Here is a 72089-nt window from a genome sequence, read left to right on the forward strand (position 1 = left end):
TTAATCGTTGATTTTCGTCAATCAATAATTATTATTTTCACAAATCAAACTCATTAATTAATTATTAATTCGCAATAAATGATAACCGTTGATTGAAAAAAATCAACGATTAAAATATAATAGTGCCATTAATAATAATATTATTTAATAGTAATAATATCATATCCCTTTTAGGTATGTATATCACTTTACATTTATACAGTCCTATTTTATTTTTTATCCCTTAATAGACTCGAGGGAACATGTTATGTGTAAAAAATAATATTCCTAAATGAAGCGCCTATAGTTTTTCGTATATGTTCCTAAAAGCTACGGCAAATAGCACATATGAATGTATGTTCGTTCTCAGTAAGTAGGGTCCTGCGCCTAGGCAAATAAAAGGTTGTATATGCAATGTCACATCGTACATTGGTAGAATCAATAACTGTTTCATCGAAAAGACAAAAAGAACGGGCCATATGTAGCGCCTTCTCATCCAAGAATATGTTTAGGTAGTGTTTGGTTGAAGGTTTATTTTAGGATTGATGGGAAAGTGTAGGTGGATATTGAAAAATATCACGTTTGGTTCAGGTTTTTTCAAGAAATACCAGACAAATAGGATAGATGGGAAAATGACTTTTGTGTTGATTTTTGGATGAAATTCACTGTTACAGAATACCACTTGAGATGTGGTATTGTGAGATGACTGGGGAAGTGAAAAAACAGGTGCAAGGTTTCTCCCGAACATAGATTTTGCATATTTAAATAAATTTCCCTGGTAATATTTGGGTCAACCAAACAACTTTTTTACATTTTCCTATCAAACTCACTTTCCAACCATTTTCCTATCAATTACATTTCCCTAATAAATTTTTTTTTCTCCCGAACCAAACACTACCTTAAGCCTTTTTTTTTTTAGTAAATATTTTTAAGCCATTTTTAGGTAAAGTATTACCCAAACTCAGCCTTTTTGAAGGAAATGAAAGCAGAGCCACAAATTTAAAGGAGTGGTTTGGACCATCAATTTGTTACTAAACAAACTTTCTTGTCTAATCAAAGAAAAGTCTCGTTTAATTATAATATTTTAAAGTGTTGGGAAAGGATTAATGCACTTTGCCACTTTGGACTTTTATGGTGATGAACTTTTTTAGTGGCGAGGGCTGAGGGGCGGAATGTTGAATAATTGAAAGGTGAAAGAGAGAGGGGTTCACGGGCAAGGCTAAGTGAATTATTTTTAATTATTTTCTGGATAATAATTTCTTTCTTCTTAATCTGCCTAGTACTAAGTCTATATATTAATAGAGATAGGATATTATTATTATCAATGTCATTATCATTATATTTCACCTGTTAGATGAATTAAGTTGATCCAATAATTTTGATTTAACTTTCTAAAAATATTCTTTCTTCTTCCTAAATTTAATATTTTATATTATTTTCACAATTATGATTTTTCATATTAATGCTTTCATATTAAATATAGAGAATAATAATTATATAAAGATGAAAATAAATATAATCATTGAATCAACATAATCAATCTAATAATGAAATAAATTAATAGCGATATTAATAATAACACTAATCGATAATGACAATATTCTATCTCATACTCATAATAGTATGATACTATATATGATAATGAGTTGTTTATAAGGTGGTGGGGTTAGTCGAGAAGTTCACGGGTTTTCCTCTATGACACTGAATCACATATCGTCACATTTCGTTTAACCTTCTATGGATTTCTATTTTAATAGTCATCATTTTCTAGTTAAGTCCTTTTTCAGTCAATACCAGCCGATGATGTTGCTCCAAAAATCTTAACTGATAATGATATTTTCCTGAGAAAGACTTTCCCTCAATTCCTAGGTGAAATCACAATGATTATTTATCTTACAAAGAAGATTTCATTACATTTAAGCAACTCTTACAGTTTTCAAGAGCTTAAGAACGTTTGGTAGAGGAGACTTTTTTTTTTTTGTCTGAGAATCTCAATTTTTAAAAATATAATTTTTATATTCAGTTTACAATAATATTTGAAAATTTAAAATTTAGAAAAATTCAGTTCCCCGAAAATCTGGCTAAAATCCTTGTACCAAACGTCTCCTAAGATTAATGACTTGGTCAAATTGCAAAGAGATGGAAGGTTTCGTTGGTTATGAAGCATTTTGAGTTGGAAATGATTTTTCTAGATTTGTTGATAAGAGGGATAAGGTAATCATAACATATGAGAATTTTTAGTAAGGGTATAATTGTATTCAACTAATCCTTGGATTTAAAGATACAGAATAAAATTGATGCCCTTTTCAGATTACAGTTTCGAATGATTTGGTTGGTTGAGCATCATGAAATTTCAGCCACAAATTTGAGGACCCAAAGGGACCATTACTTTGTTAATTCCCAATCCCTTGTGTCCTTTTATGTAACTACAAAACCCTACGGGTGTGTACTTACAATTACATCATTACCCTCTAGGCTTAATAAAAAGTAAAAGAATCCGTAGTTAATGTTCATAAAATACACAAATTGAATATTCCGTACTAGTACAAAGCAACTTGGCATATACATTTCCTATTTGCAATACATAGCATTCTCTAATTTCTAGTTTTGCAATGTTAAGTAACTAATCCAATCATGCAGAGTCTGCATTGAACATGTCTATAATGTTTGGCCGTGCATCTAAACAATGAGAAACCAACAATATCAATTTTATTTTATTTTTGGAAATACCACAAGTATCTTCCACGGAAGGTAATTCTATTTGAGACGGTTCAGGATTAAGACTTTAACCCCTTTCAAAAATGTTATTGGGGAGGATCGAATACATACTCTTACCCAACACCTACTCAGCTCTGATATGTCAATTGAGCTACCATCATTTGATAACAATATCAACTTAAAGTATTATATGTTATGTCAGTTTGGTAGAGAAATAGCAAGAACAAGTGCACGTGAATTATGTATAGACGACAAGTTCGAGGACCTCAATGTCTTTGTAGTGAAATCCCTTGGTGGTACTCACTGTTTCATAGGCAGTAGCTGAGGCCAAAACCGAGGATTAAAAAATTAATATGGGAATAGAAAGCAAGGGAACCAAATGGGTTTGGAAATAATAAGCGAGTAGAAGAAAGAAAACATAGAGACAGATTGAAACAAATAGCAAAAAAAAAAACAGAAAAAAAAAGGGAAAGAACCTTTTCAATGAAGAAACAAGGGTGTGAGATTGAGGCAATAGGCATCAACTACAAGATCCACACACAGACAACAAAGCAACCTTTTAAAATCTTCAGCAAATCTCCACAACTGAATAGCCTAGATGGTCTTCAGGAACCAGCAGATGAAGCAAAAGCTAAACAAAGACCATGCAATGGAGTTAGGCATGTCCTCAAGGATGTGAACTGCTTAGCCAAGCCATGGGAAATTCTGGCAATTGTTGGGCCAAGTGGAGCTGGAAAATCATCCCTGCTTGAGATTCTTGCTGGTAAAGTTAATCCACAAAGTGGGTCCATCTTGGTGAACCAGAATCCTGTAGATAAAGCTCAGTTCAGGAAGGTTTCAGGGTATGTTACACAAAAGGATACCCTTTTTCCCTTACTTACAGTTGAAGAAACCATGATGTTTAGTGCAAAGCTAAGGTTAAATCTTCCTCAAGAACAACTATGCTCCAAGGTTAAGTCACTGATTCAGGAGCTTGGCCTTAGCCATGTTGCTAGGTCTCGAGTTGGAGATGAAAGGGTACGAGGAATATCTGGTGGCGAAAGGCGCAGAGTTTCCATTGGTGTTGAAGTCATACATGATCCAAATGTGCTGATTCTGGATGAACCAACTTCAGGACTTGACAGTACCTCAGCTCTTCAAATAATTGATATGCTTAAAGTCATGGCTGAATCTAGAGGAAGAACTATAATCCTAAGTGTACATCAACCCGGGTTCAGAATAGTGAAGTTGTTCAACTCAATACTGTTGTTAGCCAATGGCTATGGGTTACACCATGGCACTGTGGATTTGCTGGGTGTGAATCTAAGGTTAATGGGTTTAGAACTTCCTCTTCATGTTAATGTAGTTGAGTTTGCCATTGAATCCATTGAGACCATTCAGCAACAACCGAAATGTCAGCAAGTGCATATAGAAGTGCCACGACAATTACCATGGCCAATGCAACAAAAGAAAGGTGATGGTCATCAAGGTGAGAGTAGAAGTGGTAAGTTTACTCTGCAACAGCTTTTTCAACAATCCAAGGTAATTGACATAGAAATCATCAATGCGGGAATGGATTTCACTTGTGATTTTGCTAATTCTAGATTAAGAGAAACTATGATTCTCACTCATAGGTTCTCCAAAAACATCCTTCGTACAAAGGAGCTCTTTGCATGTAGGACAATTCAGATGCTGATTTCTGGGCTGGTTTTAGGCTCAGTCTTTTGTAATCTCAAGGATGGTCTAGAGGGAGCAGAAGAAAGGGTGGGTCTATTTGCTTTTATATTAACGTTTTTGATATCAAGCACCGTTGAAGCTCTACCAATTTTTCTGCAAGAGAGAGAGATTCTAATGAAGGAGACCTCTAGTGGAAGCTACAGAGTTTCATCCTATGCTATTGCCAATGGCCTAGTTTACTTGCCATTTCTACTCATACTAGCCATTTTATTCACAATGCCTTTATACTGGCTTATTGGTCTCAACAGGAATCTCACGGCATTTTTGCACTTCTTGTTGCTAATTTGGTTAATTCTTTATACAGCAAATTCGGTTGTGGTATGTTTCAGTGCTCTGGTGCCTAATTTCATTGTTGGGAATTCAGTGATAGCTGGTGTCATCGGTTCATCTTTCTTGTTCTCTGGCTACTTCATATCAAATCATGAAATTCCGAATTACTGGATTTTCATGCATTATATATCTATATTTAAGTATCCCTTTGAAGGGTTCATGATAAATGAGTTCTCCAACTCAAAGAAGTGCTTGGAGTACATGTTTGGGGCATGTGTGATGAGGGGAGAGGATGTGCTTAAACAACAAGGGTATGGAGGGGAGAGTAGCAGATGGAAGAATGTTGGGGTGATGGTATGCTTCATCTTCGTTTACAGGTTCATTTCTTATGTAATTCTTAGGTACAGATGCTCGAAAAATGTCATCCTCTGAAAACTATGGTTACTCTCTCTCTCTCTCTCTCTCTCTCTCAAGGGGATTCACATGTCTTGGATTTTTCTGCAGATAGCATAAAAGAAGATATATAATCATATCAACAAAAAAATATATATATAAATTTTTTGTCTGTGCCAACAAATTGTACTAAAATGATATTATGTTGGTTTGTGTTTTCTATGATTACTTAATTGACACCATTATCTCTCTCTTCATCATCAAGATTCCTCTTCCCTCGTAATTTTCTTTTTCAATACAAGCTTGCTGCCCAATACCCGAATTCACTAGTTTTGTTCCCAAAAGTAGTGGAAGGGAGATGCTATAACACACTTGAGCTTTTCAACGTTCGATTGTTTCAACCGTGTGATGATTTTTTTTTTTTTTTTTTAGGATCAGCAAAATCTTTTTATTATGGAAAAAGAATTTAAGGATCGTAAATGATACAAAGTCATATCATTTAAAATGAAAATAATAATAGTTGATTAGTGGAAATCAACAATTAAGATATAGTAGTAATACTGGTGGTAGTAACATTATTTGGTAGTAACAATATCCTATCCCAATATTTAATTAGATATGTGCTATCTCTCGCTAGCTGTGTATTTCATACCCGGAAGGTATGGTTGTACTTGAAATTAGGCTTACTGTACAAGCCTGGGGAAAGGCTCTTACTTTAGTTACTGTATAACCCTATTTTCACTCTGGGAGAGATGTTATCAAACACTCAGGGGTTTGGTTGAGGAGAAACTTTTTGAATATTGGGAAAATGTAATTGATAGGGAAATGGTCGGAATGTGAGTTTGGTAGGAAAATGTAAAAAAAGTTGTTTGGTTCACCGAAATATTACCGGGAAAATTTATGTAAATTTGCAAAATCTATGTTTGGTTAAAGATAAAATAGTGATGGAAAAATTGATTGAATTGACCAAAATGACCCTGTTGTAAAAAAAATTAAAATAACCACCGTATACAAGTGAGTGTTGTACCATATCTCACCCCAACGCCCATTGGTCAGTGATCAGTGATCACTGTATCAAGGTGGAAAGGAAATTAGGAGTTGGTGAGAGAGCGTGGAAAAAAAGACGAAAGGAAGCAGAGACGTGAATGGATTTGCAACCATAAGGACAACAAATGGGTAGCAGGTGATGTTGGGGTCATAACAGAAACTGAGCAAGATGCCCAGAATTCTCCTACTCCAACTTGAGCACTCTGAAGCGAACGATATTGCCATTTACTGGGGTCAAGACTTCTTTGAGGGAAGCCTTACTGAAGCATGTGCAACTTGATCAGAGGGCTCTGCAATATAAAGAGGAAAGCAGTTGTGACAAGTATGTGGGAAGCAGTAAGCACAAGGGTAGTTTTGGCACCATCCATTTTCATAGTTTTTGCTTAGCTGGGTATCCATGGAATACCACCGTAGAAATAGGATTTCATTGCCTTAGTTTTGGTCCAATTTTGCACAGAAAACTTAAATGCTAGGCAAATCAGTTAGGTAGGGAAATTTTGGGAAACCTTGTCCCAAACGTGGAGAACCAATTTATCCACCTTTAGATGCCTAGCAAAGTTTTGAGATACCTTCTACCAAACACACCCTCAAGCTTTCGTGAATACCAAACTTACAAACCTTAAAATATATATAATAAAGGGATTGGATATTGTTACTACCAAATAATGTTACTACTATATCTTAACCGTTGATTTTCCCCAATCAACGATTATTATTTTCACAAATTAAACTCATTAATTAATTATTAATTCGCAATAAATGATAATCGTTGATTGACGAAAATCAACAGTTAAGATATGATAGTAACATTATTTGGTAGTAACAATATCTTATTCCTATAATAGGGATATGATATTGTTACTACCGAATAATGTTACTACCAATATTACTACTATATCTTAACCGTTGATTTCCGCCAATCAACGATTATTATTTTCACAAATTAAACTCATTAATTAATTATTAATTCGTAATAAATGATAATCATTGATTGACAGAAATCAACAGTTAAGATATGGTAGTAACATTATTTGGTAGTAACAATATCCTATCCCTTAAATATTAACATCAGAATGAAAAAATAGAGAAACCTTTTGAGAATAGTCTCTACTCACATATACCTGCTATTCCTTTTTATTGTAGTTTTGAAATCCCTGAATGGTAATGGCCAAATGCCCATGTCATATACAGGATGCGGTATTCTGTAAAAGTGGTGCTTAACCTTTTCGAGCTCATCTTTCTGGCAATCAAACTTTGCATATTATCAAAATCAATGAATAATGAGTTTAACTGCAACAAAGTTAACAGATTGAAAGTATCTACCTTAGTTGCATTGAAGCAAGTCGTACCAAAAACTGAGGTGTGCATTCAAGGCTATATAGCTGTGTATTAGCTTATACATTTAACTTAAACCCCCTAGAAATTTTGGAGGAAACTTCGTTTCAAATTTATAGTCTTCGATCAAATTCCTAAGAAGGGGGGCAACCTGCTCTGTAGTTGAATTCTTACCCTGCATTTGCAAAAGGTTGAATACATATGAATAGAACCTATGTAAAGAATCGATTCAACCCAGAAGCTTAAGCTAATGTGTGAAGCTACACTAATAGTTTTATATGTCTCTAACAACCTATGACCTCCACGTGAAAACAATAATAACCGTTGTGCCAAGGCTCAAATTCTAAGAAAAGAACGTTTAATATCAAATCTCCCTACTTCCTAGTTAAGGATGCCCAAAGCTATATGTATTTGAAAAATTATAAGGGTAAGATTGCTATAATTGATCTTCACCTCTACCCTTTGCAAGTGAGGGAGCCTTGTGCCTGGGATTTATCCTTTTTTTTATCCAACTACAGAATCTGCTGCCATTTCCATTTCACAATGTAAGATAAGTTCAGAGTCACTTTCCTCCTCACAAAACTCATCATCATCAACTTCTGGCACATAGCCAGCTCGCTTCATCTGATCTGTGAGAATTTTCAAAACTAAATAGATGTCCTTCTTAAAAGGGTGCCTTTTATCTTTCACCATGAAAACATGCACACGACTCTGAATTTCAATCCAACTGCAACCAGGTTGCTTAATTACTCCTCGTTGCCTCATCTGTTTCCGGACTCTTACCACATCTTTCCATCTACCAAGCTCAGCATACATATTTGAAAGAAGAACATAAGGTCCAGAGTTCAAGGGATCAATTTCTAAGAGCTTTTCTGCCACATACTTCCCTAATTTAATGTTCCCATGAACCTTACAAGCAGCAAGTAAAGATCCCCAGACAACAGCATCAGGCTGCATTGGCATTTCCTGTATCAAATTGTTTGCTTCATCAAGGCAACCAGCCCGACCGAGTAAATCAACCATGCATGTATAATGGTCCTTCACTGGTGATAAACCATGCTCAGTCCTCATTGACTTGAAGTAATGACGTCCTTCTTCAACAAGTCCTGCATGGCTACATCCAGTTAGAACTCCTATCATAGTAACATGATCTGGTTTTTCTTTAGAATCCAGCATTTTCCTGAATGTTTCAAGGGCCTCTGTACCATAACCATTTTGTGCATATCCCACTATCATGGCATTCCATGAGACATTATCCCTTTCTACCATGTGGTCAAAAACCAGGCATCCATCTTCAACCAATCCACATTTCATGTACATGTCAATGAGAGAATTCCCCACAAAAATATCAGATTCTTCTCCAGACTGGAACCAAAACCCATGCTTCAAAATGTGAGTATGAGCCTGTCTACCAAGCTTCAGATCAGCCAGATTTGCACATGCATTAAGTAGATTCCCAAAGGTGTAATGGGTTGGCCAGACGGATTCCCTCTTTAGGAGGAGGAAAAGTCTTACTGCTTCTTCATTCTCTCCATTTTGTGTATAACCTGCAATAAGGGCATTCCAAGACACCACATTCCTCTCCATCATGTTTGAAAACATCAATCTCGCGGCTTTCACACTTGCTGCCTTTGCGTAGCCACTAACCATGGAGGTTTCAGACACCACATCCCTAAGTGGCATCCTATCAAAAACCAGTCTAGCTTCATTAACTCTGCTGCATTTTGCGTACATATCAACCAAAGCATTGCCTAACACAAGGTCTTTCCGGAATTTGTCCCATTTCACAACACGAGCATGAATTTGCAAACCTTCCCTAATTGCTGACAAGCTTGCACAAGCACTAACCACACTGGCTAGAGTAATCTCATCAGGTTCAATCCCACTATTCATCATCCTTACAAAAACCTCTAGAGCTTTTCCCGCTGGACCATTTTGCTCATAGCATGTAATCAAACTGTTCCAAGAAACTATATTTCTCACAACCATGCAATCAAAAGCCCTTTGAGCACAGTCCACAACCCCACACTTAGAGTACATATCAACAAGAGCAGAACCCATGTAAACATCTGATGAGTAATGAGACTTTGATATCAAAGCATGGATTTGAACGCCCATATTCAAGTCTGTCAACCCTGCACAAGCACTAAGAGCACTCCCAAACGAATACTCATTTAGCATAAAATTCTCATGGTGCATATCAACAAAGAATTTCAAAGCTTCCTCAAAGCGATCATGTTGGGCAAAACCTGAGACCATGGCATTCCACGAGCATTGATCAGGCTCCGGCATCCACTTAAAGAAGTTCAAAGCCTCATCAAGACCCCCTGACTTTGTCAACGCGCTTAATATTGCGTTATAACTGAAAGTGTTCCTCTGGGGCATATGATCAAACACCTTGCGTGCGTCCTCCAAACAACCGCATTTCGCATAAACATCAACGAGCCTGTTCTGAATAAAGATTTCAGAGGAAAACTGCGTCTTAATGATTCGAGCGTGAATGCGACGTGCGTCAAGTCCAGACTTGTATCGAACGCAAGAGTCCAATAGCTTCGCGAAGGGTGACGAGTCGAGGAAAGAAAGGTCACCGACCACCTTTTGGACAAACCCATGTCTACCCATTCCATAACCTTCGAGAAAGATCCTTAATTTCTAAGGGTGGGTCCCATTACCTGAAGCGAAAGATCCTTAATTTCGAAGGGTGGGTCCCGTTAACTGAACCTCAAACTCGTGTTGTCCTTGTTGATTAACGATTTAACTCAGAGAAAGCCAGGTGGCCATGCTTCCCAGTGTTATTGGTTCGTCCATTGAAAATTGCTCATCCCTGATTTCCAAGTGTATCACTGCGAAAAGCCTGAAGCTTGGCAATGCCGTGCACTCTCACCTAATCAAAACCGCGCTTTTCTTCGACCCTTTCATTGCCAATGGTCTCATAGACGCGTATTCCAAGTGCGGCTGCGTAGAAAGTACCGACAAGGCATTTGGTGATTTTCCCAACAAGACCACGCGTTCGTGGAACACGCTGCTCTCGTTTTACTCGAAATTAGGTCTTTTCGATAAGGCTTATAACCTGTTCGATAAAATGCCTCAACGGAACCTCGTCAGCTATAACTCGCTCATCTCCGGTTCCACGCGCCACGGGTTTCACAAAGAATCGGTTAAGCTGTTTCGGGTAATGCAAAAAAGTTCTGATCGCTTGATGTTAGACGAGTTCACGCTTGTTAGCGTAGTTGGAAGCTGTGCTTGTTTGGGTAACGTTAAATGGTTGCGTCAGGTTCATGGGGTGGCTTTTATAGTTGGCATGGAGTGGAATGTGATTCTTAACAACGCTTTAATTGATGCTTATGGAAAATGTGGGGAACCAAATTTGTCGTGTTCAGTGTTTTGTTGGATGCCAGAGAGAAATGTTGTGTCTTGGACATCAATGGTTGTGGCTTGGACTAAGGCATCAAGATTGGATGAGGCTTGCAGGATATTTAACGATATGCCAGTTAAGAACACAGTTTCTTGGACTGCTTTGATCACGGGTTTTGCAAGAAATGGGCAATGTAATGAAGCTTTGGATCTTTTTAGGCAAATGCTGGAAGAGGGGGTAAGGCCTAGTGCTCCAACTTTTGTCATTGTTCTAGATGCTTGTGCAGATGAGGCTCTTATAGGAAGAGGTAAACAGGTGCACGGTCATATTATCAGAGGTAGCAATAGTGACAACTTGTTTAATGTGTACATATGTAATGCTTTAATTGACATGTATGGAAAGTGTGGAGATATGAAATCAGCTGAAAATTTGTTTGAGATGACAACTATGAGGGATGTAGTAACTTGGAATACATTAATAACTGGGTTTGCACAAAATGGTCATGGGAAGGATTCACTAGCAGTCTTTAGAAGGATGATAGAAGCCAATGTAGAGCCTAATCATGTGACATTTCTTGGGATGCTATCTGCTTGTAGCCATGCAGGTTTAGATAATGAAGGGTTAGAATTGCTGGAATTGATGGAAAGGCAATATGGACTCAAGCCTAAACCTGATCATTATGCTTTATTAGTTGATTTGCTTGGGAGGAAAAACAGACTCAAGGAAGCCATGGTTTTAATTGAGAAAGTGCCTAATGGAATTAGGAATCACATTGCTATGTGGGGTGCTGTCTTGGGTGCTTGTCGAGTTCACGGGAACTCGGACCTTGCTAGCAGGGCTGCAGAAGCTTTGTTCGAGTTAGAACCAGAAAATACGGCTAGATATGTTATGCTATCGAACATTTATGCTGCATCTGGCAAATGGGTTGATGCCAATAGAATTAGAACAGTTATGAAGGAGAGAGGTTTGAAGAAAGAACCAGCTTGTAGTTGGATTGAGTTAAGGAATGCAAGACATGAGTTTGTAGCCAAAGACAAGCTCCATCCACAGATTGGAGAGATACATGAAGTAAATAGTAAACTAGTTGATCATCTGAAGGATGCTATATATCATATTGATCTTCCTGATGAGGATGGTGGTTAGGTCAGCCTTCACAGCTACATAGATCAGAAGTCTCAGTCAGAATGTAACATGTCACATTGGCATTAACTAGCATCTCCTTTTCAATTGTGTTTAAATTTCATCCGAGGGATATAAATATGAAATCATTTGATCAACTTTGGCCATTAATTTGCATACATCAGAATTATGAATGATCACTGCAAGCATTCAATCCATATGAATCAGTAGTTTATGTTATCTTAAACCCTCAAACCTACCAGAAGCTTAATGAATTATTTGTTTCATGTCAATTTTATCCCCCTACTTAGTAGGCCCTCATGATCAATCGCCGGCTATTGTATAGAATTGTGTCATCAAAATAAAATTATCCAGGTTTTCGGTCCTTAGTTGACTCTTGGACACAACAGAGTAGACCTTTTAATTTTAAGTTTAAACTAACCACGGTGTGAAGGTTCTTCAATTTGATAACAAGCTTATGGTCAATGGGGACCACAATACTTTGAAACTCATAGTCAAGGTTGTCCCCATCGTTTTTAGTCTTTGATAAAAGAATAACTGATTTTCTTAGAAACTTCCTGTAAGAACGTGATTCTAGAAGCCTGAGTCACCCTAATGTAAGCTTTGATGTTACTAAATTTGTTCCCACTCAAAGCCAGTTCAGGCATCAGCTACAATTATAATTGAAGGCTTACTAGATAAATGTTTATAAATATTTTGTGAGGAACTGTTCTTAAATTACCAACATCCCGGTTTTCCGCGCGAAATCTCTGGTGCTAACCTATACCACTACGATCTCTAACATGTAGAGACATACACGCAGAGATTAATGCTGAAAATGTTCAGAACAAAAGACCAGAACAAACCACGAAACACGTGGAGACATAGGTTGTTTAAGCTTAATTAGTGTCTCGAGTTTGAGTTTTCGGTACCAACTATGTTAAAAATTTTAGTAAATTGTAGGGGTGTAAATGGATCAAACTAGGGGTATTCGCGGTCTGGATTGGATCGGTTTTGGAAGCAAAAATTATCCGATCCAATCCTTTCGGTTTGATCATATAATCATCCATTCGGTTTTGATTTTTTTTCAAATCCGATCCAATCCAATTTTTTTCGGTTTGGATTGGATCGGTTTTCGGTTTTTTGAAAAATCCTAAAATTTATTTCATGATTATTGTGTAAATAACATCTTTTGTATATATTGGCTTTGTAAAAAAAAAATTTGAAATACAAAAGCATTAGTAAACTATAATATAATTTTTTTAATTTTGGCAATGAGATATGAAGCTCTACAAAGATAAAATTTTGTTGAGGAGATATAACTAGATTTTTTCTTAGGTTTAGTTTATGGGTTAATGAGTCTTGAGTTTAGAAATTTTTAGACTATGATTACAGAAATACCCAAGTAGGTAGAGGAAAATTAATATATTGGATCGGTTTGGATTGGATCGGTTTTCATCAACCCATCCAAAAACCGATCCAATCCAATTAAAATTTGCGGTTTTTAATCGGTTTTCGGTTTTTCGGTTATTGGTTTATTCGGTTATCGGTTTTTCGGTTCGGTCACCGCGGTTTGAATCGGTTTGGATCGGTTGATGAACACCCCTAGATCAAACGACTGATCATGGGCTTATGGTCCGGCTTATATAAAATCAGATTTAACTTATTATATCTAGTAAAATAAAATGAGGTCAAGTTTTTTAAAAAACTTATTTAGAAAGCAAATCATATGCTTTTTTACAAGACTCAACCAATAAACTTATGGGCTAGCCTATATCGTATTATTTATTTTAAATAAAATTATTGTTTAAATAATTTTGAATAATAAAATAATGAGGTAGGATCCTTTGACACCGGTGTCAAATTTGAAAATTGACACCTCATCTGAGAGCCGTTATATAAAAAAAAATCAATGGTGTCGCATGCTTACAAATCAGAGCCATTGATCTTTTTTGATCTAACGGCTCTCAGATGAGGTGTCAAATTTTAAATTTGACACCGATGTCAAAAGATTCTACCTCTAAAATAATATTATTTTAATTATTTTTTAAATTCTTAAATGCTTAATAGGCTTAAACAAGCCTGAACCAAATATTTTATTTTTAAAATAAAGACCACTCGAGACATATAATTTAGCCTACTCTAAGTTAACAGATGAAATTTAAAATATTTTATATATGACTTATTTAAGGCAAAATTTGAGCCCATTTACACTCTTATATCCGGCTCAACTGATTTAATAAATTAATTCATGGAGAAATCGTTTAAATAAAAGAAGACTAGAACATGGACCTAATAATAACGTGAAAAATAAGCACCCTAGTTTTTCTCAAAAGACTATTTGAAGGAGATGGATGTGGAAAATGAGTATTCTGACCATTTACTTTTACTCCCATCCAAGACGGCAACGACTTGTGACTCACAAATTCCATCAAGAAAAAGACATTGACTTGATTTTCATATGATAATGTAAACCTTCCTTCCCGTTCTCTCCTACTCAAAACCACGATCACCTTTCTCTTTTCACTCATCTCTCAAACCATGAGCTCAACCTTCCAAGCACATACTCATCACGAGAGTGAAGGAGACAGGGAATTCACTTTCTGGGGTTCATCAAATACCTTAACCTCTGAAAATGATTGTGATCAACTTGGAAACAATGAAGCAAGGCTCAACAGCCAAGCAGAGTTTGGAGAAACATACATAAGAAAAAATCTTAAATTTGAGCATCATTGTTCAAGAGTTTCAGACCCTTCACGGAGCAAAGCTATTGCAGAAGGAAGGAAGGAGCTTATGGAGATGATGCAAGACATGCCTGAGTCTAGCTACGAACTCTCTTTCCAAGACATGGTGGTGGATGAGAAACAAGTGCAGCAACCAGAACCAGATCAAAATGAAACTTCGATCAACAATAAACTCATGCTAAGTAGTAGTAGCAATAAATCTCAACCCAAGACGCTAAACAAGAAGAAGAAAAACAAAGATAGACCTGGTAAGATATTGCGGGTTGAAAGCATGGATAGTGAAACCTTCTTCCTGAAGATGTTCTTTCCAACTTCTCTTGATTGGATGAAGAAGGGTAGAGTGCAGAATGGCTCCAAGGTTTCTCCAAGACAATCATTGCAAGAACCCGTAAAACGAGAAGGTAAAGAATGGAGAATTAAAAGATTCTTCCTAGCAGGAAACAACAAAGGCGATGCTGAAGATGGCTGTGACAAAAGCAGGTAGATAAGGAATTTTCCTCAGAAAAATCTATATTAGATGATGATGATGTTGTAGTTCAATGACCAATGAAAATGTTGTCAGAGGAATATAAAAACTACTAAAAAGGCCATCACAATGAATTAAACTTTTGAGTTGAATTGATTTTTTATATAGTTTTAGAGGCTTCGTGACCACAGATACCAGCGTGATGCATTATTCACCTTTCAAACCTTAACGGCTTATGAGAAAGCCATAAAATAAAGTAGAAATCAACGCAGTCTAAATGGAACAAATTTGCAGTAGTAAATATCATCTATTAACAGATATTTTATATTTTTTTGCATTTTGTTACTAGGTATGTTGATCGCAGCTTCTCAATCTCACATGGTTGCTGGCCATTTTTTCATCATATTAAAAGCAAAACAAAGAAATTGGGAGGATGAATTACTTTAAATATGGTTACTTTTGTTCCTTTGGAAGCGTTGGGTGCCATAGGAATTCACAACAGCAGAAAATGCGAAATAGAGGATTCAAGGCTTGAAGAATTGCAGAGGCAGACACTACAAGTTATTCTTGAATTCCTATTGGTTTGGATAGTTGTTATGGCATTCATTTGCATGTTTGAATAAAATAATTTATCTTATCATGTTATGGGAAAGATGTTGGGGCACTGTCCATGGCGTGTAGTTTAAGCCACAAGAACCTATATGCTTCTTTCACTGTATCAGCTAAATATTTGTTAGTTAAAAAACCATAACCTCGTTAGAATGAGTCAAGGAAGCATACAGATTAGGACATTTACCTAATCTTGATTCAAATGAAATGTTTCTTTAGATAATGCATTGTATATGTGGATTTTCTTTTAAAAAAATTAAATTTAAATCAACTTTGCAAGTATTCTACTTTAATATGACTTGAAAAAGGGTTATGAAATATTATTGATTTTTATTTGAATCTGTACATAGGGGTCTCTATTTATATAGACTTCTTGACCTAATTTTGACATAATGGGCTTGGCCCAATATACAAGTAACGGACTAAATAAATACAAATAAATGACTACATAATTACTAATAAATGACTACATAATTACTATTTACAACACTCCCCCTCAAGCTGAGGAATAGATATTTATCATTCTCAGCTTGCTAGCAAGTTCTTGAAATCTATCTGAAGGAAGCCCCTTTGTCAATAGATCAGCTAATTGACGCCCAGTGGGAATGTATGGAGTGGTAATCAACCCGCTATCAAGTTTCTCTTTGATGAAATGGCGGTCGACCTCAATATGTTTAATCCGATCATGTTGAACTGGATTATGAGCTATACAAATAGCGGACTTATTATCACATAGCAGCTTCATAGGTCCCTCACATTTTATTTTAGATCATCAAGTACAATTTTCAGCCACAGTAACTCACAAATGCCTTGAGCCATAGCTCGAAATTCAGCTTCTGCACTTGATCTGGCGACCACATCTTGTTTCTTACTTCTCCATGTCACCAAGTTACCACAAAGAAACATGCAATAACCAGTGGTAGAACGACGGTCAATCACGGATCCAGCATAATCAGCATCTGTGTAGACTTCTAAAGATAGATTGCTATCACGTCGGAATAACAACCCTTTACCAGGAGTACCTTTCAGATACTGAAGAATTCTCTCTACTGCCTGCATATGTTTCTCCTTTGGATCGTGCATAAACTGACTGACAACACTAACAGCATAAGCTAAGTCTGGTCTAGTATGGGCCAAATATATCAATTTCCCAACTAGCCGTTGATATTGTCCTTTATCAACTGGAGGACTCTCCTCTTCATAGCACATCTTGTGATTCTGCTCAATAGGAGTATTAGAGGGTTTACACCCGAGCTTTCCTGCTTCTTTGAGAAGATCAAGAACATATTTCCTCTGGCTGATAAAGATTCCTTTGCTCGAATGAGCTACTTCTATCCCTAGGAAATATCTCAGTTTCCCAAGGTCTTTGACTTCAAACTCAGAGGCAAGCCGTGTTTGCAGAATCTGTCTCTCCACAAAATCATCACATGTGATAATAATATCATCAACATATACAAGGAGCACAGTAAGCTTCCCATTTTAGGAGTGCTTGAAAAAAAGAGTGTGATCTCCTTGACTTTGTTTATATCCTAAGGTCATCATAACCTTAGTAAACTTTCCAAACCAGGCACGAGGTGACTGCTTCAATCCATACAAGGCTTTTTTTAATTTACAAACTTTATTTTCTCCCTTCACAGAATCAAAACCAGGCGAAATTTCCATGTAGACTTCTTCTAACTCACCATTGAGGAAAGCATTCTTCACATCAAATTGGTTTATATCCCGATTGTAATGGGCAGCAAGGGATAACAAAACTCTCACTGTATTCATCTTTGCAACTGGAGCAAATGTTTCTTCATAATCAATGCCATAGGTTTGAGAGTAACCTTTGGCAACTAATCGAGCTTTGTATCTCTCAAGAGTTCCATCAAAATTATATTTTAGGGCATAAACCCATCTGCACCCTACTGCTTTCTTTCCAGTAGGTCTATCAATAACCTCCCATGTTTTATTTTTCTCCAATGCATTCATCTCCTCTTGCATGGCTTGAGCCCAATTCCCATCTTTCAAGGCTTCATGTACTGATTTTGGGATTGCAATATAGTCTAGTGCTGAAACAAAGCTTTTGTGCTGCACAGACAGATTAGCAGAGGAAACAAAATGGGAGATAAGGTATTGAGTACAAGAGGAACAAGATTTCTTGGGACATGATCTTTTTCCTTTTCTAAGAGCAATGGGTAAATCATCAGAATCAGTAGTAATGGGTAAGTCATCAGAAGTATCATGATCAGAAATATGAGATTCAGGACTTACCAGTGGTTCAGACGATTGAGGTTGCTGCTGAGGCAATGTGGGCTGTGTATCAGTCATAGGAGGATCAATCACAGGAGGATCAGACATAGACACATTGGGAACAGGAACAAGAGGAAGAGACACTGACTCAGGTGAAGGAGTAGACACTGAAGATTCAAATTCAAAGAAGGAAGGTGATGAGTCTTCTAGTGAATTATTCTCCCCCTGAAGATGAGGACCTTGGAAAAAGGACTCAGATTCCTGAAATGTAACATCCATAGAAACAAAAAATTTCTGACTACCAGGGTGATAACACTTGTAGCCCTTCTTACAGGAGCATATCCAAGGAAGACACATTTAAGAGCCCTAGGATCCAACTTACTGCGATGCTGTTTATGAATATGAACAAAGACAACACACCCAAACACTCGAGGAGGAAGACTTTGCAAAGTTGGAACAGAAGGAAAAAAATAAGTCATGGAGTGAATAGGACTTACATGATCGAGAACCCGAGTGGGTAGACGGTTGATCAAGAACGCTGCAGTAAGAATGGCATCTCCCCAATAGCATTTGGGTACATGTGTTTGAAACAGTAAGGCACGAGCATCTTCAAGAAGGTGACGATTTTTTCTTTCAGCAACCCCATTTTGTTGAGGGGTGTCTACACAAGTAAGTTCATGAATCATACCTTGATTTCGTATAAATTGGGAAAAACTGTGATTAACATATTCAGTACCATTATCTGTTCTTAATCTCTTGATTTTTCTACCAAATTGGGTCTCAACCATTTTATAAAATTGAAAGAACAGATGTGGTACCTCAGACTTTTCATGCATTAAGTAAACCCAAGTTACACGAGTGCAATCATCAATAAAAGAAACAAACCATCTATTTCCATAAGCATGAGGGACTTTAGAAGGACCCCAAACATCAGAATGAATAAGATCAAAAGGTTCAACACTCTTAGTACTACTAGAAGGAAAAGACACACGATGATGCTTAGCAAACTCACAAATATCACAATGAAAAGACTCAACAAGCTTAGATAAAAACAATGACGGAAATAAAGACTTGAGTAAACCAAATGGAGGATGTCCCAAGCGCTTATGATGAAGCCAAATCAAAGAATCAGCAGTTGATTGACCATGAGACATCAAGATGTGATCTGTTACTTTATTTGCGGGAGATTGTGACACCAGATAGTACAGCCCACCTTGCTCTTTAGCACTACCAATCGTCTTCCCCGTGGCGAGATCCTGAAAAACACAATGGGTAGGGAAGAAGGTTACAGTACAATTTAGATCTTTTGTAATTTTATGAATAGAAAGAAGATTCGTGGAGAGTTTAGGAAGTGAAGAGCATCTTTAAGATGTAAGGACTGCTGTAAGTTTATGTCACCAGAACCCGTAACTGATGTATGTGAGCCATCAGCTATGGCTATAGTATGAGTTCCAATGGTAGGATGATAAGAAGCAAAGGAGTCAGCACAACAAGCCATATGATCAGTAGCACCAGAATCAACAACCCAGGAATGTTTAAAATTATTACATGAAGAAAGGAAAGAATGAGTTTTGGGGCTCATACCAGTCAAAGCCAAAGCACTAGTATCAGATGGCTTACTCAGATAATCAAGGATGGTTCGGAGCCGTTCTAACTCATCTAGACGAAATGCAGGTTGGGTCTCATTAGGTGCAGGAGTTATTCCAAAGGAAGTAAAATGCGCTTGACCACGCATCCTTGCCATCTTTTCTAAGACAGCTTGCTTTCCATGGAGGCGAAATCATAAATCCTTGATATGACCTGTTCTTTTACAATAAGAACACCATCGATCATCTCTCTTAGGTTTAGAAGATGCACCATCATAAAACTTTGTAAAGGAACTCCTTTGAGAAGAGGTCATACTGCACAAAAAACAGTCAAAGAAAAAGGCTCTAAGAAGCCAAAAAATTCGGAAAAAAATACCAAACGATGTCCGATCTGAGAAAACAACACAGATCCAGAAAGAGAACAAGGAGACGAGAAGAATGGTGGTGGTCCGGTCCAAAAACACCGCCGGACGCGCCTCCACGCGCCGGAGAAAGCAGCTGCGCGTGGGCTTCACTCGCGGACAAAGAGGCGGCGCGTGAGAGCGCGTGGCAAGGCTTCTCCGGCTGAAATTTTTCCGGTGTGGTCGTCCGGTGAGCGCGCACCTGTCTGTGGGTGGTTGCGGTTGAAAAGTCACCGGAAAGGCTTCTAAACGGTGAAGACAGAACTGGTTGAAGGCGGTCGGAGGTGTTTGGGTCGTTTGTGGCAGAGGAACGTTGCGTAGAATGATAGAACGAAAAAAAAAGAAGGTCAACAGTGGTCCCCTTGGTCGAAAAGGTCCCCAGAAAATTTTTTCCGGTGGCGGCTGATGGAGGGAAGAGGCAAAGAAATTAGGGTTTTGTAAAAAAAAAGACAATAGGCGCGGAAGCAGAGCCCTCAGGATCGAGAGCTCTGATACCAACTTGAAAAAGTGTTATGAAATATTATTGATTTTTATTTGAATCAGTACATAGGGGTCTCTATTTATAGAGACTTCTTGACCTAATTTTGACCTAATGGGCTTGGCCCAATATACAAGTAACGGACTAAATAAATACAAATAAATGACTACATAATTACTAATAAATGACTACATAATTACTATTTACAACAATATGTTAATTAGAGAACAGTATATTGAAAAAGATTTAAATCAACTTAAACAATAACGCCTGTTATCCATAATTTTTATTAAAAATTTTAAATATATTTATTTCAAAATTAATTATTCCATTTTTTCATAATTTTAATATATATTTATTTTTTTGGTAAACCAACTCTTTTCTCAAACTTCACTCTTTGAGCGGTTATAAAATTAATTATAAGTGGGGACTTAATACCAATTAAAGTTATTTGCACCTCATAAGTTGAGATTTAATAACAGTTAAAGTTTTTTGCACCTTCCCAAGTTCTATATGAAAATCAAACCTAAATTCTCTTCTCACTTATTATGTATTGTAAATTGAACTATATCAATAGGTAATCTATATTTTTTAAGTTCTATATGAATCAATTATATATCTCTATCCTCACAACGATGGTTGCCAGTTGTAATGTATAAGTACGTCAAGAGACAACACATACATATTTATTGTACCGTAACACATTAGTTAATTGTCATGTAGAATACACACACTTAAGAATCTAAATTAATGTTATAGAAAAAATTTACCATAATAAATGTTAGGCTTTGTTTGGTCCTGTTGCAGCAAAATATTTTTTTTCCTACAACAGAAAACGACAAGTAAAATAAAAAAAATTAAAATTAAAAGAGACAAATTTTATTTTGTCGATAGTCTTGCATGATAGGAATCTTATTCCTATAACATAATTGTTATTAATCCCATAAATGTTATAATATCACTGTAGAGATTCAAATTTTATGTGGCAAGTCATGTTTTGATTGAATTCCTCTAAATAATGACTCATTAACCAATTATTTGAAAGAATTCTTGACAAGAGTGTATGCGCATGAATTTCCTCTTTTTCTTATTAACAACATTTATAATACATGGTTATAAATACAAAATCCCTTCAAATTGGCCTTTCAAAACCAAATTGAATAAGCATATTCCAATCCCTAAACATTTTACATGTGTCAGCCTGAGTCTAAGCATCTTCTTCATCTTTTGTTTTTCCTCTTGATGGGTTAAGAGAGGAATAAGAGGAAGAAGTGCCTAATAAACTAAGACACAGCCTATATCTGAGCAACAAGTAGTTCATTCCAGGTATCTGGGATTCCAGGTAGGCACCAATGCAAACAGTCACTAGAATTAGAAATTCCACTACTAGTATAGCGAGACATGTGAGCCTCATCCCTCAACTGTGATATAGCAGTTATATCCAGCATCTTAATCTTTGTACCATTCAGTGCACCCTCAACAATTGGATCACTAGAAGATCCTTCTTGCACAACCTCACTTCCACCCCTTAATGGGACAGTGTTATCACAGCTGCCACCACTGTTCCAATCCCCATTGGCAAAATGCCTAGGCGATAAAGTCCTAAAGAAAACTTTGAGTCTAGGATGTGAAACAAGTTGTGAATCAAGCCATCTAACTACATTGTATACAGTAAAGTTCTTGGCATCTACAACTTCTCTAAACTGTTTATCTTTACTTGGCTTTCCATCAACATGCATTACCCAACGGTTTGCATTAAGCTTACCCTGGTTCCAGTGGTGTCCTGTATTAAGAACCAAAACATCAAACTTATAGAGGAACCTTCTTAGGAATGCAGAGGGGCGATCTAAATGCATGGCAATGTTGGTAAGTGGGTCTGTGATGTTAAGAGGCTCAAGATCACATAAACTAGCTGACCAATAATATAAGATGGTGGTATTAGTCTTTGGAAATGTGTAAGCCCAGCCATCAGGACGAATAGCTCCACGTGCTTTTACAAGACCATATTCCCATCCAACATTTTCAACCTCAGGGCTCTCATCTCCACCAGTGACCATACACATCAGAGATTGAAATTGTTGCCGGCCCAATGAATCTCCTATGAATGCAATTGTTTTGTTCTGCATCCTATATTCCAATATGAACATTAAAAACTATGACAAAATTACTATAAACAGATGTTCACCGAATTCTATTTTTTAACCAAAAGAGAAAGACAAGGAAATTAAGAACTTTGTTTTAACAAAAAAAAAAGGCATGGATGGAAAAATTCAGGGTCTAGTTGTCAAAATAATACATGGGATGCTATTCATGTTAACTGGGAAGTAGATAACTGAGCAAGTCATGTACACTGAATAAACATAGCAACTAGATGATAATGTTAAAATATATATATTAACAATTTGATCAAAGAAAAAGAAAAGATTATACCTACTTTCTCAAGAACGCAGATGGGTCAAACTCTGGCACATCATAATTTTCTGGCTGCCAGCGGTATCCTTCAAACAAGAAATTTGGTCTCTGTGTAAGCCTGCATGACCACATTGGGGATAACCATTGTTTACAGCCAAACCCAGAATACAGTGGTCTCCTTGTGTCTGCAACCCATCTACCCTTGGCATAATTACAGACTGCAAAAGAGAAATCTTATCAAATACCAACTCTGCAAGGCTTAATCATACACAAACTGGAAAAAAAGGGAACGTATACTCTGCAGAATATTTTGCAAATTTTTGGGTGCGTTAGTTTGAAGCCTTCTGGCAGCTATCCATGTATTAATGAACCGGTTACTATAAAGGGTTTCTGTTTTTCTTTTAATTTATCAAAAAACTTCTACAAAATAAATAAAATTGTATCTCAAAGTTAACGATTTTAAAGAGGACTTCAACAACTAAGCTATCATGTTGCCAAAAAATAGGCTGGGCTAAATTCATGGTGGCTATTTACGAAGATGCTGCTGAGAACGGTATTGGGGAGTGATATGCATTCAGCATATAAAGAAATCTAAGCCAAAAAGAGAAAGGATGTTGATTAAATCTTAAGCAAAAAGGACAATAATCACTGTTGATCTGTCAAAATCTTAATCAGAGATTGCATATTGATTTTATGTTGATTTTGTAGGAAAAACAGACAAACTGGAGCTAAAAAGGAAAAAGCTAACCTGAAGGCCCACGCTCATAGCGTGGGTATGACGCTCACAGCGTGAAGGGAGCTCTTTCACACAGAGGCATCCACGCTACTAGCGTGGGACTCACGCTAGTAGCGCCAGAGATCAAATTCAGGCAGAAGCTACCACGCTACTGGCGTGGGAACCACGCGAGTAGCGCCAGACCCTCAAAAAGCCCACGCTTGCAGCGTGGAAACCACGCTAGTTGCGTGGTGCTCCAGGATTATAAAGAAAAACTCTCACGCTCACAGCGTGGTAACCACGCTAGTGGCGTGGGAGGTGCGGACAATCAGCATTAAATCCTTTTTTAAATCAGAGACAAGATTACATTGAGATGCGGAAAAGATTAGATCAAGATTCTCCACCAGGTCAAAGACTCTATAAATAGAAACTCAGACCTCAAGAGAAAAACACACTTTTGCACGGGAGAAATTGCGAGCAACAGGAATCGGAGCGAGCTTTCGGTGCCTAAAGAATCAAGATTTCTTCTTCCATTCTTTCCGGTTATTTTTAGTTTTATGGATTCTTTTGAATATTTGTTTTTGTCAGACATGAATATGTCTGGCTAGTCTTTTTATATTGTGGTAAGGGTCACAACCCTTGATGTGAACCCCTTGTATTTTGGCTAAGTTTATGGTTAATTATTCAATTGAATTTATTTTACTCTGTTCTTCATCCATAATTCTTTTAGAATTCGCGACTCTATTAGGATTGCGAGGGTTAGGGTTTTCAATAGGAATATTGGGATTCTAATTCCTGACAAAGGGTAATATAACTGTTCATGTATGCACTAGGGATAGGCTATATGAACTGCAAATGTGGAAAATTCATTGGGCTTAAAGATTAACTTGAAAAGGGATTTCTAAGGGATTAGGATTCTAATAGGGTTAATAAGGTTAAGATCACTAAGGGATTAGGGCTTAACTAATTAACTATAGATGGTGAATTGTTTGATCAATTGGGTAATTAAATATAAATATTAATCAAGATTACAAGGTGGGGATCGGAAAGGTGTTGGAGTCCTTTACTGCAATAGTTTTTCTTTATATTTTTCTCAAACTCTCAATCTTTTACTTTAAGTTCTCAAACTTCTTTTTGAATTGTTCACGAAATATTAAATAGTTCACAATTGTCACAACACAATTACTTCAAAAACCTCTTTTTGTTAAATCCAATAAGAAAGGAATTGTTAAAATTAAATCTGGTGCATCAATCCTCGTGGGACGATATTCTTACTCACTTTTCTTACTTGGTACGATCGGTGCAATTGTCGATTTTACGCAACAAATTTTTGGCGCCGTTGCCGGGGATTGACTACGCCTAATTTATTTTTAACTTTTGAATTTCTTTATTGGATTTTGTTACAAATCTTTTTGCTACAGTTTATGTGAGGTAAAGTTCATCGAGATTCCTTACAGTTTGATCCAGAAATCGAGAAAACTGCAAAGAAAAATCGGAAGCAAGCCAAGCAAAGAAAGCAAGAAGAATCTTCAGGTTCAAAGCCGCACAAAGAATTAGTGATGGTAGCTAATAATCAGCCTCCGCCTCCTCCACCACCTCCAGCGGAGTTGATGGAGTCAATTCTGGCTCCTATGTTCACAAGGCCGAACTCCAGTGTTGTCCGGCCAGAGATAGAGGCCAACAATTTTGACATCAACCCGTCTCTGATTAACCTGGTGGAGAAGAACCCTTTCAGAGGAGAGGATTACGAAGATCTTCACGACTTCATGGACAAATTTCTGAGAATCTGTGACACTACCAAGCATCATAGAGTGTCTGACGATGCCATTAGACTCAGGCTGTTTCCCTTTGCTTTGACCGAAAAATCCCTCAGATGGCTAGACCGACAAGCCCCTAACAGTATCCGAACATGGGACGATCTAGCAGCTAAATTCTTTGCTGAGCATTTTTCGCGGGAAAAGTACAACAAGTTGGTGAACGAGATCACCAACTTCATTCAGCAGCCGGGAGAGACGCTCTGTGCAGCCTGGATGAGATTCCAGGAGTTGATCAGAAAATGCCCTCAATATGACTTCCCATATGAGAAGAAAGTCAGAGTCTTCTATAATGGGATGACACCAGAAACCAGGATGGTTGTCAATGGAGCAGCCGGTGGAACCATCGGTAAGAAGACAACAGCTGAGACCCTGGAACTGATTGATTACATGGCACAGAACGATAATGCTTCGACATAAGTTCATCCAGTTCAGCCCACTCAACCCAAGAGGGGAATTCTACAACTGGGAAACAATGATGCATCACTAGCTGAGCAAAAGATGATCTCACAACAGCTAGCCAGTCTGAACGCCAAGCTAGATAGAATGCAGATCTCATCTAAAGTTAATGTATTCAACTGTGAGTACTGCAAAGAGCCACATGAGACTAATAAGTGCCCTACATTCAATGGAGCTGAACCATTCCAAGTCAATGGAGTGTGGTATGATCCAAGGCCACCACAGGATACCCAAAGTTACCAGAGAAATCAGAATGGAGGCCAAGGGAACAACTTTGAAAGGAGGAATCAAGGGAGCGACTTGGATTATAAATCCAACAACTATCTGCAACCTCCTCCTATGCCACAAAAAGAGTCATCCGAATTGGAGAAAGCGATGATACAATTGGCCAAGACCACTAATGATCACATAATTGAGACAAGAGCCTACCACAAGAACCAGGTTGCTTCCATCCGAAACTTGGAGAGTCAAATAGGCCAGTTGTCTAGGCAGTTGGCTGAAAGAGCTCAAGGACAGTTCCCAGGAGATACAATTGTGAATCCAAAGGCAGACTGCAAGTCCATTATAACCAAGAGTGGGATTGTGATCACTCCTCAAGACAAGCCAAAATTGGTTCAGCATGAGAAAGAAGAAGAAGAACCTGCCAGTGAAAAAGAAGAACCTGCAAGGCAAGACAAAGAAAAAGCAAAGGAGAAAGCTGTTGAAGCTCCAAAGCAACCGATGGATTTTTCTCGTTTTGAGAAACCTCCTTATCCTGTGAAGCTCAAGAAACAAGCACAGAAGCAACAGTATGCCAGGTTTTTAGATATGTTTAAAAAATTGCATATTAATATTCCATTTGCTGAAGCTCTTGCTAATATGCCTAACTATGCTAAATTTATGAAAGATTTTTTGTCAAGAAAGCATAAGTTGCAGGATTGTGAGACAGTAGCACTTACTGAAGAGTGCAGTGCCATCGTACAAAAAAAGTTCCCACCAAAGCTTCAAGATCTTGGGAGTTTCAACATCCCAATTGCGGTAGGCAACACTAATGTTGGCCGGGCACTATGTGATCTCGGAGCAAGCATCAACTTGATGCTGTTATCAATATGCAAGTCATTGGGAATTACTGAGTTGAAGCCAACCATGGTCTCTCTACAGCTCGCTGACCGTTCTTTGAGGAGACCTAATGGAATCATAGAAGATGTTCTTGTTAAAGTTGACAAGTTCATCTTCCCTGCTGATTTCATCGTGTTAGACATGGAGGAAGAGAGTGAAATGCCCCTTCTGTTGGGTAGACCGTTCCTGGCCACAACTCGAGCTATGATTGATGTAGAACAAGGAAAGCTCGAGTTGAGGATGAATGATGAGAAAATCATTATCAATGTTTTCGATGCTATGAAGAATCCCTCTGATCATAGTGATTGTTTCAAACTTGAAGTGTTTGAAGAGGTGGTTATGGAAGAGAAAAGTGATTATCAAGAGCTTGAAGAAGAGTTGAAGGCTCTAGATGAAGCTTCTCCAGAAGAAGAGCGAGCAACTGTCTTTGAGGTACTAGAAAAGAAAGAAGATGACTCAGCTACATTGGTACCAAAGGTGCAATTAAAAGAGTTTCCTTAAACTCTTAAGTATGCTTTCTTGGGAGACGAAGAACAATATCCTGTTATCATCAATAAGGAAGTTCATCAGCAGCATAAAGAAAGCAAGCCAAAGGTTAAGATGGAAAAGCCCAAGAGTAAGGAAAAACATGTGAAGACTAAGTTCAAAGTTCCTGAGAACTCTCTTCCTCATCCACATGCATATGATCATGGAAGGAAACAATACTGGATCAAGAAGATTGAGTCATCAATGGTAGAATGCTTCCAACCACCATAAATCACAAGGGGTATGTCAGGCTCGTGACATTAAACAAGCGCTAATTAGGAGGCAACCCAATAGTTGTTTTTCTGTTTTTATTTTATTTATTTTATTTTCTTAGGATAGTTTAATTTTTAATAAGTAGAGTAAGTGGTTAAGTGGTGAATTAGTGACCATATGGAAAAATTTTAAATCTGGGAATTAGCGCTGTGAGCGCCACAAGGCCAAAAGAGACGCACTGTGAGCGCCAATTTGGCGCTAGTAGTGCCACAAGGCCAAAAGAGACAGTGAGTTCCACGCTCACAGCGTGGTAACCACGCCATCAGCGTGGAAACCTCACGAAATACTCGCGCCCATAGCGTGAATTCCACGCTGCGAGCGCCATCAAGCAAAATGAGGCAGTGAGTTACACGCTCTTAGTGTGAAACCCACGCTGTGAGCGCCAGTTCACTGCACCATGACATTTACTTTGGCATTTTATTTTGCTGTTTTCAGTATTTATTAGTTGGTTGGATTATTTCTCCTTATGCAGTGCATTTTCATGATTATTCTGTGTTTACTGTTTAACAAGTGTGTGTGTGTGTTCCATCTGGCAGATTTAGCCCTTCGACTAGTATAGTTTGTTGCTGAGGACAACAACGTTCTAAATCTGGGAATTGTCGCATACAATATGTGAGGCTTGCTAAATACTGCGGAACTACACCACAGAAAAGACATCTAAACAGAAATTTTTTTGAAAAAGGGGAGATATTTTAACCTTCAATTTTTTTTATTTGCTGTTTTTAGTTAGATTCAATTTTTAAAGAAAAAGAGAAAATTTTCAGAAAATTCCTAAACAAGCAATCCCAGAGTGTTCTAAGCTTATGCAGTAAGTAATTAGAATGAGTTAGATGAAGCATGATATCTGTGAGCAATTAAATGTTTTAATCTGAGAATGATGACTGCTCGTTTTTATAACTGTTTTGGTGAAATTTTTGATAATGCTTGATGTGAAACTTTGAATTGCGATTCTAGTTGAATTATAACTGTGAGGATTTGAGCCTAAACAGAAATTTTTCTTTTTGAGAGACCTCACTGTAGTAGTTTCTAGAACTTGAACTGTTTCTCTGGCTTGCATGTATTACTGAGATGATAAGGGCATTTTCATTCTTGTTAACTTAGAGCCAAACAACCTACCCGTAAGAATTTCCATTGTTAAGCCATTTTGAGCCTTAAACCAGTTCATTCAAATCTGATGAAAATTGCTTAATCCTGTTTCTCTTGACACACCTTGAGAGATTGAATGTTGATCCAAGATGAAAAGTCAAATTACTTCTCAAAAAGGAAAAGTTAAGTAGCTGAACAAGGAAAGGAAGAAAATTTGCAGCTCAAAAGAGAAAAGAAAGAAAACATCTGCAAACAAGGAAAGAAAAAGGTAGTGATGAAAGGGAAAAAATCCCAAGTTTGTAAAATAAGGCAAAGCCTAGAAGAGAAGGAAGTATTGTTAAAATCAGTATTTCAATCACTCCAATCAGCTTCTGACCAAAAGATTCTCACCCCCAAACCAGGCCAAGTTACAACCTATCAAAGACCTTTTGATCAGTCTATGCATGTCAAATGGATTCCTTAATCTTAGGAATTGAGAATAAGTTTAAGCCTATGGAATTACTACTACACTGATGGATAAGTGTGAAACCCTCAACCACTGAGCGTGATGAGAGTACATTTAAACTATGAGGAATGTTCAAGTTAGGATTTCAATTCTTGATATAACTGACAAGCATTGTTGGAAGTTTCAAACAGAGATTTATACATGCATAGCAGTCTGAATTCTTAAGATGTTGTGTTCCATGTTTTCACAGAATTATTCTTTTTTGATAACTTTAATCTATTACATTGCTGAGGACAGCAAAGTTCAAATCTGGGAATTGTTTGATATCCATTCAGCATATAAGGAAATCTAAGCCAAAAAGAGAAAGAATGTTGATTAAATCTTAAGCAAAAAGGACAATAATCACTGTTGATCTGTCAAAATCTTAATCAGAGATTGCACATTGATTTTATGTTGATTTCATAGGAAAAATAGACAAACTGGAGCTAAAAAGGAAAAAGCTAACCTGAAGGCCCACACTCACAGCGTGGGTATGACGCTCACAGCGTGAAGGGAGCTCTTTCACACAGAGGCATCCACGCTACTAGCGTGGGACTCACGCTACTAGCGCCAGAGATCAAATTCAGGCAGAAGCTACCACGCTCCTGGCGTGGGAACCACACAAGTAGCGCCAGACCCTTAAAAAGCCCATGCTTGCAGCGTGGAAACCACGCTAGTTGCGTGGTGCTCCAGGATTATAAAGAAAAACTCCCACGCTCACAGCGTGGTAACCACGCTAGTGGCGTGGGAGGTGCGGACAATCAGCATTAAATCCCTTTTTAAATCAGAGACAAGACTACATTGAGATGCGGAAAAGATTAGATCAAGATTCCCCACCAGGTCAAAGACTCTATAAATAGAGACTCAGACCTCAAGAGAAAAACACACTTTTGCATGGGAAAAATTGCGAGCAACAGGAATCGGAGCGAGCTTTCGGTGCCTAAAGAATCAGGATTTCTTCTTCCATTCTTTCCGGTTATTTTTAGTTTTATGAATTCTTTTGAATATTTGTTTTTGTTAGATATGAATATGTCTGGCTAGTCTTTTTATATTGTGGTAAGGGTCACAACCCTTAATGTGAACCCCTTGTATTTTGGTTAAGTTTATGGTTAATTATCCAATTGAATTTATTTTACTCTGTTCTTCATCCATAATTCTTTTAGAATTCGCGACTCTATTAGGATTGCGAAGGTTAGGGTTTTCAATAGGAATATTGGGATTCTAATTCCTGACAAAGGGTAAGATAACTGTTCATGTATGCACTAGGGATAGGCTATATGAACTGCAAATGTGGAAAATTCACTGGGCTTAAAGATTAACCTGAAAAGGGATTTCTAAGGGATTAGGATTCTAATAGGGTTAATAAGGTTAAGATCACTAAGGGATTAGGGCTTAACTAATTAATTATAGATGGTGAATTGTTTGATCAATTGGGTAATTAAATATAAATATTAATCAAGATTACAATGTGGGGATCGGAAAGGTGTTGGAGTCCTTTACTGCAATAGTTTATCTTTATATTTTTCTTAAACTCTCAATCTTTTACTTTAAGTTCTCAAACTTCTTTTTGAATTGCTCATGAAATATTAAATAGTTCACAATTGTCACAACACAATTACTTCTAAAACCTCTTTTTGTTAAATCCAATAAGAAATGAATAGTTAAAATTAAATCTGGTGCCTCAATCCTCGTGGGACGATATTCTTACTCACTTTTTATTACTTGGTACGATCGGTGCACTTGCCGATTTTACGCAACAGGGAGCCCAAAACCTTTTGTGGGCTCCCTTGTATCATTCTTAACAATGGTCTTTGTTGCAAAAAATCGACAAATGTACCGATTGTTTCAAGTAATAAAATGATGAATAGAGTATCGTCTCCACGAGGATTGAGGCACTAAAATTATTATAAATATTCCTCTCTTGTTGAATTGATAAAATTGATTTAAGAACAATTGTAGGTTGTGAAAATTGAGAACAATTCAAGACATTGTGAATAATTCAAAAATTCTATTTAAAACTCGAGAACAACAGATTAAGATTGAGAAAATATTTAAGAGAATATTGCGGTAAAGAGACACCAACACCTTTATGATCCCCACCTTACAATCTGAATTAATGTTTACATTTAATTTAACCATTGATCAAACAATTCACCATCTTTTAATTGATTAGTTAAGCCCTAATTCCTTAGTGATCTTAACTTTATTAACCCTATTAGAATCCTAATCCCTTTTTAGGTTAAACTTTTGAATCAGTGAATTCTTAACGTTTGCGGTTCATGTAGCCTATTCCTAGTGCATACATGACCAGTTACTTTCCTTTTTGTCTGGAATTAGAATTCCAATATCCCTATTGAAAACTCTAGCCCTTGCAATCTCGATAGAGTGATCAGTTCTAGAAGAATTAAGAGATGAAGAACAAAGGAAAATAAATTCAATTGGAATAAACAAATACAAAATTAATCAAACTACAAGGGGTTCACATCAAAGGTTGTGACCCTTACCACAATAATAAAAGACTAGCCAGACATATTGATGTCTGACAATTCAAAGTATGGAAAAGAATTCATAAATAAATAATAACCAGAAGACTGTGAAGAAGAAATCTTGAATCTTCAGTCAGCAAGAGCTTGCTCTGATTTCTGTTCTTCGTAATTTCTCCCGTCCAAAAGATGTTGTTTCTTTTTGTTTCTGACTCCCTTTTTATAACCAGCAATCCAATCAAGTCATAATCTTCCGAGAGATTTGATCTTTCTTTCTGTTTCTATCCAAATCCGTAAATCAAGAAGCTGAAATTACGACGCCGGCGCGATCAGCGCCAAATACACGCGATTCGCACGGGCAAACAGTGAAGATTACTATGTTTGGCGTGAAAAGCATGAAAACCACGCCATTAGCGTGAAATGACAGTGGACATGACTTTTCTTCCTCAGTTTTGGCGCGATCAGCGTTAAATTAACGCCAATTGCGTGAAAAGTCAGTGGACATGGCGCGAACTGCGCCATTCTCACTCTATTCTCGTGAAACTGTTGTTTGTAACAGTAGCTTATTTTCTGCTTTCCTCCTATAAAAACATAAAATCAGAGTGAAAGTGTGCCTGAAGATGGATTATCAATAATTCCTCAAAAACAATAACTTTATTACTGAATTACTGTAAAATCCCTAATCATTTTACTCTGAAATATCTATATGTCGAAGGCACATCAAACAATTCCCAGATTTAGATATTGATGTCCTCAGTAATAAATAAGATCAAACATCAGGCAGCAATGATAAGCACTGTGAGAAGAGTTTATGTCACTGATGCACTTTTCTACATTGAAGAGATTCAGAGTTATAAAGTTGTGCATGAGTGAATTCATAGTTGAGAATTTCAGGAATCACTTTTTGTATAAGGAATTAGAATCTAGCTCTATCACTTCTTACCAAGATAATCACTGCACTTGTCGTTCTTGTGTATTGGGTTTAACCTCTCAATCCATCAGTGCAATAAGACTACCATAGGCTTGATTCTATTCTCAAATTCCTAAAGATGAGGAACGTATAAAACATGTACAATTAGATCCAAAGGTCTTTGCAGGGTTGTAACTTGGCTTAGGCTAGAGTAGGAATATCTGGGAAAGTGGCTAATTTTCTTACTGTATATGAGATTGAGACACATCTATTTATTTTCAGTTGTTCACACTCAGACACAATTTCACTTAGTCTTTTCCTTTCTATTCATACTTTTTCTTTTTCTTCTTCTTGACATTTTCATGCTATTGCTATGCAACTTTTCATTTTTGTTCTTTTTCTCTTTGGTTTCAGCTTTTGCTTTCGCCATCACTTTGACTTCTGTGAACTTTTTCCTTGAATTTCTATAATCAGAGCTTCAATCTCATTCAGGATTTACTGACAGGGAGATAAGTTAAGTGTTTTGTGGTGAAATTCAACAAGAGGCAGGCTAAAGCTCAAAGGGGCTAACAATGGAAACTTTTCAGGTCAACTATTTGGCCAAGTAGTTAACAAGAAAGAATTGCCTTTATCATTTCAGATCATGCATGTTTTACAGAGAAACAGATCAAGTTCTAGAGTATTATCACAGAAAGGTATCTCTAAAAAGAAAAATTAATGTATAGGCTCAAATCTCACGGATATGCAATCAAACTAGAATCTAAATTCCACTTATCATAACATATCAATTGTAACTCTCAACAACGAATTTAATCAAACGAGCAATAATAACTCTTATACTTCAATGCATTACTCATAACATTTATCCATTATGACTTCTCACACAGTATCTTATATGCTCTCTAAGATTTAATCATCTTATTGCATGAGTAGCTAATACAGATCCAGGTATGTTGCTCAGAAAATTTCTTCTATCTAAACAAAAATAACAAAAGAATTTGAGAGAAAAGGTTCAGATATCTCCCCTGATTCAGAAATTTTTTCTGTTAGATGTCTTTCTGTGTGGTTCCACTGTATTGCATGTGGTGCGCCCAATTCCCAGATTTAGAAAATTGCTGTCCCCAGCAATAAAACTAAACTAGTTGATGAATGTAACTGTTGCGCAAGTAAAACACACACACATGTGAACAATCAATCAGAAAACAACATGACCACTGTACTGGAGAATTACAAAACCAAAGACCAAATATGTAACCGCACACTCATGCAGATCGCGCCAGGAACCGCGCGATTTGCGCGGATAAACAGAAGCTGCCAAGGCAAATGGCGCTAATTGCGCCAGGTTCAACGCGTTTCGTGTTAAGATACAGTGAGTATCATTGGGAAATAGCGCATTTTGCGCCATATGCCGCGCGATTTGGCTGTTCTCTGTTTTCCGTTGACTCAAAAACTAACACTTTTTAACTTACTCCAAACTAACTCTTTTCTAAAATTTAAAAGACTCAACATAATTAAATAATAAAATGACTCAAAAATTATTGGGTTACCTCCCAACCAGTGTTTGTTTAACGTCACGAGCCTGACGTACCTCCCTGTGATTATGGTGGTTGGAAGCACGCTACCATTGATGACCTAATCTTCTTGGTCCAGTATTGTGTCTTTCCATAATAATCATATGCACGTTGATGAGGATGAGGGTTCTCAGGAACTTTAAATTTAGTCTTCACATAATTTTCCTTACTCCTGGATTTTTCCATCTTAACCTTTGGCTTGCATTTTTCATGTCGCTGATGGACTTCCTTCTTTGTGGAGTTTAGTCTTCTCTGAGGTTGTCTCACAGGTTTAACATTGTCTTCTATTAGAATCTTGTGAGTACAGAAAGAATAGTTGATGTCCTTCAAATCAGAAATAGACCACCCAATAGCTGTCTTGTGCTCCTTGAGCACTTTCAACAACTTCTCTTCTTCATCCATAGACAACTCTTTATTGATGATAACAGGGTATTGCTCTTCATCTCCCAAAAAGGCATATTTCAGAGTTTCAGGTAACTCTTTCAATTCTATTTTTGGTGCTACTGTAACTAAATCATTTTCTTTCTTTTCTAGCACCTCAAAAACAACTTCTAGCTCTTCTTGTGGAGTAGCTTCATCTTGAGCCTTCAACTCTTCTTCAAGCTCTTGATAATCACTTTTCTCTTCCATAACCACCTCTTCAAACACATCAAGTCTGAAACAATTACTATGATCAGATGAATTTTTCATAGCACCGAAAATATTGATAGTGATTTTCTCATCATTCATCCTCAACTCGAGCTTTCCTTGTTCTACATCAATCATAGCTCGAGATGTGGCCAAGAACGGTCTACCCAACAGAAGGGGTATTTCACTCTCCTCCTCCATATCCAACACAATGAAATCAGCAGGGAAAATGAACTTGTCAACCTTGACAAGGACATCTTCTATTACTCCATTAGGTCTCCTCAAGGAACGGTCAGCAAGCTGTAGAGAGACCATAGTTGGCTTCAACTCAGAAATTTCCAATCACTTGCATATTGACAATGGCATTAGGTTGATGCTTGCTCCAAGATCACAGAGTGCCTGGCCAACATTAGTGTTGCCTACCGCAATTGGAATGTTGAAAGTCCCAGGATCTCGAAGCTTTGGTGGGAACTTCTTCTGTATAATGGCACTGCACTCTCCAGTAAGTGCTACTGTCACACAATCCTGCAACTTATGCTTTCTAGACAACAAATCTTTCATGAATTTAGCATAGTTAGGCATATTAGCTAAAGCCTCAGCAAAAGGAATATTAATATTCAACTTTTTAAATATATCTAAAAATCTGGTATATTGTTGCTTCTGTGCATGTTGCTTGAGCTTCACAGGATAAAGAGGTTTCTCAAATCGAGAATAATCCATCAGCTTCTTCGGAGCTTCAACAAGTTTCTCCTTTGCCTCTTCTTTTTCTTACTCTGCAGTCTCTTCTTTCTCACTTACAGGTGTTTTCTCCTCTTTTTCTTGCTCTGGTTCAATTACTGATTCATCAACTTTCTTTTTCTGAACCATCTTTGGCTTGTCTTGAGGAGTGATCACAATTTCACTTCTAGTTACAATGCATTTGCAGTGCTCCTTCGGATTCACAATGGTATCACTCGAAAACTGTCCATGAGTTCTCTCAGCTAGCTGCTTAGACAGTTGACCTATCTGATTTTCCAAGTTCTGGATGGACGCATCTTAGTTTTTATGGTAGGCTCTTGTCTCATTCATAAAGGTATCAGTAGTCTGCATGTGATCATTTGTAGTCTTAGAAAGCTGCAGCATTGCTTTCTCTAGTTCAGATGGCTCTTTATGTGGAGGAGGAGGAGGTTGCAGATAATTGTTGGATTTATAATCCAACCCTCCACCTTGAATTCTCCATTGAAAATTGCTTCCTTGAGCACCATTTTGATTCCTCGAAAATTTTTGGGAATTCTGTGGTGACCTTGGATCATACCAAACTCCATTGACCTGGAATGGCTCAGCTCCCATGAGTGTTGGGCACTCATTAGTCTCATGCTCCCCTTTGCAGTACTCACAGTTAACTAAATTAACTTGAGCTGTAGAGATTTGCATCTTGTCTAGCTTGGCATTCATACTGGCTAGCTGTTAAGAAATCACCTTTTGTTCAGCTAGTGATGCATCATTCTTCCCTAATTGAAGAAGCCCTTTCTTCGGTTGAACTGGTTGAACCGGTTGAACTTCCATTGAAGCATTCTCGTTCCTTGCCATGTAATCAATCAGCTCTAGAGTTTGAGCTATTGTCTTCTTTCCTATGGTTCCACTGACTGCACCGTTGACAACCATTCTGGAATCTGGTGTCATCCCATTATAGAAGACTCTGACCTTCTTGGTATCTGGCAAGTCATATTGGGGGCACTTTCTGATCAACTCTTGGAATTTGGTCCAGGCTGCACACAGAGTCTCTCCCGGTTGTTGAGTGAAGTTGGTGATTTCATTCACCAACTTATTGTACTTTTCCCTGGAAAAGTGCTCAGCAAAGAACTTGGATGCTAACTCGTCCCATGTTCGGATACTGTTAGGAGTTTGTCGGTCCAACCATCTCAGGGTTTTCACGGTCAAAGCAAAATGAAACAACCGGAGTCTGGTTGCATCATCGGATACTCCATGATGTTTGGTTGTATCATAGATTCTCAGAAATCTATCCATAAAGTCATGGGGATCTTTGTAGTCCTCTCCCCCAAAAGGATTCTTCTCCACCAAAGTAATCAGCGACGGATGGATGTCATAGTTGTTGGCATCTATCGGTGGCCTGACTATGCTAGAGTTCGGCCTCGTGAAAAAAGGAGCGAGAATTGACTCCATCAATTCCTCTCCCGGAGGTGGATTACTAGCTGCCATCACGGGTTCTGTGTTTGGCTTAGAACTCGAAGACTCTTCCTGCTTTCTTTGCTTGGCTAGCTTTCGATTCTTCTTTGCAGTTTTCTCGATTTCTGAATCAAACTGTAAAGTATCTCAATTTACTTTACCTCGCATAAACTAAAGCAAAAAGATTAGTAACAAAACAAAATCCAATCAAGAAAATCAAAGTTATAAATAAAATTGGCGTATTCAATCCCCGGAAACGACGCCAAAAACTTGTTTCGAAAAATCGCCAAGTGTACCGATCGTTCCAAGTAATAAAATGATTAGTAGAGTATCGTATTCATGAGGATTGAGGCATCGAAATTAATATAACTATTCCTCTCTTGTTGGATTAATAAAATTGGTTTAAGAACAATTGTAGGTTGGGAAAATTGAGAACAATTCAAGAAACTGTGAATAATTCAAAAATTCTTTTTAAAACTCGAGAACAACAGATTAAGATTGAGAAAATATTTAAGAGAATATTGCGGTAAAGAGACACCAACACCTTTATGATCCCCACCTTGCAATCTGAATTAATGTTTACATTTAATTTAACCATTGATCAAACAATTCACCATCTTTTAATTGATTAGTTAAGCCCTAATTCCTTAGTGATCTTAACTTTATTAACCCTATTAGAATCCTAATCCCTTAGAAATCCCTTTTTAGGTTAAACTTTTGAATCAGTGAATCCATAACGTTTGCGGTTCATGTAGCCTATCCCTAGTGCATACATGAAAAGTTACTTTCCTTTTTGTCTGGAATTAGAATCTCAATATCCCTATTGAAAACCCTAACCCTCGCAATCCCGATAGAGTGATCAGTTCTAGAAGAATTAAGAGATGAAGAACAAAGGAAAATAAATTCAATTGGAATAAACAAATACAAAATTAATCAAACTACAAGGGGTTCACATCAAGGGTTGTGACCCTTACCACAATAATAAAAGACTAGCCAGACATATTGATGTCTGACAATTCAAAGTATGGAAAAGAATTCATAAATAAATAATAACCAGAAGAATGGGAAGAAGAAATCTTGAATATTCAGTCAGCAAGAGCTTGCTCCGATTTCTGTTCTTCGTAATTTCTCCCGTCCAAAAGATGTTGTTTCTTTTTTTTTCTGACTCCCTTTTTATAACCAGCAATCCAATCAGATCATAATCTTCCGAGAGATTTTATCTTTCTTTCTGTTTCTATCCAAATCCGTAAATCAGGAAGCTGAAATCACGACGCCGGCGCGATCAGCGCCAAATACACGCGATTCGTGCGGGCAAACAGTGAAGATTACTATGTTTGGTGTGAATAGCATGAAAACCACACCATTAGCGTGAAAACCGCGCTATTAGCATGAAGTGACAGTGGACATGGCTTTTCTTCCTCAGTTTTGGCGCGATCAGCGTGAAATTAACACCAGTTACGTGAAAAGTCAGTGGACATAGCGCGATCCGCGCCATTCTCACGCTATTCGCGTGAAACTGTTATTTGTAACAGTAGCTTATTTTCTGCTTTCCTCCTATAAAAACATAAAATCAGAGTGAAAGTTTGCCTGAAGATGGATTATCAATAATTCCTCAAAAACAATAACTTTATTACTGAATTATTGTAAAATCCTTAATCTTTTTACTCTGAAATATCTATATGTCGAAGGCACATCAGTATCAGAGCCAACAGTTTGGCTAGGCTGAGTATTTGGACATGGTTATGCAATTGAAGAGGCCTCCGCATAAGGTTGGTGTAACTCCAATACTTAAAAGAGAAAAGACTTGAAGTTGCCCTTAGGGGGGATATGATGTTATGCCTCACATTTGAGAAGTGCAAAAGACCCATAAACTTACAATCTTAAGGTTTTAGGTTGAGATGTGATGTCGACCCACTTATTATGGTTTGACGCTTGACCCATTGATGGAGATATCCTTTGTAAAGAGTTTTGGGCTCCTCCATATGATTTCCAACAGTGGTATTAGAGCCCTTTGCAAAGGGTTTTGGGCTCCCTGTACCATTTCCAACAGTGATATCTGTAAAGAACCAATTCAACCCAAAAGCTTAAGCTGTTAGGTGAGACTACATCAATGGTTTTTATATATCTCAACACGCCCCCTCACACGAGAGCCCACTGGACTTGAAGGGTGGACAATGCACAGGCCCACCTACCTGTGCGAATAAAGAAATTTCACTTGAAAGAAAGTGAGGGGCGGGGAGGATCGAACCCGGGACACGAGGCTCTGATACCATGTAAGAACCAATTCAACCCAAAAGCTTAAGCTGTTGGGAGAGGCTACATTAATGGTTTTTATATATCCCAACATTATCAGAACCCTTTGCGAAGGATTTTGGGCTTCCTCCCTACCATTCTTAACAGCTGTAATGAAAATATACACGACAAAGGAAGTGATCCTAATCACACAACTTGAGCAAAGGAAAGAAGAAAAAGAAACAAGTCGTTGCTCTAGTTAGAAAACTTCTGATTCATGATGAGCAACTCTGAAACACGGACTCGTGTTTTTTTGTTAATTGTGCGTGTTGGACACGTGTCCGACACTAGGGGTGAAAGTGGGTTGGGCTGGGCCAAGCTTTGCCCCGAAAAGCCCAAGCCTACGCCAAAAAATTTCAATTTGGCCTGGCCCAAGCCTAGTATGAGTCTAACTGTTAACATGATTTGACCCGTTTATAAAAAAACAAATGGTCTGGCTTGGCCCGTTAGCCTGTTACTTTTTTACTTCCAAGCAGAACCATGAATCAACTTTACGAAGTACTCATATTCTGTTGCTACACCAAAAAACATAATTTCAATATCCAAACAGAATCATGAATCATAACAAAACTCATACAATATGCATTTAAGTCATTTTCAAAAGGAAAATGCTCAAACTTTTTTTTTTTTTGATAAATGAAAATGCTCAAACTAAATAACATATATTTCGTCAGATCTAACAAACAAATCCATACTATGTAAATTAAAATAACTACATTAATCCAACAAATACATCATGATGCTTGTAGTAAGTATAACCTTTCCCAAAAATCTTTTAATATATTCATATACACAATCTAACATGTGGAGATGTTGATTCCTCCTATATAAGAAATAAAGTAAGATTTATATTAAAATATAATCGAATATAATTAAGTTATAAATAATTGTAATTGATTAAATTTATATCTTTTGTTTTTCCTTCAAGGCATACTTACTCTATTTTATTTCATTTAAAATAAATAGTACAATATAGGCGGGCCTGTAGGCTAATAGGCCCGGCCTTTTGAAATTAGGCCTACGGCCTTTTATTAAATAGGCTTTTTTAAGGCCCAATCCCGATCTATTATACAAAATATACTAGGTCAGGTCTGATCTGATGTAGGCCGAGCTGTAGGCCCCTGTAGGCCGGCCCGACCCAGTTTCACCCCTATCCGACACGGACACGCTCTGACATGCGTCCGAAACGCGGTCAATATTGTGGAACACATGGTCAACTCTCCGACACGTTTTTTCGATAAGCAGTCAACTTTTTCCGACACGTGGTCAACGCTCGGACACGTTTTTTTTCTAATCTTAATTTTATTTTATTAATTAAAAATAAAAAAATCATTTATAAATCAATTTTTTTCTATTATGAAATTTGACATGAAAAATTAACAAGGTACGAAAAATTATTTTTGTTTATATTTATGTTATGAAATTTGAATATTTGATTGGTTATATGACTCATTATGGACTGTTATATCTATTAAATATAAATTATATTATATATATTAAAAATATTATTTAATATCAAAACGTGTCCCAACGTGTCAAAAAATGTCATTTTTTAGAATTAACGTGTCGACGTGTCATGTCGTGTCGTGTCTCGTGTCAGTGTCCGTGCATCATAGATGAGCAACCAATCCAAGGAGAATAAAGAGTTAAGACAATAGAAGGCTTGAAGAGAAACCATCTTATGTTGCTATTATCTAAGAGCCAGTAATAATAGTGAAATAGTTAAATAAGTTGTGTCAGCTGCATTCTCAGAAACAACTAAATTAAGAAAATAGCTCAAAAAAGGTAATTCCAATATAATGATGATAGTTGACACGCATTCATGTAGCAGCAGAAAATGTTCAATGCAAAAAATTTAAAAAAAGAAAGAACAAAAGAATCTACCTTCACTTCTTGAAGAAGACGTGACAATATCAAGTTTCACTTTTGTCAAATTTGTAGTTTTTATTGAATCGATTGGGGCCTCTGCAAGAAATCCTAAGCAGAAGAATGTCAAGAAAAAATGGTTAGCAAAGTCCATGTTTTAATATCAAAATCTTCAACCTTTCAAATATTTCAGTCCATGTACCCCAGGAAATAATTACATCCAGTTTGTAAAGCCAGTACTCTTCCTAATGTTCCCTTGAGTAACATAACGGTGATGTGATGTGTTCTCCTGATAGATATTTTCCACAAGAAAAAATATACTGTTTCTTAAAATATTAAAAATATATGTATACTCTTTTTTAAGGGAATTCCACTAGTGGATAGTCAGAGAGAAATTTGGGATTGGGGCAAGGTTTTCTGTCTTCCTTCATTGGAAATTACTTATCCTTGTATTTTGTATAATCTCCTCCTTCTTAATAAGATCTTCCTTTTTCTGTTAAAAAAGTTTATCCATACTATTGAAGATGCTTCTATTTTCTGTATATCCAAACCAACTGGAATACAAACCTGAAGGCATGTGGTACCAAACTTGAGCTAACTGTAAAGTTGATCCTATTGGACATTTCCCCCATGACCACAGTAATGCTGTAAAAAGAAAAAGAGCAACCAGACCTAGAGAAAGATGCCTCCCTCTAAAGCTATAACTATTTCCTCCTTTCATCTCTGACACCACAGCAGATGCAGATATTTGGCTTAGTCTATACAGTAAATACTCATCACAGAATATCACTTACTAGTAGTAATTCTTCTTGTTCTGGAGGATTACCTGTGTGTGGATAAGATCATATGAATGAATGGATCAGTAAGACAGATAAAGATATGAAAAATAGAAATTAAATAGAAAGAAATTTGTGGAATGGCACTCCAGTATCATAGACAATAAATCTTTATGTCTAAAATTTAATAATACATGCCCATCTTTGTATGGGCAGAGTCAAGTTTAAGTACATACAACATCAATATCAACCCAGAAAAGCTAAGCTTTAATTTATTAGGTGAAAATAGATCATTGGTCACAAAGACTTTGATACGTGTCAGTAATCAATTCCCAAAAAGTTTAAGTTATAATAAGGTTTAAGTTAATGAATATTTTATATCTAACACATAACACATGGCATATAAATTGAATCGTGGCATCAAATTAGTTTTATAGTACTTTATCATAAAATCTAGACCATTGAAAGTATTACTATTACAATACAGAAAATTTTCTCCATGAGTAAGAATAGAACTAGCAAGTAGCCCGCCTCTTCTTGTAAAACTTGACAATCACATTCCATATCTATTATCACACTCAATGCACACCTCTAGTTTCACCCCACATGATCTTTGCTTACTACATAACCTCTCTTAAGCACAATTAATACAAGTAACAAACTTACAGCTAGAAAGCAAGAAAGTTAGTGCCTGTTTGGCTTGGAAATTTTTGCATTTTCAAGATTTTTTTTTTTTTTTTTTTTTTAAATGCTTCCATAAAAAATACCGCTACAGAGAAACAAGTTTTCTAGGTAAGGTTTTTTCTTATTTGGGTTTCTCTTTAACAGTTCTCTGTCACATAAAAGTCCTTTGATAGTTTTGCCGTTACCTTGAAAAAAAAGAAATTAAAAAATGTGCTGCCTTTTAGCTAAAAGAAAACAATATATGTTAATTTCACCCAAATTGATCTTTAATAGATAATCCACCTATATAATTAGGATTTAGTATTTGAGATAAAATTATCTTCTTCAAGCCCAAAATAATATTGTTACGAGGTGAGGAAAAAAATATAAGACATTTCAAAAAACCAAAAACCTACTTCTCGAGAGAGGCAAAATTCTCAAAACACTATGTATTTTTATCCTTAATTCCAAAACGAAACGTTTTAGGGTCGGATAAAATCATCTAGTGTCGGGAGAAACATATAATTCTATATTTGATTGACAAACTCAAATGTCAGTATATACGCAAAAGAAAGGTATTCGGGAACAAACAAAACAAGATGGCGGTCCACTCAACCTAGTTTTATAGTTCAGAGTTTCTATTATTCAGCAAGATCTCCAATCATTTCTTAATAGACCGAGGATATTCTAACGAATGTTATTAAAATCGGCCTGATTATTGACCCAGTTAAGGTACTGGGTCATTGGTTCAACTGCAAGATGCGGTAATTATATGTAATTTTATAATTTATATTAAAAATTATAAACATATTCAAATATAAAAAAAAATGATAAAACTTTCAAATATTTTAATATAAAAAATAATAAATGACATATTATTATTCAATAAAAGATCAAACAAAAATATAATGATCGTAATATTAGTATTGTAGGTACATAACTTATGTAAATCAAATATGTCCATTATGATTTTTTTTTTAGACCGGGCCGGGTCACCGGTAAACCGACCGGCTCACCGGTTTTCATGAAAACCGGCCGGGTTGGACCGAGTCGCACCGGTTCTGATGCATAACCGGTCAATTGCTTCAAACAGACCGGTTATATGACCGGTTTACCGGTTCTCGGGTCAACCCGGCCGTGTGGGTCCGAGTTTCATAACATTGATTCTAACTATAAAAAATTCTCACTATTAATTTACAACTCATCACATTACTATTAGATCAAAAAGAGAAAATGTTAAAAAAGTTGTGAAGAGAGAAAAATATTACTCTAATGATGATTAGATAGGTAGTAAGTCAGTAGTGAAAAATTTTGGTAGTGAGAATATCCCTCCTCTTCAAATAAATATTCTCATTGACATATATCCAAAAATATAAAAAAAAAAATTCTTACCATTTATATTGCCATATTAGCCGTTTCTTCCCGCTGCTTTATCAGGACAAAATGAGAAGCACATAGGTCAGCATGACCAAGACCAACAACCAGTTTTTTTCATTTTACATTTTATTTTTTTAATTCCCTTTCCCCATTTAGCATCATCATTGATTACTTATATATAGGGATGTAAATGGTTCACGTAGGTTCGCTTGGCCTATATCGTTTTATTATATACAGTTAAATAAAATAAGTTTAGATTTTAAAAAAAATCTATTTAAAAAGTACGTCATTGATTTTTTTTATGGCTTTAATATTTCTAAAGTAAACGTAGATAAGTTATTTACATTTGTTCTCAAAATAATGTCATTTTAGGTTAAAAATTTTAAAAATTATAATAAAAAATACTATTATAACCCTAGAATAAATTATAATTACAAAAATACCTTGATTTCTGTCTCAAAATGATGTCGTTTTGGACTCAATGTAGATAAGTTATCTACATTGATTTTAGAAAAAGTAAACCCTTTTTTTATATATCAGACCTATAAACTTACAAGTCATCCTATAGCATATTATTTATTTTAAGGGATAATGCTTGTTCTTTTAAAATACATAGAATTATGTCTTTTTTTTTTTTTTGATAACAGAATTATGTCATTTTAAGTAAAATAAAAAAGGATTCGTTTATTTACCCAAAAAAAAAAGGTTTCGTTTTTCTAATGTTATTTTAGAAAATTTTGTCTAATGTTTAGACAAATTTTGGGGTGTTACGAATACAAAGGGTGTTTGTAATTTTAATTTATTACAGGGTTATAATAGTTTTTATCATTCTAATTTTTTAATTTTTTTCACTTCAAAACAACATCATTTCGGTGAACAATCCACAAAGTTTTCCAAAATAACATTAGATATTTTTTCCCATAAAAAAATACGCAATACAAATCATGGAGGAGAAAGTGTGTGCTTTTTTTAATTTAAATTTTAAATAAAAAATATTAGTTTTAACTAAAATGACAATACTTTAAAGGATAAAAAATTTCCTTATTAAATTTAAAATAAGGAAATTATTATTTTAATAATTACGAATAATAAATTAATATTATTTTAAGATATGGGTTATACTTACAATCTTTTTTTTACAACCTCTTACAACCACCAATCAACGATTATGATTTTCGGAAATTAAATTCATTAATTAGTTATTAATTCACAATAAATGATTGACGGAAATCAACGGTGTCAAGATATAGTTGTAAGAAGTTGTAAAAAAAAAGTTGTAAATATAACCTTCTTCTTATTTTAATTATTGAATATCTAATAGGCTTAAACAGCCTACAAAGAGACTTTTGTGTTTTAAATATAATCAGGTTATACTTATAATTCAAGGCTATATAAGACTAAGAGTAGGTCAGACTTAAAGTATATTACACAAACATAATCTATTTAAACCAAAGTCTACCTTACTTTAATCTATTTACACCTATACTTATACCTCATGAGAAATCCTAGTATAACTCGGGCCATAACTTTCCATTAAAGGAAGCAACGAGTGCCAAGGAATTGGTGAACTTTGAAGACGAAACTCAACGGCATAGTAATGGAGAGCCCAGATAATAAGGTAATTTAAAAGAGAAAGAAATAAACACAAGTTCCAATTCGGCTTACAAATTCAAACCATTTGGGGATTCAGAAAAAGAAAAGAACCTGTAATTGGTAGCCTCCTGTGATAATTGCGTGTGCCTCAAATGGGGTGAATCTGCATTCACAAACGCAGATCCACTGCATAGAGGGAGGTATAAGTGTAGGGAAAAAGTAGAAAAAAAAAAAAAAAGGAAGTGGAGAATGGAAGGGTCTGTTCTGTGAATGCCAAAACGTCCATATTCGTGACACCAAGCGAATTAGAAGATGACACGTTTAATTGGTTGGAGACATTTTAGTCAAATTTAATGATTAATGAAATGATAATCGCTGTTATCACTAATTATCACCTTAGATTTGACTGGGGGAAACGAAAATCTCTACTCTATTAGAAACATACGGCGCATGTCCAAAGGAATTAGCTTCGATGTTTACGGCAAAACCGTAGGGCAAGGAAATATGGATAAGAAATTTAACGGCTCTTGAATTATGAACAATGTTAAATTGTACTAATTGATCTTGTTTATTCATTAAAATGGATGAGCAAAACATAAACAACAAATTAGAGTGACTATTTTAAACAAGTATAAACGTAAGAATTTAACATTTTAAAAAAAAAAAAGTAGCAACAAAAAGTACTGGATGAGGTGAGGCTCTGGCTATTATATTAACGAAGAATTTCAACTCAAAATCTTAAGGTGTTGGATGAAGATTTTTTAATTATTTATATTATTCTCTAACACACCACATCACATAAATGCCCTTTAGGCTTAAAGCGTGGATATTGCATAGGCCTATTTTTTATTTTTATTTTTTGGTTTACTTTGTGCTTATTTAATTCCACAAGTGAGGGGCGATGAGGATCGAACTCGGGACCTTGTAGTCACAAAAGCTCTGATACCATGTAAAGAATCACTTCAATCCAAAATCTTAAATCCTCATAGTAACAGCCTGTTGTACACCGGTATTGTTAACATTGATTATGATATTAAGCGCAGTTACAATCACAACAATTGATTTATAAAAATGCGAGTAAATTTTTTTCTTTTTATTACGCGAGCATTTAAAGCAATAATAAAGCGTAGTAAATAAAAATTGTGACCATAATTGATAACTCTTTGCGGAATAATAATCTAAAATGTCTAAATATCATAAAACACTTCTCTCAAGTCACTAAGGTAGTGTTTGGTTGGGGAGAAATTTTTTGAATACTAGGGAATGTAATTGATAGGAAAATGGTTGGAAAGTGAATTTGGTAGGAAAATGTAAAAAAAGCTGTTTGGTTCAGCAAAAGTTTACCGGGGAAACTGAGTTAAATTTTCTGAGTATATGTTTGGTTGAAAATAGAATTTTGATGGGAAAATTGTTTGAAATTACAAAACTATCCTTATTTAAAAAACCTGTTGTTTTATTACAAAATACGAACCACAATAAATAATGTGCCTCTTTCTTCCGTTGGTGGCTGTCGTCTTTGATTGTTTCCGTCGTTGTCTCCATCTATCCACGTATTAGCATGAAAACAAAATCAGATTCCATGGACTTTGCCCATGATGTCAGTACATAAAGAGATACATCTAAACTCATGAATAGAAACCAGAACAAAAAAATTACACACACTTCAAACGGTGGAGGGACCATAAAATAAAAGTCAGCACATACAAAACCAAAAACAATTATAAGGCTGCATAAGATCAACACTAAACCCAGGAACTGCCCGAAACTTGGGGAAGGAAAATCGAAACCCAGGAACTGCTCGAAAATGGAGGAGGGGTATATTTGTCACCCCATTATCCACCTTTTTCAGATATCAGATTTCCTCACACAATTCCACCCGTTGAAACGTAATCTCCAACAGTGCTAAAATCTGATTTTTACACTTCCTCTTGCATTGCAGGGCAAGTGGGATTGATGGCAAACTTTAACAAAAATCCCCAACCAAACGTTGATAACTCACATTCCCACCATCACCTAGCCAGGAAAGTTTTTCCTTCTCCCCAACCAAACACAACCTAAGGGGTTCCCATAAATCCAATTAGCTAAAATCTCACTTTTACGTTTTCTACCTATCCGAACATGGTTCAGTGTTTTAATTACTGCAGATAAACCGCATGTCGCGAACCTCTCATCTTTTAGTATGTTGTTCTAGACTTAATTATCTTTCTAACGAGATATCACACGAGATATCACACGAGTCATAAAGTTCTCGTTTGCTCCGGATATCACCGTTTGAAGTTGGACAAGCAAATTTGCCAGCCAACCTCAAACAGGGCTCCAAACATCCCTCACTCCATCAATGATTCTAGAAAATCCACTCCACCAATTTCTCTCAAATATTTATACAGTAAAATAGACACCTCAATCTTCAATTTGACATATCATACACCTAATTTGACCAAGAAACTAATTGGGAATAAATTTCCCAAATACTGTCAGAGACAGCCCCATGTGCAGGGGCGTTCTGAGCAGTCCATGCTCTCTGGCTTCTACAGGGCTACTCACACCTCCTATGGATCTCAAATTTTGACACAAGATAGTTGACATCTCAAGATTTAAACAATGTATGGAACGTCCCTATTGGACTTTTGTGGAGGGAGATATGCTATCCCAAAGTTCACCCAAATTCTGCCAATTTTTAAAAATTTCGCCAGAGTTTCCTTTGTTTTTCCAATAAATCCCATTTTTGTAAAAGTGCATAACTAGCCTCAAATGTACCTAATAGACATGGGTGGAACTCAAGGACCAGCAATACCTTGGTGCTCTTACAACCCTTCACAATTTATATCATTTGGCTTATTTTACTATTCAACAATTTCATTATAAAACCTTAAATCATTTCAATCACATTAATTCTTTTGCATGCAATTCTTTGACATAAAACATAAATCAAATCCTATAATAGGCCTATTGCCCTTTCATCATGTCCATGCTTCAATATTACATAAAGTCTCCCAATTACAAATTACAAGCTTCTTTATCACTATTACAATTATCCTTCAAATGTACATAATAAATTCTCCAAAATAAATCATGACAATAAAGGACTAAACTTAGACAAAATACAACATGAACAAAGATGACAACAACAATCCTGAATCACATGCATTGTTCATGTCCTAAGTCTAGCCTAGGCCCAACGGCCACAAAATGCAAAACAATCCTATGTCCAAGCTCATCCTACGGGCCTCTTGCTCGCCGCTCCCACACCACTGGCACTACCTGAAATAAAATCCCCAAAGCGGAATGAGATATATGAATATACCTCAGTAACCCAGAGGTTCTGGAGATTACTCCGCCCAATGGCTCATTTCGATGCATATCAATAATATAATACAACATTTAAAATGGGATAAAGCAAGGGATTTAGTGAAAAAGGGAAGCATAGGGAACAAAATACGATGACGTTGGAATGGTCAATGCCAATACCACGCAACATCTGGCCTAGTGGCCTCGACACATAGCCTACGGGCTCTAAACCAAGGAGTGTTCCCAGAACATCAACCAAGGCACCCTCCATCCATATGCACCCGAGACTTCCTAGTGTGCTCCTCTATGGATGACACGCCACGACCCCAGGTCAACTGAAACTCCCTCATGGAGACCTATCCAGTGGAAGTCCGTAACGCCCCAGGCAGTTAATCTACTGCCAGAGACTCAGTACATTCTATGTACCACTAAACATACAACAATGCATGAACATGTTATACTACATTACTAACATACACCTCCAACCACTACCATCAACGGGCATGGTGGAGCACACACGAGGATCAAACCCTAGTACCAATGGATTACCTTAATAATCTCCTCCCTTGATATCTCCCAATCACAGTATCACCAAGTTTGGTTCACCAGAAATGCCTACACATAGGTCATTTCCATTTCAATATCAACCAACCAAGACATATGCAATTTCATCAATTATACATGCATAGGTTCAAGACAACTTACCAAAATCCCTTTGGTCCGGGACCAAAGGCAACCCACTAGGGGTTAAAGTGGGTTGGGCTGGGTCGAGCTTTGTCCCGTACAGCCCAAGCCTATGTCAAAAAATTTCAATTTGGCCCGGCCCGATAGCATAGTATGAGTCTAACTCTTAGCCTGTCTTGGCCCATTTATAAAAAAACAAATGGCCCAGCTCGGCCCGTTGGCCTATTAATTTTTAACTTCCAAGCAGACCATGAATCAACTCCACAAAATACTCAAATTCTATTGTTAAAACAAAAATGACAATTTTAACGTCCAAACAGAACCATGAATCACAACAATAACTTATCACAATCTGCTTTTAAGTCACTGTCAAAAACAAAATGCTCAAACTAAATAACATATATTTCATCAGATCTAACAAGTCAACCATACTATGTAAATTAAAATAACTACATGAATACAACAAACACATCATAATGACTACAAGAGTAGCCAAAAACTTATCTTCATCTTCTCTCCCCTGCAAATACAATTCCAAGGTTACATAAGTTGGCAAATAATTTGTAAGTATAGAAAAAAACAAGAATAAAGAATAGAAACAAAAAAAACCAAGATTAAGAAACAAAAAAACCTTTTAATAGATTCACATAGGCAATCTCACATGCTGAGATGTTGGTTCCTCCTACATAAAAATAAAGTCAAATTTCAATTAAAATTTAATCGAATATAATTAAATTATAAATAATTTAAATTGATTAAATTTATACCTTTTTGTTTTTTCTTCAAGTCGTACTTATTATGTAGCCAATCTCCACCACATATTAAAGCTTGGATGGTATCTTCAGCCAAGCTAGAACGATAAGCATCAATAACTCTTCCTTTAACACTAAATGTTGATTCTGATGCTACTGTAGAGATTGTTACACCAAGTATGTCTCTTGCCATTTGTGATAAAATTTTATACTTTAAGCTATTACTTCTCCACCATTCTAAGGCATCAAATGAAAGATGAGATTTTTCATGATATTCATAAACACCTTCTTCAAGATATGACTTCAACTCTGACTTTGTTGTAGGAATAGATTCCTGTTCACGCACCATGCTCATGATTTGGTCAAACCCAGAGGTAGAGCCACGTGGAACTTGAGTAAAGGAAGTAGAAGAGGATACATTTATGCTAGATCCCACTTGACTATCAGAGGATGATTCTTGCAAACTTAAAGCTGAATATTCATTATACAGAGTTTCTAAAGCTTCACTCACCTTATCCATGTTAATTTGTGCCTCATATTCTGATTTGTATATAAGTGGAAAGCAAATTTTCACCACATGGAAATTACATCGTGGGTCTAAAACACTAGCAATGGCCATCAACATATTGCATTCCCCCCAATATTTATCAAATTTATCTTTCATAAACCTTGTCATTCCTCTCATAAAATCATAATTGTCTTCAGCTGCAACATCAATCACTTGTTTCACCCTAAACACTTCAGGAAGATATAAATTTGTTGTAGGATAATGAGTACCTGACATAACATTAGTAGCATGAGTGAAAACTTCTAAAAGATGGCATACATTTTCAACCTTTTCCCAATCCTCAGTTGATGGCAAATAATTATAATGTAGCTCCCACTCCTTATATTCTGGAAAAATATCTTTAAATTTAGAAGCAACAGACAGCATTTCATATGTTGAATTCCATCTAGTGGGACAATCAACAACTAGTTTCCTTTCTTTTACATCCATCTTCTTAACAATATCACAGAAAGTCTTCAATCTTGAGTCAGAATGATTAACATATTTGACACTTTCACGAACATTTTCAATAATAACTTTGATCTGACTAAGACCATGTTGCACTAGCAAATTCAATATATGAGCACAACATCTCACATGAAATAGCTGTCCACCAAGGACTAAGTCAGTGTTTCTTGCTAATGTGCTTTTCAAATTTCTTATACAAACATCATTGTAGGCTGCATTGTCCACAGATACTGAAAATATCTTATTTTCAATTCCCCATAATTGCAGACATTTAAAAATTGCAGCAGCAACATCAACTCCACGCCTTGGAGTGGAACCTTTACAAAACTCAACACTCGCTTCTGCAATTTCCATTCTGAATCAATAAAATGGCCTGTGATGACCATATATTCAGCTATTTGGTGACTAGACTTCCACATATCAGTGGTTACACTGATCTTGTTCACACTTCCCAATAAAGCCTTCAGACTTTTCTTTTCTGCCTCATATAATGCAATACAATCTCTTCTTACAGTAATACACAAAACTTTCTCAAAATCAGCATTTGCAAACTTAAAGGCCCACATCCAAACATCGTCCTCCACAGTACTATAAGGATACTCGTGAATCATAATTGCAGTAGCAATAATTTCTCTCATCTTTTCATTGGTATAAATTCCTCCAGGTGCAAGAAAAGGATTCAAAGTAGAACCTGTAGGCTGGAATGTTAAAGTGGTCTGCTTCTTCCCTGATTGGTCCAATTTCTTAGACAAGCAACTTTGTGAATGCCTCCTTAGATGACTGGTGCTACCTCCAACTCCACCAGTTGCAAATTTTTGTTTGCAATAGTTACAAACTGCTTTACGTCCAATATTAGGAAGCTCCACTTCATAGAAATCATTCCAAACTGCAGAAGTTTTTCGCTCTTTTTTATCAAGCTTTGATCTTCAGATTCTTCACCTTGTGGGACTGGTTCGTTTTCAACATCATTGCTTCCATCTTGATTAGAAGCCATCTGTTTTAAAATGAAAATGCATTTGATATTATATCAAAATTCTATATTCAAATCTTGCCATGTATATATTAAAAATCCATAAAATAGCACAACAAATTATGTTAAACAATACGCTGCATTAGAGAAATTGAATTATACAGAAGTAATATCTATAAATATCAAATATCAAGAAGAAATATACAGAAGTAATATCTATAAATATCAAGAAGAAACAAATACTGTAAGCTCCAAGAATTATACGTCGTTGCTATCTATAGCTCATCGATCCACATAGTTTATCAAATTAATGACACAAATGGGATGCTAATATGTTTGGTGAAATCAAATCTGATTATGCCTTCAAGGCTCAAGCAGCACACCATCGCCTATCATATAACAAACCTGCTATAAGTGAACATTTAAAAATTGAAATGCCCATATTAGATGGTGTAGATTCATTACTTGGCACATTCATTTACTAAATGTCGATCATAAATCTTTAGCAGCGGACTTCAATAGAAATAGTTGTAGGTGGCACATTTTTACCTTTACTGGACGAAAATATCCATGATTAAATTTATGTTAGCTTCACAAACTGGATTGGATTGGTTTAATCACAAGCCCAATTGACAAGAAAATGAAATCCTACGACCAAGAGAAGCACTTCTAGGTTATACTTTGCATAAGAAATTTGCTGAGTTTTTAGAGTGAAGGTTTTATATAGCTAAAAATGAGCTCCGTCTGAGATGCTGCCAGAGTTTGAGATCAAGCATATGAAGCGGAATTGGTTACCTATAGCACATAAATGCATCGACAACACATGCAGCTTTACTTAACCAACAAAACCCTTATAATTTATGCATCACTCCACCCCCCAGTCACCAGAATCTGTTACATATGGCTCTATGTTTCAGATGCATGCTGGCAACTGGTAGTGAAGGGTATAAATAATTGAAGTATTAACTCTAAGAATGTGGTTTGAAACGCCAATTTGCTCCGATTAATATATATCAACACAAACCACACACAGGCAATTAAGACTACTTCGTCAGGACATGAGGTACCTGATACACATCACATGCTAACAGAAATAATCAACCACATCATCCAAGAATTCATACATGTATAACAACTTCAATGAAAGAATATACAAGTTCAGGGCAATTTAAAGTATCTCAAATTTAGACATATATTTCCCCAACGTTAGACATAAAAAAATTCGAAAGTTGAGTTCAAGATTCAAAAAAATAGTCATACCCGTCAATCCAATCCAACCACCAACCGGTCAAAATCAAAGAGATATCTAAGCCCCAGCGTTTGGTGAACGAAGAACAACTAAAAACTAAAAAAATCTCACCTAATTTATAAAGCAAAAAATAAAATAAAATAAAGAAATTGTTTTCTCTCTGACTGCTTTCTTTATCTTTCCTTAGACTTCATCCCCAACCCCCAACAATTAAGCGACAATAATTTCAAATCAGAAAGTCTCTCTCTCTTTATCGAGAGAGAGAGAGAGAGAGAGAGAGATAGAGAGGAATGAGAAGTAGGCAGTACCTGGAATGGAAGGTTGAGATGAAGCGATGGGAAGGAAGATCAAAGATTCATGTAAATCAAATGTAATGATTGGAATAGAAAGATCAAGGGCAAATAGAACAATCACCACACACAAAGAGTGTTTTTGTGTGTGTGTGTGTGTGTGTGTGTGTGTGCGCGATGGGATAGGAATAATCCCTTTAAATTTTAATAAGACCAATCAATTTTTTTGATTCTGGACTCTGGCTGCACGAACAATTGGAGAAGGTGAACAATTGGACTCTGTCTCGGTTCACGAACAATTGAACATTAAGGCTGTAGGCTGTGCTAAAAACATGAAGGTGAACAATTGGACCAGCCTTAGAGGCTCATGGGCCAGGCTTAATACATTAATATACCGGCCCAATTATGTAATCAAACTTTTACATCAGCCCAAGCCCAACCTACCAAGTAAAAAGGCCGAGCCAAGCTAGGCCACTAATGGGCCGGGCTGTAGGCCCCTGTAAGCCGGCCCGACACAGTTTCACCCCTACAACCCACCAAGCTCACGGTTTCGAGTTCAATTCCGAGGGAGGCAACCTACAATGATCACGCAAGGATCATCAATACAAGGTGTAATCAACAAGATTTCAAAGCACCAAAATTCCTCCCCCTACATGCTAGGTTCGGCCACCATGGGCATATTTTACAAAATATTTTTCTTAATTTTATTTTAATTTTTCTTTAGCATCCCAAGGCTACCACAACACCATTTTAGGTCCCACTTTCCATCCTACACCATCACAACATCATTTTTCCAATTACTTCCTTCTAGGTCCAATGTAAACTCTCACACACTCTAAGTATTTTTCCTTTAATTTTTCATGCATCAACTCATCACACAACACCTCTAAGTACCATTTAACAACACAACACATCAATTGCATAATTTTTGCATCATCACACCCCTCATCACCTCACTTGGCCGAAATGTTAGTGCCCTCACCCAAGGGATATCCAATTCAATTTCACAACTCCACATATCATACAATTCTACTTTTAACTCATACACACAATCAAGAACTCAATTACACAATCCTACAACTAATCCATTTCACAAAGTCATGAAACCACAACCCAAAATTTACTAAGTTATAATCCAAATTTCATCAATGATTTTTATGACATCAATCACTCTAAAACATCATTCTAAGCTACATTTGTCTAATACACAATTTTTATTTGAGCTCTCTAACTACATCAATCACATAACTCATGCTCTAGGTTTTCAAAATTAAAATCATGAATCAACCATTCAAAAGCATCAAAACTTACTCACAAGCTTGACCTAGGACTCCTCCAAGTGATCCCCAAACAATGGCTTGAACACACAACTCCAAAAACCTCAAAAACTCCTCCAAGGTCGCAGCTGGTTTCGTCCTTTTTCTTCCAATCTAGCAAGTTTCAAGGCTCAATAATACCATGTTATGTTTGGATGATGATTTCCAGCAAATTTGGTGACAAACTTTGTTGGATTTGAGTGAGTATGAAGGGAGTTATGAGAGGGAGAAGGTTTGGAAGCTCTCTTGGCCTTCCACGGAGGGGGGCTCGATTTTTTGGTGGGGGGAAGGAGAGAGAAGAAGCTGATTCTGATGTGGTGCAAGGTGGCAAGTCCACTTAAGTGAGGTGGCCCCACCGCCACCTCACGCGATTTCAAACTTATTCAAATCTCCCGCCTATTCCACTAAACGTCCATAATTTCATAAACTATTTAGAAACTCTAATTTTTAACATTAATCATTGTCCTTTAATTTCCCTTGATCAGATGAATCCGGAGTTTTTCGATCGATCGGAGAAATCGCAGTTTTAAGCTGTTATGCGCGTCGTTGGCACGCTTCCCCAAACTCACTAATTTCCATCAATTTTCACCAGAAATCATATTTCCTAGTCCTATGTACCATTTATAACTTGTATCCAAACCTAGAGCTCAAAATTCATTCGGCACATTTTACGGTGCAATTGTACCGCGATATTTTTACTCGGTAAAAATACTATTCACCGAATTTTCAGAAACTATCCTAACCACTCAATTTTTCGTTCTGAATCCATTTTCAGGGTTAGTTTTCTCATTTGAGACCTCCTACTCAATTTTACCTTCCTAGGGTTATGTGTTTGGCTAATTATCGTTTTACCCTTCCTTTGTATTTTGACCTTAATTTTAAAATTTTCACTAATCCTATCATTTAATCCACATTTAATATATTAATACATGTTTTAGAAATGTGAGGTGTTATACTTACTCCCCCCCAACAACCAACACTTTCTAGTGGAATAAGATAAAACAAAAAATTGAGCTTGTGCAATATGCATACTTCAAGCCCAAACGTAACGCCCCTATCTAGAACCGGTTTGTTGAAATCACGTATGATATTAAGTGAAATTACAATCACAACAGTTTATTAAACACAGATAAATTTTTCTCTTTTGAAAACTTGTTATTTTCTAATTAAAACACTTTCCGTATTTATAAACAATTAAAATTGTAATTATAACTCATTCAAATTACTGAAATAACTAATCTCGCTTAAACATCGCCAAAACAAAACGGACAGAGCTCTATTTTTTTTTCCGGACTTCTAGGGATAAGTTCCCACTATAATTGTTTCAACCTGATAGTCAATTTAAATTATTACAGAAACAATCTCAATTTACCAAATAGGTATACAAGCTCTTCCATCAAGAAATCAAGTCAAAATACACAACAATCCAATAATTATATAACCAGGAACTTAGCAAATACCAAAAACATGATCACTACCTTACACCCCACATATATCATAGGCGGTATAAAATAACATGATCATACACTAAGTTCCCTCATGCATCATCAATACATGCCTCAAAATAAGATTACATATACATGCTCAGCAACAGTAATCCAAAATCATGCTGCAAATAATAAACTATGCCTAAAATAGCAACAACGGCATGCCAAAGAGCATAGTCTACATAGGCCTCCTGCTCATAGATGCTCTCGCACCATCAATGCTTGTACCTGAAAGGGGGGGTCACCACAACATGGATTGAGATAAACATCTCAGAAAACTAGGGGTCCTTGGAGGAATCTTTCACCCCGGAGTTCACTTCAAGTGTAATAGCAATAATAGTAAATAATACAATATATACATATCCATGTAGTGTATAAAATATCTCCATAAGACATCCCTCCGGCACTCTCTCCATTCTAAGGATTCTCATGTGCAAATAGTCCTACTAGCTAAGGAATCTCCAAGTATGAATTACGCATCGTCATGCAACATACAAACATAAGAAAACATCAACCCATGCCACACACAATGCTTACACATACATATATCAATGCATTAAACTACTCTATTGCAACTACATATACCATTAATAACCACTACCCCATCAGGGCTTGGTGGAACAATAAAGGGATAAATCCCAAGGGCCGAAGGCTTACCTAATAGCCAAACTTCTGCTTTCTTCTTTTTTTTGCTTACCTCTTTCTTTGTATGCCAATAATCACCCCTTTCAACACACAACAACCTATTGTACATGTGTAAAAGGAATTATCAACATAACATCACACAATATCACTAAGTTACTTGGCTAGGAAATTAATCTATTAACCTAACATAGACTTACCTTTTTTATATTGAACCGAAATGCAAGGTTTTTCAACCAAGAGGCTCCACCTAAGGAGTATCCTTAACCATTGAATCTCCTTGCTCAACTATACTCCATACACATCATTTAAACAAAAGGGAAACTCATCAAAATCACATCCAAAAAGATGATTTTCATATTACTATTCATAGCAAAAACCTAAAATTATAAATCATCATAAAACCATCAAATGAGATGGGATTACTTACCCTATAATACCGTAAAACTAAAAGGTAGATGATTTCTAAGTCCCCATGGCTTGAAAAACTCAAAAACTCCCAAAACTCACTTGAAACCCAAAATTCTTGAGGGAGGAGATCTCTCTATCTATTGATCCCCACACAAAAATACTTGTAGGAATTTGTAGAGGATGAAATTCCAAGCAACTTTGACTTTGGAACAAGTGGATTTTGTTAACTCTAGCTCAAGTTATGCTCCTTGGAGGATTTAACTCAAAACCTCACTTTCTCTCTGTGGTGGTCGACGGTTCCAAGCAAGAAGGAATGAGAATGTGTTATGTTTCTTTCTAACACTTGTTTTTAACTAAATGGTCTTACTCCCACTTGAGTTGGCCTATCACTTAAAATTGATTAAATACCCATTTAGCTCATTTAATTCCCTACTAGCCATGACTTAGTAAATGAATTGTGTGATTATTCTAAAATCTCATAAATTCTCTTTTATTTGGTAAATCTCTAAATCTCCGGTAATTTTCACGTAACTGTATTTTACCGCAAAACTCTCATTAATTTGTTTTGCCCAAAAGTGACTTTATTTGATTTAATTAGACATTTTATCTAATAACTCCATATTAATCATATTTAATCTCTTTTTATAATGATTAAATCATTAATCATTTTGCACATTCATAACTCGCATGTTAGAGTTATTATACCAAAAGGCTCTTGTGTAAGAGGTGTGTGTTAAAAAATAATATAAACCATTAAAAAGGGTTATCACCCAACACCTTAAGATTTTGAATTGAATTGATTCTTTACATGGTATCAGAGCTTCAGTGACCACAAGATCACGAGTTTGATCCTTACCGCCACCATTTTCTAGTGAAATTAAAATAAACACAAGGTAAATCAAAAATTAGATTTGTGTAATATCCACATTTTAAGCTCAAAAAAAGCTCTTGTGTGAGGGAGTGTATTAGAGAATAATATAAATCATTAAAAAGCCATCAGCCAACACCTTAAGGTTTTAGGTTGAAGTGGTTCTTTATATTATAAACCATTAAAAAGAACATCACCCGACACCTTAAGGTTTTATGTTGAAGTGTGTGTTAGAAAATAATATAAATCATTAAAAAATCCATCACCCAACCCCTTAAGGTTTTGAGTTGAAGTGGTTTTTTTACATGGTGTAAAGAACAAATTCAACCCAAAACCTTAAGGCGTTGGGTTGGCCTTTTTTAATTATTTATATTATTTTCTAACACATCCCCTTACGCAAAAGTCCTTTGGACTTGAAGCGTGGATATTGCACAAGCCCACTTTTTGATTTTACCTTATGCTTATTTAATTCCACTAGAAAGTGGAAGACAGTGAGAATCGAACCTGTGACCTTTATAGTCACCGAAACTCTGATACTATATAAAGAATCACTTCAACCCAAAATCTTAAGGTGTTGGGTGAAGACTTTTTTAATGGTTTATATTATTCTCTAACATATTGTTGTAAAAGAGAAGTCCAGACTTATAGAGGAGGAGGTATCATTATTTTTCCTACATATATAAAAGCATGGATGCACAAAAGGGTGAAGGATGTTCGATGGTCTACTAACCTTCAAACTCAATCACCCTTATTCAAAGAATCCCTTAAACTTTCATCTTACTCCACCAACCCCTCCTATTCACAAAAATCACATATTGGTCGTCGTGGGGAAGACAACAGAGCTCAAAATCAAAAGGATGGATAATCTCATCTTCTCATTATTCCCTCTTTAGGATCATTATCCTTCAATTCTTGCTATTTTGGTTTAATGAGAATTTGTAGGTAAAATTCATTTTCATATTTTATTTTCTTTTTCTTTTCTTTTTCCATGATTTGATGTTGTGGTTGATTTTTAAGGTCTTTCCAGAAGATTTAAGTTGTATATTGGCAATTGTTGATACTTTTGGAGCATGAAGACATGAAAAACTAGATGAATTTCAAGGGGGAAAGCTAAACGATAAGTTACTAGTCCAGCTCTTTCCAAAATTTCAAAAGGTCCAATGAACTTAGGACTTGACCTTTTTACCATATCACAATGCTATTTTCATTGGAGAAATCCATAGAAAGACCTGATCCCCCACTGCAAACTCTAAGGGTCATTGCCTTCAATCTAAATAAGACTTTTGCCTATTATGAGCAGTAACCAAGCTATCTCGAACCAATTTAACTTTCTCAATTGCATCTTGAATTAGAACTGGACCTATAAGTTTAGTTTCTCCTACTTCAAACCAATCTATTGGCGATCTACATCTCCTATTGTATAAAGCCTCAAATGGAGTCATTTGTATACTAGATTGATAACTATTATTGTAGGTGAATTTCATCAAAGGCAAGTACTAATCCAAACTTACTTCAACATCTAGGGAACAAACACGAAGCATATCCTTTAAGATTTGTATTGTTCTCTCAGACTGACCATCAGTTTGATGATGAAAAATCGTGCTGAGATTTTAATGATTTCCTAAAGCAGCTTGAAAGGATTTTCAAAATTGAGCAGTAAACTAAAGACCTCAATTTGAGATAATAGATACAAGTAAACCATGTAAAGAAATAATCTTATCTAAATAAAGCTTAGCTTATTGAGTTGCAGTATAAGTAGTCTTCAAAGCCAAGAAATGTGCGGACTTTGTCAATCGATCATTAATTACCCACACCGAGTCGTAACTCCTTTGTGTCCAAGGAAAACTTATCACAAAGTCCATAACAATGACTTCCCACTTTCGCTCAGGTATTTCAATTGATTGAAGCAACCATGCTGACTTTTGGTGTTCGCTTTTCACCTGCTGGCACACCAATCACTTAGAGAAAATTTTGCTACATTTTTCTTCATCCCTTCCCACCAATAAAATTATCTCAAATCTTGATAGAACATTGGTGGATAGTGTAAGAAGAATGATGAGTCTCTTCTAAGACTTTTCTCCTCAAATCAATCATCTTTGGAAAACATAATCGAGATCCAAGCCACAAAACACCACTAGAATCAATCAAGAACTCATAAACTTTTCGTTTTAGAATCCGCTTCACAATCTGCATTAAATGCATATCTTGACTTTGAGCCTTCTTAACATCATCAACCAAGATAGAACAAAGTTTCACATTAGTTAACAATGAATTTGAATGAGTAACATCAAATTGTATTCCGCTTTCAATAAATTATCAGAACTTGCTGGCTATGGGTAACCTTGCCCACTTAGCATATGGAACAAAACCTATAGCCAACGAGTTCTAAGAGTTTATTGAAAGTGTAGTCACAGTCCTTCAGAAGTTCCATATCTTGGTCCCGAATGAACTCAAGAGCAGTGAATTGAGTGTATTGAAAATTTTGTAATTTAAAAAACACACAACTGCAATAAAATAAAAGTAAGGGGAAGAAGTGACACAATTATTTTAACAGAAAAATATTTCCGCAGTTACTTTATTCCCAAAACGACGTCGTTTTGGGATTGAAATATTAAAAAATTTAATTATAAAGACTATAATAACCCTAAAATAAATTAAAATAACAAAAACACCATGATTTTCACCCCAAAACGACGTCGTATTGAGCTTACTGCAGATAACTTATCTGCAGTAACTGCAGAAAAAGCGAACCCTAATTTTAATGTGGGAAAAACTCCAACTAGAGGGAAAAAAACCCACCACCCCAATATAGATGCCTCTATCTAATTGGGAGACAAATACACTATCGATCAATTTAAAACACAAGAATAGACCATATTCTACCCTTATACAAGAATTAACCTGAAACCTTATCTTAGGTTTCTGGAACCCTTACCATAGTATTCTCATGGAGTCTAATCAAAGATTCTCTGAAACCAAACGACTCTTGTCTTTATTCGCAATGAATAAAGACCAACTTATTTCTAAGCCATGACCTTTTCAAGGTCACGAAGAACTGAGTCTAATCAAAGACTCTTTGAAGCCATACGACTCTCGTCTCTATTCGCAATAAATAAAGACTGACTTATTTCTAAGTCACGACCTTTTTCAAGGTCAAGAAGAAAATCCAATTAAAATTGGTTATCTTACACGCTTCTAAATAATAAGCAAATATGTACAAATAAAACCTAAGTGGTGGACTCAATAAATCTGCTCATCCCTTGGTTCCCAAATTATTTTGAATGCACCTTAAGAAGAAATACTCATAATATGCATAATGTGTTTTTTCTCTTGAATGCTCACAAAACCTTTGAACAAGGACTCAAGGTATGATATTTATAGGCTTTTTATCAAAATCAAATCCTAAGGAAAACTCTCTATTTAACAAGGACTCACAAAACTGCATTAGATAAAATCAAATCTTTCAAAAAGGAAATTAATCTCAAATTAACTTTTTCTTTTTCAAATCAAAAACCAAATCTTAAAAATCTATTTGGATTACAAATAAAAATTTTAAACTTTTTTCCTTAGTTTCCAAAACTTTAATGATTATAACCCAAGGTATGATCATGATTCACCTCATCCAACCATTATATGAAATCTAATATTTTATCTTACAACTTCGATCTTCATGATTTCATGACAATTTTGTTACAGTCTTGTCATCATAATTCATCACAAATTAAGTCATGCAACAATTTTTTCAAAACCTAAACAAACTATTAGATAATTTGGCTTCACTTATTTGTTATCATCAAAACTAGACAAGGTATGAGACCTAACACCATCCACCTCCCTTGCCTTATATTTAAGTTGCATTGTTGGAAAATATACTTCAAGCTCTTGTAATCAGTATAAATTAATCTCATAAGTCTCACTATATATATATATATATATATATATATATATATATATATATATATATATCTCGTTGGAGGTAATATCTGATTTTCGAGATATATAATTATCATGATTATAGTCAATGTTAAATTTCTTTTTTCGATGATATTTTATATTAGGGAATAACATCTGTCATTTTAAAGGATATAAGCTTATATCATTTTAGATCCTAATCGTTGATTTCCGTCCATCAACGGTTATAATTTATTGAATCAAGATTATTAATTAATTAATAATAAGTTTGGCCCATTAAGTTTGGCCCAATAGATTATAACCGTTGATGGACGGAAATCAACGGTTATGATCTAAAATGATATAAACTTATATCCTTTAAAAGGATAGATGTTTTCCCTTTATATTATTTTGGAATATCTCATTTATATTGTTTCCTTTTTTAATTTTTTTTTGTTTGGCTATACTTTGTAAAAGGTATAGATCTTCTAAGCAATTTTATTTTGATAAACAATTTATAAATATCATTAACGTTAATATGGGAGAGAACTTCTTTCCCTTTATTTTTTAAAAAACCGTTATTATATACATTTGACATTTGTGGGGGGTTGAATGTCATATCAAAAATGCAAGACCACGAATACCAAAAAAAAAAAAAAAAGCAAAACCGCATCTGCACGTTAGGTATTGAATGAGGTCATATTCCAGATCTCACACACTTGCCTCCTACGAATATGAAATGTATTGCTACCAAACTTACATGTCCAGATCTCACACACTTTGGATTATACGTCGGTTCACATTTATAATTTTTTTTTTATATATTTCAATCGGTTCATTGTTTTGCAACTAATCTAATTCGGGGCCGGTCCAAGATTAAGGCTTTAAACTCCTATCAAAGATGGTACTGGAGAGATTCTAACACATCTCTCACCTCCACCTGCTTAGCTCCCATGCGCCAACTGAGCTACCACCATTTGGTCACATGTATTATTTTTGTTCAGTGCTAAAGCACCGTGGAATTCTATGTGTTCAGAGATATTTTAGAGACAAATGTTTTGATTGATTTATAGTTAATATCCCAATTAATATGTACAAGCAATAAACTTATAGTCAAGACGTGGGTGTGTGCATAGTATTGACAATAACAGTAAATATGTTAAAAATATATATGAGACCTTTAGTCTTTTATTTATAAGGACATCTCTTGGACCTGGACCGCGTACATCTCTCAATTGATGTACGATTTAACTTTATATTTGTAGGGATAAGGTCTTTATCTCTTTATCTTTATCATCTCATGCTATCAAGATAACTGTGTCATTATACATTAAGACATTTATGGGATAGGCGATTAAGATATGGATATATTGCATAACAATTTTCATTCTCTCTAAAAACAACTGTTAATACAAAAAAAAAGTATGGCCATATCACGTTCGAGATCTTACTCTCTGAGGTGCATGGACGGATGTCCGACCCATGTGAGCTGAGTATCACATCGTTTCCGATTTTAAATTCGGTTCTGAAGCGAATATGTCCAGGTCCAAGTTATCCAAATCTAGCAATATTTTCAATATGATAAATTAAATTAGTTTTAAAAATAATTTAAATCGTTATGTTAGAAGATTTTAAAAAAAAAATTTAGTGGACTTGCGTCTAATGAAGTCGGTTGTTTGTTGATTCTGCTCTGTACCACTGAGCCTTTGGTCAAAGCGCTAAAAATCAAACTTCTTCTGGTTGTTTGAATATTTTTGTCTAGTTGTAGGGCACTTAGCAATACCTCCCTTTTAAAAATTTTTTTATAGATATCTTTTATATTATTATTAAAACAATGAATCTATATATATTTTTATTTTATAATAATTATAAATATCAACAATTAATCTTCGCTATAGCAATTATGAAAAGCCTCGTGTGTATTGTTAGATAAATATAATATAAAATTATTTATTTGGTTTTTATTAAATAATTTAAATTATTAAATTGTCTTAGTTCTTTATATGATATAGAGCTTTCGTGATCATATAGTTTGATTTTTAACACTCAGTTTTATTAATAAATAATTAAATATTATAAAATTTCTTAATCTATATTCATATGCAAGTACCAAACAGCACATGTTATCTCTTCATATTTTTACTCTCCGTTCGCTCCCTTATTCTACAATCCACTTTTAAGGCACTTCTCATTTCACCCCTTTTCTATCTTTGGAACAGTGATCAAAATATCATTGTTCACCAATTTTTTTACTTAAATGTTACGTGAATAGTATTATTTCTCAATTTGTCACGGGGCAAGTTCGCTACCCGGTGTAGTGAACTCGATTTGCTAACGTGTCACGTTTCTAGTGAACACCAAGTTCGCTACCCAATGTAGCGAACTTCAAATTTTTTTTTTTTTTTTTTAACTTGGTACTTGTTATCCACTAGAAATGTGACACATCAGTAAACGGAGTTCGCTACATCGGATAGCGAACTTGTCCCGTGACAGATTGAAAAATAACACTGTTCACGTAGTATTTAGATAAAAAAATTAAAAAAAATTGGTGAACAATAACATTTTGATCGGTGTTCCTCCGTCTTCCTTCCTCTTCTTCCCCTTCGTCAAGTTTAAAGTCATATTTAACCTCAAAACTCTTAACCCCTATTCCACTAAATGCCGGCGAAAAGCACCCATAACATCGAATCACAGTTCTCCTTTGTTTATGTTATTTCTCCTTCACTCATTTTTTTCATTTGTCTTTTGAGGTTATTGTGTAAAATTATAAATTTTGAATAAAAACAAGGCTTTAATATTTCTCATATTATAAGATATAAATTTATTTTTTATATACATAAAAGTATGTAAGGTTTATATTTTGTCTTTCTCTTTCTTCTTTTTGTATGGATCCACATGAATTTCATATACTTTTATATGTGTGTAGAATATAAATTTATACCCAATAGGTGCAGCTCAGTTGGTAACTTGACGCTGAGTTAATGGGGTTGGATATGTGTTCGATTCCCGCTGAATGTATTCTTGGGGAGGGGGCTGAACCCTTAGCCATCACTGCTCCCCCGCACTCCGGATTAGTCCCATAGCCGGCTCAAAGAGTCGAAGCTCGTGGGGATACCGGAGGGAGCCAACTCGTCTCAAAGAGATAATTAGGATTGGGTAACTCCAAAAAAAAGAATATAAATTTATTTCCTACAACATAAAAAAAACATTGAACCCTAAAAACAATTACAATTGACTGAAGCATTTATAGTTAAAAAACATTGAACCCTAAAAACAATTACAATTGACTTATTAATACCAAAATAAAAAAATAATACTTGATTGATGTTATAAATAATAAAAAAGAAACAATACTTTTAAGAGATATATAATACGGAAGGTTTATTTTATTTTATAATTATTTTTTTTTTTTAACTTGCAGTAGTCAATCGGCCATCTTTATTATTGCTATTATTATTTTTTACTTTAACGACGATATATAGAAAATTTCCTCATTTAAAAAAAAAAACCAACAACCACATCAATAATAAAAGAAAACCACCGTAAGTTAAGTTTAAGCCACGTAAATAATTTAAATAAATGAGTAAATTTGCTTGACTAAACAAGGTTTGCAATATTATAATATTATAAATTTGTAAAAAAGGAAAAAGATGATATTCTTTCACCGAAGAAAAGGAAATGAACTCTTGTTAATGTTGATATATATTTACAAGAATTGCCTCAGCAGTACGAAATTATTCCAGCACAAAGTTGTTGAATCACAATACATATGGTGTATTATTTAATTAATTTTTTGTATTATGTGTATCGTAAATCATGTCGAATCGTAAGATACAGAAATATAATAAAAAATAATTTAAAAATAAATATTAAAATATTTATATAATTATTTTTTTATTAATACAAATTTTTCAAATTAAGTTTTAAGTTTAAATCATAAATCAATTTTTTTTCTTATCAATGATAATTTTGTATAGATATTAATCCTAAATTAAATTTTTATTTTTTTATATTACAAATTATATATTTTAATTTAATTTTGATTTCGTAAGATATGTAATATGTATCGTATGATATAATAAATAATATCATATGTCGGATACAAATTTTTTTTCAGGACAATATGCCGTGAATCTATCGTGCGAATTGTAATTTGTGACCCTTATTTAGCTCACTACGCAAATGTTTTTATCTCTCATCCTTAGTACACCGCTTCCATTTGGCGCACTCGCTTCCATTACGGTCTCTGATTTTTTTGACTTTTTAAAATTATTTTTTCTTTATTTATTATTTTACACATTCTTTCTCTCTCTCGTAACGCGTTTCTCGAATATTGTTTTATCTATTTTCGTCGGCAAATCAAATCCCGAAGAAATTGAATTAGCAATTGCTACTCTGCCAGCAGCGACTAAAGTCTCTTTTCTCGCTTCCTCTCTCTGCTATTAAAATTAGAATCCACCTCTTATTCTTACACTCGCTAACAGCTTTCATTTACCCTCTCTCTCTGTCTCTTCGCTAACACGATGGAGAGATAGCACCTTCTTCTTCCTCTTCTGTCTCAGATCTGAAAACGCTGAGAGGTATGAACTCAGAATTTATAAGCCTTAGATCGTATTAATCCTTTCGAGTTGTGTATTTTGATTCACACTCTGCCGTTTTCTTCTGTTGGTTGAACTTTACGGTCTTGCTCTTTTCCTCAGTGCTTGTTAATGAGCTGACCGTGCTGATTCATTGGTGTAGAATCTAGATCCGTGTGATTGTTGTTGAATCCTTGCTCTTCGTTTTGAGAATCTGTGTTGACGTTGAATTTTGATGTTTTTTCATGTAAAAAAATACGATGTGGTTTTTCTGATCCGCGTATTTCGTATTGTGATTTTATTATCTCACCTTTATCTGATATACTTTTGTCTAATCCTCCAGGTTTTACTGATTTGAACATTATATTCGTTTAGCTTTTTTTTTGTGTGTTTGATTTTATTAACTAGTCTTGCGCAAGCAATTTGGTGTGCAAAGGGCTTGCGCTTTGTGCTTGTTTTGGTTAAGGAAAATATGGAAAGGTGGAAAATGACATCTACTGCTTTTTGGTTGATGGACTGTTGAAAAATATTTTTCACTGTGTTCTCTAGTTTTCGTGTTTCCACTGTTCACTTACTCAACCAAGCACACTGTGTGTGTTGCCAGTTGCCACTGCTGGCCAAACAATGTGAGTGGTGATTAATTGTTGTTTGGTTCGTGAGCAGGTATAAATCATCTGTGAATTCCATCTGACAACATGGCTATAGGGAAATATGCTAGAGTAGATGGTAGAAGATCATCATCGGGTTACTGTTCAACAGTGACTATTGTTGTCTTTGTGGCGCTATGCTTGGTGGGTGTTTGGATGATGACATCATCCTCTCTAGTTCCTGGGCAAAATGGAGACGTGTCTCAGGAGAATAAGAATGAGGTAAAAGAACAGGTGAGTGACATCAATAACAGCAATGCTCGGCAGTTTGAAGATAATCCGGGTGATTTGCCTGAGGATGCTACCAAGGGGGACAGCAATGTCACGTCTGAAGACAACTCTATCTTGCCAGACAAACAAGAAGAGAAGTTGGAGGAAAATCCTGTAGAGAAGTCTTCTGAAGATTCAAAGACAGAAGATGCAGATAAGAAAACAGAGGACGAAGGTTCCAAGACAGAAAATACTGAATCAGACTCAGAAACTACAGAAAATAACAACGATACTGATGAGACTTCCTCTAAGGAATCTGATGAGAGTGAAAAGAAATCTAAATCTGATGATAACAATAAGTCTGAGTCAGATGAAAGTGAAAATAAATCTGATAACTCTAATGAAACAATAGATAGTAGGATAAAGGAGAAGGTGGAACAAAGTGATAACAAAGAATCTGATGAAAGCTCTAGTGAGAAGAATACAGATGATAATGCCAAAGAACAGAGTTCAAACGAGGTATACCCTTCTGGGGCCCAGTCAGAGCTTCAAAATGAGATTACAACAGAAAATGGGTCTTGGGAAACTCAAGCAGCAGAGTCAAAGAATGAAAAGGAGTCTCAAGAATCCTCCAAACAGCCAGCTGGGTACAATTGGAAACTTTGCAATGTCACTGCTGGCCCCGACTTCATCCCATGCCTTGACAATTGGAAAGCAATTAGGAGTCTTCGGAGTACTAAACACTATGAGCATCGAGAAAGGCACTGTCCCGAAGAACCTCCTACCTGCCTTGTTTCTCTTCCTGAAGGATATAAACGCTCAGTTGAGTGGCCTAGAAGCAGAGAGAAGGTAGAAATCAACTCAAATCTTGTCAATTATCATTCTCTATTTTACCTTTTACCATTTTGAAAAATATTAAGTTATTCTCGTGCAGATATGGTATTACAATGTTCCACACACTAAGCTTGCTGAAGTTAAGGGGCACCAGAATTGGGTGAAAGTTACAGGCGAGTACCTTACTTTTCCTGGTGGTGGAACCCAATTCAAGCATGGGGCGCTTCATTACATTGACTTCATACAAGAGGTAAAATATATATTATTTTTTTGGTTCAAAGTTGACTTTTATTTTGTTGCTCTTAATTTTAATGCATGCATATATATATATGGATGTATAACTTTTGCCGTGTGTTCCATAAATTGATATTACATGTTAAGTAACAATTGCAGTATCCACCAATCCCATTCTATCTCCCTCCGAGCAAATTTCTCATCCAATATCTAAGTTTCCATCACTCTGCTTATTTCTTTATGCCTCCAATTATGATTTTAATTCAAACACTATTTTAAGAGAAATGAAACAAAAAAGAAAAAGGACGATCAGGACACTGTTGGTGTAGATGCCACAAACGTCCTTATGACTTGTATGTGCGCAAGTATTTAGGATGCATGCATTCAGACTTTATGATTAATATATACTACATAGACTACTTAATCCCTAAATTGGCATGTATCTTAAAAAGGAAAAATCATTTCACTTTTGTAGCCTCTAGAAAACCTTTTTTATTATTAGAATAGAAAGGTTAAAAAAAAAAAAAAACTGTAATGGAAACTCCACCCTGTAGAAGGCACAATCTTCTTGGTCTAAGCTTATGGGAGGCAGCTCATAGGTAAACTGGTATGAAATTTACTTGTATAACTTTTCACTTTAATATGATACCCAGAGCAAAGAAATCATTTGATGCTATGTTGACATGATTATGATTCTTTTTTTAATGTATGGGCTAGGGTTTAGACCTGAATTGGTTGGAATTGCATATAGAGTCCACACTGTGCTGGCAAAGAAACAAATAGTAAACAAGATACAGAAATGGCAGCAAAACTATGGTGTTTGAATAGGCTTAAAAGTTCTACAATGACCTTCCGTGCCAACTGTCAATGGAGGAAATTAAGCTACAGAAGATGAAAACATGGCCAGGAGAAATCCAAAAATGTAGGAACTATATGTAAGCGGTGCACTGCGAGACAACCAAAACTTAAAATAATACATATATAGCTACATCACATGATATTCTACAAACGAGCTTTAGAACAATAGGAGAGTCATACTACATAGTATAGTATGATGAGAAATCTTTATGCTTTCATCCTAGAATTGCTCTAGGTTTTTATAATTTGTTTACTTGATGTTTTTTAACGTTGTACCTGATAAAGCTCTGATGATTCAGTCTGTACCTGACGTTGCTTGGGGCAAACGCACACGTGTTATCTTAGACGTTGGATGTGGTGTTGCCAGCTTTGGAGGGTTTCTCTTTGAAAGAGATGTACTTGCAATGTCATTTGCACCAAAGGATGAACATGAAGCCCAGGTACAATTTGCGCTTGAAAGAGGGATTCCTGCTATTTCTGCTGTGATGGGCACAAAGAGGCTTCCCTTCCCTGGGAAAGTATTTGATGTAGTCCATTGTGCAAGATGTAGAGTTCCATGGCATATAGAAGGTATTATGGTTACATAACTTGTATTTTATTGATTAGATGAATTCATTATATAAAATTTTTTAAACCTGATTCATTTAGGCATTTAGATTTTAAGACAACATATAAATTGTACTGACATAAAATACATGTAAATGCAACTGTGTTTATTTTGGAGGCTTTTATTTTATTTTACTTATTTATTTATTGATTTGACGGCTATATTTGAGGCTTATTTGATATTATTATTATCGTAAAACTGCAGGTGGAAAACTTCTTTTGGAGCTGAATAGAGTATTGCGACCTGGCGGTTTCTTCATATGGTCTGCTACTCCTATTTATCAGAAGCTTCCTGAAGATGTTGAAATCTGGAATGGTAGGTTATAACTAAACTAATTTGTGCCTCTTTTATGCATTTTAATGTAGGTTTATTGATCCTGACATTTTATGAATTCATTTGCAGCCATGAAGGCATTAACAAAAGCAATATGCTGGGAACTTGTATCAATCAGCAAGGACCGTGTTAATGGAGTTGGTGTAGCCATATACAAGAAGCCAACTTCTAATGAGTGCTATGAGAAACGCTCTAAGAATGAGCCTCCACTTTGTCAAGACTCTGATGATCCAAATGCAGCATGGTATGTCTTCCTGAACTGAGACACCGGTGCTTTTTTAATCAAATATGAAAACAGAAAAAGAAAAAGTTTTTGACCGAGTTAATGCTGAACTCATCTTTGACTATAAAACAAAGCTGCATATTTGTTTTTTATCGTTCCCTCCCTCCCTTTTCTGAAGCAAAGAACATTTGTATAAAATGAAACAGCACTTTTGGTACAGTTGGAGGAATATAGTTATTTCTGCTACAAATAAACCATGTTTGCGCTGTGATGTTTATCTGCTAAAGTTGCAATAACACTGTACTATTATAACATATTCATGCAATCTGATCTCTTTGGTGTTACAGGAACGTTAAATTGCAAGCTTGCATACACAAAGCGCCGGTTAGTTCAACAGAACGCGGGTTACAATGGCCAGAGCAATGGCCAGCAAGACTGACCAAAGTACCTTATTGGTTATCAAGTTCCCAAGTTGGAGTTTATGGAAAGCCTGCCCCTGAAGATTTTGCTGATGATTATAAACACTGGAAACGCGTAGTTTCCAAATCTTATCTAAACGGGATGGGAATTCAGTGGGCAAATGTACGGAATGTCATGGATATGAACTCTATCTATGGAGGGTGAGCAAAAGTCATTGCTTCAAATGTTACTCTGAATTATATTTACCTGCTATTATGTCCTGTGTTTGACATCTTCACCCCGTTTTTGGTTCCAGATTTGCTGCAGCTTTGAGAGATTTGAATATTTGGGTCATGAATGTGGTTTCAATAGACTCCCCAGATACTCTTCCCATTATTTATGAACGAGGTCTTTTTGGTATATATCATGATTGGTGCGAATCATTTAGCACCTATCCTAGGTCCTATGATCTCCTCCATGCAGATCATCTGTTTTCAAAGCTTAAGAAAAGGTGCAAATAATTATTTCATTTGTCAGCAGTTATCACCAGCAAACTTTTTGTGAACTGATTTGTTTAAAACTAAATGTTACTCTGGTTTTGCTATTGCTTATTGGTCACATAGGTGCAATTTAGCTGGTATAGTGGCTGAGGTTGATCGGATTCTC

The 72089-nt window shown here is 35.8% G+C and overlaps 6 protein-coding genes and 1 non-coding gene across 7 annotated transcripts in view; 4 read left to right on the top strand and 3 right to left on the bottom strand.

Annotated features, from left to right (window-relative positions):
• The first annotated feature begins 3041 nt into the window (after positions 1-3041).
• Positions 3042-5312, top strand: LOC133304523 (ABC transporter G family member 5-like). The gene has a single exon (XM_061504574.1). It carries the CDS (start codon positions 3181-3183, stop codon positions 5113-5115), a length of 1935 nt encoding a protein of 644 aa, XP_061360558.1. The 5' UTR covers positions 3042-3180; the 3' UTR covers positions 5116-5312.
• A 2005-nt stretch (positions 5313-7317) lies between these two features.
• Positions 7318-10174, bottom strand: LOC133304524 (pentatricopeptide repeat-containing protein At2g13600). Its single transcript, XM_061504575.1, has 2 exons — positions 7447-10174; positions 7318-7363 (listed from the first exon to the last, which is right to left on the bottom strand). The coding sequence occupies exon 1, from the start codon at positions 10078-10080 to the stop codon at positions 7963-7965; it is 2118 nt and encodes a 705-aa protein (XP_061360559.1). The 5' UTR covers positions 10081-10174; the 3' UTR covers positions 7318-7363; positions 7447-7962.
• Positions 10175-10237: 63 nt separating this feature from the next.
• Positions 10238-11957, top strand: LOC133304521 (pentatricopeptide repeat-containing protein At2g21090-like). Its single transcript, XM_061504572.1, has one exon. It carries the CDS (start codon positions 10238-10240, stop codon positions 11954-11956), a length of 1719 nt encoding a protein of 572 aa, XP_061360556.1. The 3' UTR covers position 11957.
• Positions 11958-14444: 2487 nt separating this feature from the next.
• Positions 14445-15983, top strand: LOC133304522 (uncharacterized). Its single transcript, XM_061504573.1, has 2 exons — positions 14445-15156; positions 15492-15983. Exons 1-2 carry the CDS (start codon positions 14474-14476, stop codon positions 15577-15579), a joined length of 771 nt encoding a protein of 256 aa, XP_061360557.1. The 5' UTR covers positions 14445-14473; the 3' UTR covers positions 15580-15983.
• Positions 15984-21743: 5760 nt separating this feature from the next.
• On the bottom strand, positions 21744-23219 carry LOC133304516 (protein trichome birefringence-like 14). The gene is made up of 3 exons (XM_061504562.1): positions 23210-23219; positions 22883-23078; positions 21744-22575 (listed from the first exon to the last, which is right to left on the bottom strand). The coding sequence occupies exons 1-3, from the start codon at positions 23217-23219 to the stop codon at positions 21744-21746; spliced, it is 1038 nt and encodes a 345-aa protein (XP_061360546.1).
• Positions 23220-25542: 2323 nt separating this feature from the next.
• On the bottom strand, positions 25543-25649 carry LOC133304527 (small nucleolar RNA R71). The gene has a single exon (XR_009750609.1). It is a non-coding gene; the product is annotated as a small nucleolar RNA R71 (small nucleolar RNA).
• Positions 25650-66847: 41198 nt separating this feature from the next.
• Positions 66848-72089, top strand: part of LOC133304507 (probable methyltransferase PMT26) — a 5686-nt gene continuing 444 nt past the window's right edge. Inside the window, exons 1-9 of the mRNA XM_061504552.1 lie at positions 66848-67081; positions 67742-68784; positions 68870-69019; positions 70161-70431; positions 70673-70783; positions 70871-71045; positions 71372-71644; positions 71740-71934; positions 72047-72089. The exon at positions 72047-72089 is cut by the window's right edge and continues 444 nt beyond it. Coding sequence (XP_061360536.1) covers positions 67774-68784; positions 68870-69019; positions 70161-70431; positions 70673-70783; positions 70871-71045; positions 71372-71644; positions 71740-71934; positions 72047-72089 — 2229 coding nt within the window. The 5' untranslated portion in view covers positions 66848-67081; positions 67742-67773. The remainder of the gene's footprint in view (positions 67082-67741; positions 68785-68869; positions 69020-70160; positions 70432-70672; positions 70784-70870; positions 71046-71371; positions 71645-71739; positions 71935-72046) is intronic.

This window comes from Gastrolobium bilobum, unplaced genomic scaffold (genome assembly GCF_033153095.1).
Source record: "Gastrolobium bilobum isolate Gb01-03AN ecotype WA unplaced genomic scaffold, APGP_CSIRO_Gbil_v1 utg54589, whole genome shotgun sequence".
NCBI lineage: Eukaryota > Viridiplantae > Streptophyta > Magnoliopsida > Fabales > Fabaceae > Gastrolobium > Gastrolobium bilobum.

What these genes read in the sequence shown, in the direction of transcription:
- LOC133304524 (XM_061504575.1), bottom strand. Translation starts at nt 10,080, where the DNA reads ATGGGTAGACATGGGTTTGTCCAAAAGGTGGTCGGTGACCTTTCTTTC.
- LOC133304516 (XM_061504562.1), bottom strand. An exon ending in CCATCTGCGTTCTTGAGAAA is followed by an intron (nt 22,576 to 22,882) that starts GTAGGTATAATC and finishes ATTGGAATATAG; the next exon opens with GATGCAGAACAAAACAATTG.
- LOC133304523 (XM_061504574.1), top strand. Translation starts at nt 3,181, where the DNA reads ATGAAGAAACAAGGGTGTGAGATTGAGGCAATAGGCATCAACTACAAG.
- LOC133304522 (XM_061504573.1), top strand. Translation starts at nt 14,474, where the DNA reads ATGAGCTCAACCTTCCAAGCACATACTCATCACGAGAGTGAAGGAGAC. An exon ending in GATGGCTGTGACAAAAGCAG is followed by an intron (nt 15,157 to 15,491) that starts GTAGATAAGGAA and finishes TTTTGTTACTAG; the next exon opens with GTATGTTGATCGCAGCTTCT.
- LOC133304521 (XM_061504572.1), top strand. Translation starts at nt 10,238, where the DNA reads ATGCTTCCCAGTGTTATTGGTTCGTCCATTGAAAATTGCTCATCCCTG.